The following is a 72,089-nucleotide window of genomic DNA, read 5'->3' on the forward strand; positions in this document are numbered from 1 at the left end:
GCCGTCCAATACACTAATTCCTTGTTTTGTGATTTCTGCTGCACGCGTTATGTCGACATACTTATCCAAGGTAAGTTTTGGTGTTCTTAATAAACGTTCTCTCAGGTGTGAGTCAAGTATCCCGCAAACTATTCTGTCTCTCACTAGTGAATCAACTATTTCTCCATAGTTACACTTTGCAGCTAATGTTTTTAGATCAGTAATAAAAGTTTCTATCGTCTCACCTTGTTCCTGTTTCCTCATATTGAACCTGAATCTCTCTACTGTTTCGTTTCTTTTGGGTCTACAGTAAGCGTCAAAAGCTTCGAGACCAACTGTTTAAAATAGTCTTTTATTAGAGCGGAAAATTTTTTTCCTTCACCGTACATAAATATGGGCGCACTTGTTACAAACATCCAGCCGGTGACCGGTTCACTTTTATAACATGATATATTGACCCGGTTAGTATCGCTAAAACTAGTGAAAATTAAGCCAGATATGGCTGTTTTATGGTGCTGTTGCTGTAAAAAAAATATTCATTGAACGCACGAGGAAAACCATTTTGTTGATATATTTCGTTTTAATATTAGACGCCCGCGTGGCGCAGTGGTTAGAGCGTCTGCTCTAGAGTCGCAAAGTAAGGAGTCAATCCTTACGTCGCGGGTTCTAATCCCACTGCGGGACTTGGAGACTGGTCCTTCGGATGAGACCGTATAAACCGAGGCCCCGTGTCGCAATAGGTGCTGGCACGAAAAAGATCCCTCACTCCTCAAAGGCCCTAAGTGCCGAGCATAAGACAAAATTTGTAGCCCTCCACTGGTAAGTGGTGGCGTCTCCATATGAGTGAAAAATTCTCGAGAGGGACTTTAAACAACATACAATCAATCATTTAATATTTACTAGATCCATCAAATGATTTGTGAATTTGTAGCACAGTGCCTAGTTACACACAAAACTAAAAAGTATCTTTAAAAATAATAAAAAAAAATGTTGGTTGTGCAAACATAAACACACACACACATGTTGTGAAAGTTACTTATTTTCTTAGTACTACATATAGATGTTTATTGACACTGAAAAAATAAAAAAAAGAATATTTCACCATTAAGAAAATTTGTTACCCCGTTTTTCATTTGGCTGTTCGAATTTTGTCGGGCGATCCGGGCTACTTTCTGACCGCCCGGTTGAAAAATATTCCAAACAATGCAATTGACTTCAGGAAGTATCAACCGGCTTGACCCGGCGTATGAAACAAGTTGACCCTATATGTTTGCCATTCAGTATAATTAAGCCCCCCCCCCCCCAACCCCGATGCCTTTTCTCCTGAAACAAAATTCTAAGTGGGTATTTTCAGTATATTTTTTTAATATAATTACATGTAAATCTAATATTTCATTTGTATTGTAACACAAGAAAATCAGTCTTAAAACCAACATCAAACGGTAATTAAACAAAAGTATTTTAGAATACACTTGTGCCGACAGCAGTATTTTGAAATACCAAGGAATATGCTTCAAATTCAATTTTAAAACTTAATCCTTCCAACATGTGTTTATTCTCATCATATATTTATTTTATCTGAAGGAATGCAAAAATCAGATCTAGAAATAAAAGGGGTAATTATTAAAACTTCGTGGAAATACCCAGTGACTCTTTGCCTTCAGTGAAACGTGATTTCCACACGTCCACTGTGTCGAATGCTTTTGATTGACAGGACAAGCACATGGACTTCCTGTGAACCGTGTGAATTTGATGAAGGGAAATAAAAGCCAATGATTGCTTCAAATGGATTTGTGAATCAAAAAAATATTGATTACCTTTACTGCTTGGAATATTTAGGAAAAATAATAAAAAAATTTATTTATTAAGATATCCGAGAATTGAGGTGGTTTCTCTGTCTGTCTCTTTTTCTCTCTCTCTCTCTCTCGTACATTTCGCTATTCCATAAAAGCTATGGCTGCACATAAGTTATTTAGTTTTGAAAATTTAATCTATTTCAAATAATTTGAATACCTATTTCCATCATTTTGACCGAGTATAATCACGGCCTAGAAATGTCTATGGATACATGTAGAAATTAGTTTAAATAATCATCATAAAAGAATACAAAAGACTCATAAGTATAGAATTTTTTGCATTAGAATAAAAAAAAACGTGAGCTTTTATGCAATAGGTCAACATGCAGTTGTGAATAAAACAAAAAATATATTATTTTACTCAGAATCGCCTTTACACGGAAATACATGCTTCAACCGCGTACAATGTAATTAATTTATTCTATAAATTGTGGTTTAATCTTCCAAAGTCCAAATTATTTTATTATGGAAAAGAATAAGCATATTTACTTTATAAAAAGATTAATTTTATATTTTAACTACACGCGTTCGGTAACAAATACACATGTTTAACGACAATAAAAATCGTGTAATAAAAATATTGATTTAAAACATAGGTACATATATGTACAGAAAAAAAATGTTTTTATTATTTATTGATTTATCTATTTTTTATATTAAAGCACGTGAAATTAGAATTATAAAAAAGAATCATTTCAATGCAAGGAAAAGATCGGAGGCATTCCGAATGAATCGTTTATCTTGAGTTCACCGTTCACTTTGCGCTCGCGCTCCATTTGCGTTCTGCGTTCACTCACCGTTCACCGTTCACACATCGTTCACCAAGTTGCATTAAGCGTTCGCATATCGTTCACCCACCGTTCGCTCTGCGTTCGTTCACAATTCTTTTACCGTTCAGGTGGGAAAGTAGAAGGTTTTAGGGACTGTACTTATCGGGACTGTATATATTCACTCCACAGTCGTATTAAACAGTGAATTTGGATGGTTAGAATGTCATCAATCTGGGAAAACATTATATCAAATGGGATATCAACTATTCAACCAAAAATAATTTCATATGGAGTTATCATTATAACGAACCAAGTTGTTCATAAATTTCAATTGTATATAATTTAAGCTATGCATTTTGCATAAGATAATCCTAGCTTTTTTTAATTTGTAAATTGTCTGAGATTTTCAAAGAAAAGTGGAAATTGAAAAAATTTTCCATACCAAAATGGAGACCATTATTCATTCTAAACCTAATTTCGAACAGATATCCAACGTAACGACAAAGAACTATATGCGGCATATTGCAAATCTTTGCCCCCATAAAATTCAAATGTTGAAAAAAATCTTGAAATGTGCTGAATTTTATAAATTGTATAAGAAATATAAATTAACAGATCATATTATAGTTTCAGAGTAGTTAATTGACAATTTTTGTTTTTATGACATCACAGACTAGTTTGATTCTATGTCAGTTTTTAGAAAGAGGACAAATTGACAAAATTGCAATAATTTTAGCATTAAAACATAAAATATACATTTTTCTGTACAGATCAAAGGAACTTTAAATTTACGTCATTTTCTTGATGATCATTCCAAACATAAGACGTCATTGCTAATGAAAATATTAAGTGTTTTCCCCTGTTTAAGAACAAAATTAAATATTTCTCCATCAAAGTTTGATTTTGGTGGGCAAATTTTGGCTATTACCGAATAAAGTTCTTCGAACAAACAGGAACGCTCTGTAAAGGCACTGTTTCGATTCGGTTTCGGTTTCCCGTTCTTCGGATGGAAACTGGCGAATTTCATAACGATGTTATTACACTTTAGCGAATAAAAACATTTTCTTTTGTAAAGATTTTGAAAACATCAGAGAAACCTATTAATATTAATTGGTTGCCAGCGTTGCAGAGTGGTTAAATTGTTTGCTCTATTGTCCTAAGGAAAGGAGCTAATCTTATGCCGCGAGTTTGAATCCAAATGGGTTGTTGAGATCAAACCTTCGGATGAGAACGTATATATATATACTGAGGTTCCTTGTCGCATTAGAGGCTGCCATGAAAAATATGCTCAGTGGCCCTGAATGCCGAGTATACCGCCAGAAAGCTTTGTGGTGTCTCCATGTGAAGAGATCTTAAATAATATACAATCAATCGATCAATCAGATAATATTAATTTTAAAAGAAATGTAAATTTTGCTGATAATTCAAACATTTTAATAGAAAAAAAAACCAACAAAGACAAACTGCTAAGTTACAATATGTATGAAAATTAAAATAAGTTTCATATTATGAAACAAGGTAAAAGTCCAATGGACCTACACCATATGGAATTAATGGAAATAAGTAAAACTATTTAAGTTTTAAGTCCATTCAACAATACGAGACAGGAGCAGAGCAAACGAAACCCAAAAACATTTAGTGCTGTAGAGGAGTGAGTATCCCCTGCCGACAGGTCACACCTGCATCTAGTCATGATAACGAAATAGCGGAAAAATCAACATTTATATAATGACCATAAAATCAGTATGAGATACGTCGGTCAGCATTTAATTTAATGATAAACTCTATTTGCTGATAAGGTCATTATATCGACCATATAATTACAAAATGATGCTTTTAAAAAACTTCTGATATTCATCTTTCAGTAATTTATTTGTTTTGATCATTTTATAAGTTTATTTGTCAAAAACGTACCTCAGAGGCAGATGATAAAAGTGCACTGCTGCATACGTAAAGAAGGTTGACGATTGAAAAGTTTGAGTAATTTTGTTTGTAAAAGCTCTTGGATGTTAGGTTACAATTACCATATCTAACTATTAAACAGATGTAAAAGATGCTGTTGTATCTTTTATTTTCAAGCGCAGCGGATAAATCGTTTCAGCAATATAATAGAATGAAAATAGACATTGTTACTTGTAATGGACGATACGTCGTTGATATCTTTTAATGTCGAGTTGAAGGTCGCAGCAAGTGTTTTCTTCTTTTACATGTTTTAAAGATAAGAATACAAAAATAGGCCTGTTAATAAGGGAATGTAATTGGTATTCATTGACTTTTAGAAACCTGGTCTCCAAAAACCACATACTTAGATGAAGTTCTTGTGTAAAGTATTAAAAACAGAAAACTGCATTTTAAAATCTTCATACGAATATCGGCAACATGATGCAGAGAATGGGTCGGGAACAAGCACCAGTATAAATTGGGCGCATGACGTAAAGCTTGAATTATTTAGGTTGGGTGAGGGAGAATTTTGGATGAATCAACAAGTAATAAACTTTTCTAATTTCATGCATATATATAAAAACAGAATACAGTGAAACCTGTCTAATCCGACATGCACTGGGAGACAAATTTTGTGTCGGAATAGACAGGGTGTCGGATTGCACAGTGTGAAAAACGTGGAAAATAGTAAACTAGGAAAGAAATATAACGTCGGAATTCACAGTATGTCGGATTATTCAGGTGTCGGATTAGACAGTTTTCACTGTACTAGATATACACCTCCAATATCTACTAGATGCAATGCATTTATGGATAATTCGTCAAAATGTTTTTTATATAAGACATTGTCCAATCTGATTTCTGTAAAATGCAACCTTACTTAACAAAACCTTTACAAAGAAATTTTAAAAAGCATATTTCCCGCATCAGACTATCTAAACATAGAATGTGGAAGGTACCCAGGCAAGAGCAGAAATGATAAAATATGCGATGTTTTTGATAGCCATCAAATGGAAGACGAATTTCATTTTATTCTCCAATGCCCTGGATATCTAAATCTAAGAAAGATTGATTGTATATTGATTGTATATTGTTTAACGTCCCATTCGAGAAGTTTTAACTGAATCAGAGACGTCACCGTATGCCGGTGAAGGGCACCAAATTTAGACCTATATTCGGCACTCAGGGCCATTGAGCAGTGAGGGTTCTTTATCGTGCCAGCGCCTACCATGACAATGGACCTACGTTTTTAAGGTCATATCCGAAAGACCCCTGACTTTCACATCTACTGCAGAGCGCTTGGCGAAGGAACAGTCACTACCTTTGTTTACGTCTTAAGTATGACGTGGCGCCGCGAACGAGAATCGAACCCGGACCTCCCGACCACGAAGCAAAATTCTAAGAAAGAAATATATAAATGAATATTATTACAGATCGCCAAGTACATTTAAATTAATAAAATTATTAGGTACAAACCGCATATCTACTTTGGTTGGTCTATGGAAATATATTCAACATGTTCTAATATTACGTATATGTAATGAATATTTATCAGGTTGACTTACATGTAATTTCTCTATCCTTTTGTCTGTATATAAAAACAGCATTGTTGTATATTGTACCATAACTTTGAATAAGTCTGTACTGCTTATTTCAAAATTATAATTGTATTGCATAAATGATGAGTGGAACTGTGGGACTGATGAGGAACACTTGACCTGGGGTTTCACCCCACAGTTTAGACTCTTTGAAAGTCGATTGTATTATATGGTGTATGTCATATTTGTCATTTTGTAAACTGATGGGCTGTATTGCCCAAAGTTGCAATTTTATTTTATCTGATATTGCAGAACTACATGATTATGCATTACACAATATGACTATGTTAACATATATAGTTTATCTACATGTAGTTATCAATTTTTTTTTGAAAGAAGTAAATACTAGTATATGGTGATTTCTTTTAATACGCTTTTTTCCAGGATGATATGAATGTTTTACATTTAGGAGTAAACTGACATGACAAAAATTAGTTACTTTGATGGGTTTGTGAAATTTAATATTAATACATGTAGCTAATAATTTTTAGTTAAATTTTGAATTTCAGTCAGTATTTTTCACAAAACAGGAAGAAAAAACATTATGAATTTTTTTTAACTAAACTAGGTTATGCATTGCCATATTAACACCTACCGTAGATTTATAAATTTAACAGCAGACAATGCAAATATTAATTTCCCCTAAATGTTTGCATAAAATGTACAGGAAAGAATATTTCTATGACAGTAAATCAATATTTTATAAACTAATGATTTACCTTACTTATCAGGATTATTTTACAGTTATTTTATTTAAAATCTTACACACATAAAGTGTTTTAATCGCATTGTCTTTTACAGATGCTGAAGCGGTAAAGAGTGAGTATAGGACAATATATTTTATATTTATACCTTATGGAACAGATTTATGTTGCTTCGGTATCCAAATGTAATTTTACAAATTGTATATCCGATCGTACATATCTGTCAGATTAAAAAAGGAGGGTAAAATGGGCGTTGAATTTCACCTTCAATTTATCAGGTAAATGTTATTAATTCACAGTGTGGTGTCATAAGTGTTGTATATTAACACATCACTGAAGAAAAATTAATAAAATATTTCAAACTTAATCCCTTCTTCTGTTAAATTATACATCTTTATATACTATTTTTGGTATAAGAAAATAGACGTTATGCTTGGCATTTGGGAGTCCCCTGGGGCACGTGGGGCTATCTTTGGATTCTCTAGCAGATGTATATACAATCATGGCTGCGAATTATCGTGAAATGCCTTCAGCTTTAAAAAACAGATAGTGCTTGTAAATGATGAAGGTAGAGACAAATCTGAAATAGCCAAGGTTTTGAACATTTTTTTTCTGTACGGCAAAGTGTCGCAAATAACCACCAAAGCAGACGACCAAAATATACGACTGGTCAGTCAGATTGCGTCTTAAACTTGCTAGTTATGAAAGATTGTAACTAGGAAAAGTTTGAGTGCTTTAACATCATAATTTAATAGATCTATGATAAATCCACTACCAAAACGATCAGTTCAGCGTTTTTTTTAAAATTATAATCGTCGGAAAGTTTCCAAGACGCGTACTTTCTCGAAAGTAAACAAAGTTAAGCCTGTTGAATGGTGTCGCATAGAAAATGTATGGAGATCAATTTAAACAAGAAACATATTTTGACGCAAGCGTCAAAAAATCGGTCGCAAACCAATTGGTCCTTTCAATGAAGCAATTAGAAACGGGAATGCTTGATCTGTGATTAAAATATCTTGTATTCATCCTGTGACATTGAACATTTGATTGCGATATTACAGGATTTTCTTCAATACATAATACATATACATTACAACAATGTGCATATATAAGCAAACTACTCCTACTTACTGTCCTGTGCGTCTCCGTGTAGAATTTGGTACAAACCAGCTCTTTCAGAAGTTTGATGTTTTTAAAGAAGTTTTTACATTTAAAGATTAAAATTAATTAAGGTTTACACTCATCTTAACCATAGAGAGATATATTTTTACTTTAATAAAAACGCAACAAATATGTGGAATTCTTCGCTCGAACTCAGAAGATGTTACCACCTCCCAACTTCCCCTAGATCCACCACTACATTTCCCCTCTTTGGTGTGAAATGCGGCGGGAAAAGGCTTGGCATACTATTAAACGCGCTTTATCCTTGTCTGTTGGAGCAAAATCTCGTAATATAGTTTTTCTGATTATAAATTGTCATTTAATAATTTGGAAATTTTCTTTGGGAAATATATACGGCAATTTAAAATTGATTCTGCAAATCCTGTTTAAATAGAAAAAGTTAAATTTTTTATACTTGTAAACTGTATAACACGGTCTTTGCTTTAGACCAAGTCCACTATGTGTGCTTATTGTCTTATTGTAATTAAACAAATGTTAAATATTTTTATTTGAATTAAGACTCCGCAGAAACACACGACTTCAAATTTTCATATCAAATATACGACCGCCTCCTGGCGAGTGGCAATTAAACTTTCAAGGGAGCAGTATAACATCGAAAAAAGACAAGAACTTGTTGACTGTGTTGACAGATATGACGTCTCTCACCCCAGTATATACAGGGTTAATACGAAACCTTACCAAACAGACTAAATACTGTAATTAAAGCAAAAGTTCATGCCATCAAATAATAAAAAAAGCTCAGAAGTCTGTAATCAACAAAAGTAAGGTAAGTGGTTTTTTGTTTCATTCGAATTCGTGCACTGAGTATTGACGTCATGATAACCCGAAACACGTATGGCACCACCCTGCATATTCTTCAATTCAGAAAAAGATGTTTATTCCCAAATTCATAATATAACTTAGATAATTTAGTATATATAAATATCGAACAGAGCAAAAACATTTTTTTAATCTTATCAAGCGATTTATACTGTGTTTTCACTGTTCAAAGAAGTAAAAGAATATTTTTTAAAAAAGTTCATTTTCTTGTTTCTATCATTACAAATTATTTCTTTCTTTTTAAATTAGAAATTAAAAGCATTTTCTGTTTATTTTAGAGGCTGGCGAAGATTTAGGTAAGTAGATGTTTTTTCATTGTTATATCAGAAAAACAATACGCTCTTTAAAAATATGATACATTTTTCTTTTTACCCAGGTTTCTCTTGTATTAATGCTTTTCATCCAAAGCATTAAATTTATTAGCAATATATATATATAACTAATTGGAAAACTGTTTTTGTTTGTATTTTTATTTAAAAACAACATTTAACATTTTTGTAATCTTAAGCAATTTACGTATTTTTGTCTACATAACGCGTCCTTTCAATCACTTTTACTATCCCGTCTACTTAAGAAAAAAATTCTGGTTTTGTGGAGATGCATCAACGTATATATCTTTTAATCAAAATATGCTATATTGCTTTATATTTTAATGCTCTTTTTTCTTTACAATGTGAAATACATTAACCCCTTAATTCAAATCTGAAGTTCCAGTACTTGTCTTACCTTACTTTTAATCATTTTATAAGTAGAGTAATTAATACGTAAAGATATTTAATTATTGAAAACTTCATGTATCCATGGTAACATATTAGTCAAATATCGATTTTTGTTAAAAATATAAAATATCTCAAAAGAATTGAATTCATGATTGATTAAAAATTCATTGGTTTGGTTTTAACATTCTTAAACTTTTTCAAAAGGCATGGAAACTATTTGAACAAACGTTCGCTTCTTTCCACTTATTTCCCTAATCTTAAAAATAAGTACAATACTTATTACAGTAACAATTCGATAAAAAAAAATCTACAAGTTTCACAGTGACTGGAAAATGACGGAGGCACTGAAAGGATAGTTTTTGAGTCTACATGTAACATATAAAGAGTTACTATTATCATAACCTTAACTATACATGCAGGGAGTTTGTGCGTGTAAAAGAAAAAAAAGAAGGAGTGCAAAAATAACTACTTCAGTTATAATATTTTTTTGTACATTGTCTAACTTTTTATTTATATAATAGTGTTGCATTATGCATGTACTATGCCTAAATAGTAGACAGGGTTTGACACATGATGCACGAGCCGGGGGCTGACTGTTTTTATTATTTATGCGGCAATCCATTTGACTTTTTCTTGAAATATCGGTGCTAACACAGCGCACTTGCAAGAACTCATTCAAAATCTTCATGCTAAAATCAGTTGCATGTTTAGTTATTTTGGTTACTAGTATTTTCTCTAAATAAGTCAGGATTTTCTGTCCAAAATCGACTCATCTTTATTTTCTGTTTTGGTTAGTAAGACTCAGACTGATTTGTTTACAGACCACGATTCTCATTGATAGTTTTCTTTTACATTCTTCAAGCAAGCGTTATATAAAAAAGCGTTTTAATGACCCCATGATATCAGTTTATCTAACGATCTGTATGCAATTAGTTTGAAACTTTGTTGTACACATTTACCTAAGTTTCCTCAGAATAATATAACTGTTTTCAAATAATATTTGTCTATCCCCTTCTTTGTGTCAATTGTATAAATTAAGTTTATATATTTAATAAAATTCGCCCAATCAGTGATCGTGATCGTATCTGTGGCGTAATCGATAAGGCATTGGACTGGCAATCTCATGGTCGTTAGTTCGATTCCCCGCGTGAGCATTAAAGAATTTTATTCAGTTAATAAGTCCGTGCACTATTTTGGCATAGTATGCTTACGCTATGTAAATCCTTAGAACACTATGCGAGAATAGTAGGGTATGAGTTATATAAAGACAAACTGACAGGAAGCAATGTCTATTATTGATACATGTTTAATCTGGTATTCAATTATCATATACGTATGTTGTATTTTATCTCCATGACACTCGATCCCACATCTAATGTTTTCGAGATCCATGTTTGCTCTGCTCCTGTTTCGTATTGTTTTATGGATTTTTTATCTTGAATTCTCTTTGTTATCTTCACATGTTTCATCTCGATATGCAGAACAGTTAAGACTACATTAGACTTTAACAAGAGTCACTGACTTTTACAGTTGACGGCTTACTTTAACCAGGGCAGTATACGGAACCTGATTTATGATATGAATACTAGTATTCAACTTGGGGTCTGCTAATTAGTGCGAAGGTTCACTAGTCCGAAGGTTCACTAGGCTGAAGGGTTCACTAGTCCGAAGGCCCACTACTCCGATTGAAAAAAAAATTACGAACTTTCTGTTTAGTGTTTACATATCATAACAAGGAGCAATAAATATTGCTTAGAATAGGCTTACAGGTAGATAACGTCCAGTTAATATACACTGTATCGATATGTAATTGTCTTTCATTTGTCAAGACATGCCGAGTAAATCCTACCTAGTTTCCTCAGCAATGGAGTCGGTAAATGTTAATTGATGCAAATCATCCATATTCCCTTAAGGATAAATAACACAAACAAGCTTTTTTTCCGAAATCAGCATTATTTCTCATAGATTTACATTTACATGACAACCTGAATAATGTTTACCAAGTAGAGTGGAAGAATTTTATAAGATTTTGTCATACAGTTAAAAAAATGTGCAAATTTTTGTATGGAATTATAGAAGGCAAAATAAGTTCTCAAATCTAAGCACCAAGGAAAACCTACGATTTCTTTATATTTGAGGGATTTATTATTTATATCAATCAAAATCAGTTAAAAAATATATATCAACCCGCGCATCCATTTTTTGTTTGTGGTAAGTATCCTTAACACTAGATGTAGCTAAACAATGGATGACAGCAGATAATTTTTTTAGTTTTCAAAGTTAAAGAAAAATTCCATCCCAAGGAAGTAGTCTCATATGCCCAAAATTTCTTAATAAATTGAAAAAGTATGTACATGTCACTTGCACATGCCACAGCATCAAATTTTTTTCGATACAGACTCGAAAGAAATGAAAAAGAAATGTCAAAAGAATAATTTTCTACATTTGGAACTACAACTGACTGAGTTCATTTTCATTGGTCAAGTTCATCTTCGTACCATAACACACCGTGGTACGTCCACAAAAAGTACATGTAAATGCGTTGTACTCGATGTTTATGGAAGAATAAATGAATGAGATTTACTTATTTTACATATTTACCAGATATTTACATGTACATCCAACAAAGAATTAAGCGATGCGACGATGGCCGATATCTACGAAAGCCCAGAACTTTCATTGGAGATTCAAGTTTCGAAAAAGAGATTCGAAATTCGAGTTTCGGAATTCAATTATTTTTTCAATTAATATTTAATTATTTCAAGAAATTAAAGCCTTAGATGAAGATAAGTAATTTAAAACTTAATTTTTATGTATTTCATCTATCAGGAAAACGGACACTGTTTTTGTTTTTCAATACAACGTCGCCTTTCAAGTTTTACAAAGTAACATTTTCAGTGTGTTTGGAAAATAGGCAGGTGGGGTAGGTAGGGTGGGGTTATTGTTGATCTTTAGACACTTGACACTTATTTATATCTTTATTTTTATGTACGTCATCAACCCCGGAAACAAAGTAGACAATAAAATATATATAAAATATATATATATATATATATATATATATATATATATATATATATATACCTGATATATGTTTTCTATCTAATATTTAAGACGCCATAATATAAATTGAAGTGTATGTTGCTGATAAAAAATCCAATGATTATTGCAATTTCCTTCTAAAATATATATCACTCTTTCTTGCATTTTAATTTAATCAAATGATTCATTTGTTATTAATATATTTAACGATTTCTTGATAGTAAAATCATAATAAAGGGGAGTAATCAAATGGTGAACCCTCTTTTAATTGGTTAATCTGGATCTTGAATCTCGAAAGTCGAATTTCGAATCTCAAATTTCGTACTTCGAACCTCGAATCTCGAATCAGCCTTCTGGGCTTTCGTTGATATCAGCCTGTAAAAAAAAAAAAAAAAAAAAAAATACACAACCTATAATTTTGTCTTTTGTACATAAAATTTGAACATGTACAAAAATATTTTAAAAAGTTAACACGGCCTATTATTTTGTCTTTTGTGCATGTACATTTCTTGAAATTTGAACATGTACAAAAATTTAAAAAGTTACAAATCAATATCGGTATAAATAAAAGGTTTTGTCACCATAATTACAGTAACAAGTACAATTCTTTTATTTAACATAGAACAACATTGACATTTTTATCTCGGTATATAGATAAAAAATGCACGATACAATGTAATCGTTTACAGAGGAATAAGTATCATCAGCAAGTTTCTATCAAGTTTAATTATAACATATACCAGAATATACTATTTTTCCTAAATATGTGTAACGTTTTCAAAGAGTTTTTTCCAAAGATAATTTTTAAGCAGAAAACGTTAAAACCACGTGTTTTATTTATTTTCTTATGGCTTTTTCTGAATGCCGTTTTCTGATTGGTCAGAAGAACAAGCACCTCGTTTATTCTTTAGATTTATAGCAATTCACGGTAATCGCTGTTGACTTCCTTATTTGGAAATCGACCAGACCTGTTAAAACGAAGGCAATTAATTCATTTTAATTCCTCTTTTATGAAAAATCACAATAAACCACAATGTACCTCCCCATTTTCTTGTCGAATTTCGTCATGCATAATAGGTAAAAAAATATCTTAAAAAACACTTGTGAAAATTTTGTAAATCGTATGTTTTTAAAGAAATGAATTTTGTAATTCATATGTTTTTTGAAGAAATGAATTGTGTTTTCATTTTTATAAGGAAAAAGTATACCTGTATGATAAAATAAACAAAAATGAATGAAATTTTCTTTACTTTTCGTACTCGTCTGTTACTACAATGAAAATTTTAAGTATTTAATTTTACATTAAGTAATAATATTAACCTACAGGTAGATTTTTTCATAAATCTGCGGTTTATTTTTAGGGATAAACATCTTTTCCTGACTTCCTAATTTAACAACTTTTTAAATAATTCTAAACTACATTTGTATAAAATTACAGTCACTGTAAATATTAATTAACTATAACTATCTCGACTTATGAAGAGGTTGTAAGAAATCTTTTTTTTTATTTTAATCTCCTCTCTGCTGCAAGTAAACAAAACAAGAAGGAGCCTGTAAATTCAGAATACACAAGGGGACTGAGCTATCATGTCACCCAGAACATTTTTCATACATGAGTGAACAAAACAGTCCTACAAAGCAGTCCCAGGGTCAGCTTGTACTATAGCGGTCTCAATGCAGTCCCACAGCGGTCCCAGAGCAGTCCCATTCTGCACTGCTTGGGTGTCAGGTTGGGTCGGGTCGGTAGTGTACGATATCTAAAATTTCCACGTTTCTTACGTATAAGGTAAAATATTTAATGGAAAAAAGACGTAAATGCATAGCTTATTACTCATAGCTTCCCTTTCATTTCATTACCTAAGTGTATGTAAATGTAATATGCTATTTCCATTTACCATACACTCTTAAACACTTATTTCTGAATAATAATTATATTAAATGTCTATTTCAGCTATCGCCCACGCTTTGTGTAAGTATGGAACTTTAAACCGTATTTTTTTTTAATGTTAAAATTTGGAGGTTCGTACTCGTGAGCACAGAAAGAAGATAATAACATTAAAGAATTGTTCATATATTACAGTGGGCAGAACTTATGAGGAGCTTAAGTACCTGCAACTTTAATCGTTCTAATCATAAACTGATACACGCAGTTTTGCTTAAAAAATAAAAATTATAAATATTATTAGGACATTTTGAGATTTTTTGGACGTTTCTGATATTTACACGATTAATTTTCAGATTTTCTAGTTCATTAAAAGATTCGCTTTTGATATTCCAACCAACACATATTAAGAATAATTATCTTTTTTACACTTTAGAACTGTTTTTCTAAAATGTTTGACAAAATCCCTTGTTGTTCTGATTGAATGAGTGTATTGGTTTCTTACAAAGTGACGCAATCGTTCCCTTCTATGACAGTTTACCGAATAAAGTTACATGTTTTGCATGTAAGTTTATTTAAAAATCATTCAAGAAATGCCAAATACTTGGAATCAAATATGATTCATTTTACGCTAGTTTTTTGAGTAAAATTCAAAATTTCATATTTATTTGATTTTAAAAAGTACATGTATTTCAATTGCAATGATTTTAATAAAAGATGAGTGGTAAACGAAATGAAAGTAATGAATAAGAATATATATATACCATTTCTATATATCTTGAAACTGAAAAATTGTATTTCATGGAAATAAAACCATATTAAAAAGCAGAGTAGATACAAGTCAGTGATTCTGGCTTCTTTTTATACATTTCTTGTCCTCGTTAGATGTAAATATGAAAGGTCATCAATAACTTTATATAATATATACTGAAAGTAAAACGAAACACGGGGTAAACATTTAAGACGAAATAATTTTATTTTTCCTTATATATTTTCCAGAATTCCTATCGATCATTTAAAATCATCTTAAATGAAAAGGTAAAGAAAATGTCATTTGCCTTTGACTCATACTTCGAATGCTCTTGAAACTGATAGGACAATATTTCCAAAAAAGTGAACATTTAGAATTCTTATTATCTTCAATGTATCCTTCGTGCATCTGTCTCAGTCTTATTTCTCTTTTGCAGAAAGTTTACCATAGTTTTTAACCGACAAATACGGAGATTTATTTTTATTTTTTGTATCTTTTCAAAATGATAGCTCTTAGTTGAAAAGGCATTTCGAACCCAATCTTTCACTCATTCTTACAGAAGAAATGAGAAAAAGATGGACTTTATGGGACCATTTAGGTAGGTTGCTAAATTGCTTGCCAGAAAGTTTTGTTAAACCCAGACTACGACAGGAATTGAAAATTGAAAAACGGCGCGCGCATGCGCAAATGAGAGGAAGACCAACTTTTTGAGTTAACCTGCTCAAAGATACAAATCAAGCAATTGGTTTCTTTCAGTTTTGTGGTAAATGTAATGATTATGATAACGCACTTTATTAGTAACAGTTCTGTGGTGGTAAAATGGCGATTTAACGGGTGGTAGGAACCGATCTTGACGTGTGTCTGTTACGCGTCAACGTCATCGGCACGGTTGATTGAAAACTATTCAAGGCAATCTTTAAAGACGGATAAGATGTTCTATGTGGAAATTTTAGCTAGGGGATGCAAAGCAAGCTGTTGTTGCCTTTGTCCTTTTTTCAGGAAACGTAGAAGCTAGACCCCATGGAACTTCCATCAAATGTTACAAGATTGAAAGAAATGCATTTTACCTACAAAAACTGAAAACAAATGTGTATTTCTCAAGTGTACCAAGGTCGACTTCAAACTTGTCGTCATCAATTTGTACGTTATCTTGGCTTTTTAAAACTTTTTTTCTGACGCGGGACGTCATACAGATAACGGTTGAGTAATTCTGTTCACTGATTTTAGTGCATAGGAACATAAATTATTCTCTATGGCACCTCCATGGCACCTGATCCCACCTCTGATGTTTCGGAGGTCCGTGTTTGCTCTGCTCTTATTTTGTATATTTGTTTAATGGACGTTGAGATTGAATACTGTTCGTTATTTCCATATCCTTCTCTAATCATTTTTCATAATATTTGGTCTTGCAGTCAGAACAAGTTCGCATTTTATTTTACCCCGCGTTTCATTTTCCTTTGAGTAGTATAATTTGTTTTATCTACTGCATTCCACTACATTTTTAAAAGATTTATTCGTTTAATTGATACATTATCTATTTATTTCAGCTAACAAGCGTTCTCGATGTAAGTATGAGTATAAGGATATACATATACATATAAATTTAGTTTTTTTGATTGTTAAAACTGGGGGACTGGTTAAATCTTGGCCTTTATTACCTTTTCAAATCAAGATTCTGAGGATAGAGATAAGTCACAGTAAGGAATCAAGTTTTACATGGGAATTAGGGAAGAAAATTTTCATAATTCTACTTTTCATGAAGAAGGGCAAGATAAATATGGAAACATTCTAAGAAAGTGTAAATTCAAGTATGTACAAATCTTGATTCCAGGGGTTAGGGAAGGATTATTATTTTCCTGGTGTTATTTGCTACCAACATGAAAATGCAAATTTGAAACCATTTCACATTCACCAATCATCTGTCAAATGATCACGGTTTAAGGTTAATGCATAGATGTTCTTGGAACATGTGTGTTTAAATTTTAAATATAAAATCAATGGACCCCCATTATGACATCACCAATTTTCTCTTAAAAGAAATATAAATCAATAAATGTTAAAATATAAGAGGAGTTCATGGAACCAGGATTATTTTTTTGCATAAAAAAAATCATTTCGCAGTTCAGATAAGGTGCGCAATGGAAATATCGACAATATTTTGTAATTAAAATGTATGCATAATCGGGATGGTAATTATTTTAGTACATTATTTATATTGGGTGATTATGTTTATTAACTGCATAATTATTAAAGACGATTACATTTTAAATTAAGACTTGTCACGTGATTTGGCAGTCACGGGATTTAAGCATAATTACTTGCAGTAATGATATTTTCATACATTTCACTAAAGCAAGGTAATTACCAAGATGAAATTCTAAGTTTAGTTTATCAATATTTCCAACAACATTGCAGTTTCTTAAAGTGCTGCAATCCTATCAAGATTCTGCAATTTCATTGTTCAAATAATATTTATATGACCGAATGTTGTATTTTATGCTGATCAACGGTATGAAATATTGATTCTGAATACTTTTGTAACGTGTTTGTCTAACACATATACTTAATGATTTTTCTCAGGGTCTAGGGCCCCCTCAGATACCTTGCTGAGGAATTTGATTGTTGACTAAAATTTATTTACATATGCAAAATATACAGATATCGGGTGCTTTGATACTTTAACATATCGAAAAACTTCATCAAAAAACTTTGAGACTTTGAAAAAGTTTATTAAAAAATTTGACACTATAAAAAACTTTATTGAAAACTTTGACACTTTGAAAAACTTGATCGAAAACTTTAACACTTTGAAAAACTTTATCGAAAACTTTGATATTTTGAAAAACTTTATCGAAAACTTAGACACTTTAAAAAACTTGATCGAAAACTTTCACACTTTGAAAAACTTTATCGAAAACTTTGATATTTTGAAAAACTTTATCGAAAACTTTAACACTTTGAAAAACTTTATTGAAAACTTTGACACTTTAAAATTTTATGGAAAGTGTCTTCCTTATAAATAAAACTATAAGTATAAGTTGCATGGATTACCACTTGTAGAATCAAACCTATATTCTTCTAAAATACAACACATATTATGCGACTTACACACGAACACTATTGTCACCTGTTTTGTAAGCAGGGATCAGTACGTATTGATCATGTAATCTAATTCTTGTTGCACTTCTGGATTATTGAATACAATTGGTTAAATATTTCATATTGCTCCGCAATCGTTTAATACACTTTGAAACATGGATTTAATACATGTAATCAATTTTGACAAAGTGTTGAGGTCTTATTTGTCATTTCTGGCTCATCGTCCGATATTAATGAAATATTGATGCCAGTTAAAGGATCGGGGTTCCCTATATTCATTTTTTTTTCAAAGGTAATCAAAGGTCCTTATTAATATCTATATATATGTCACCTGTAATATCCTGAACAGCAGGACTATAGTGCTAGGGTGAAGAAAGACATGAACACAATGGAGGATTATTTTTCAGATATTCGATATCCAGGCTATGTAAAGTTTTTTTTGTGATTAAAACGTTTGGAAGCAATTGTCGATTAATATAAATAAAAATATAAGATTTTGTAGTCTGTGTAGAATTTAACTTGATGCACTTGGGATACAAGATTGAATTCCTTTGTGATGAGGAATATTACTTATATTAAAAGCATCAATTCCTTTGTTGGTAATTAATGTATAAGGAAGAGACGGATTGTTAAACTTGCATATTCTTCAGTAAAGCACGGAGTTTAAAAAGCTTATGATTTGCAACATTCTTAATCACAGATCTTAGTCTATAATCTAGTGTCGAGCTTTCCTTGACCTTTTCAAAAAGACTATTTAGAAGTTTCAACGGAGCAGAGTAAAGTGTGGTGCAAATATGATGTAGACCAAACTGTTGGTTTTAAAAGATGGAAATAAATCAAAAGAGACATTGTGTAATAAAGAGATATGTAAGAGTAGATATTACAGTTTAAGAATTAGAGCATTTTTGATGATCAGTATAATTCACTTATTACACATGTATTTCATTGATTGCAGTGCACCTTAAATAACATGGTACAATTTTCTTTTTAGATTCACGGCGGCCTTCAGCGAGTAAGTATAAAGACACGATACAGTTTGTAATATAGTCTCAATATTTGGATACATTACAGAATACGCTAATGAGCATTTATAATAAAAGAAAATGATATTTCGAGGAAAATGATTTAAAACTGATTGATGGTTATAGATGTTGATAGTCATTCATTAAAAAAATTCTATTGCAACATCTATAATTACAGATCTTATTCTATAATCTAGCGTCGAGTTTTCCTTGACCTTCTTAAAAAGATTATTTAAAGGCTTCACAAAGACAGAATAAAATCCCTCGTTAAAAACGACCAGTTGCCGACGGTTTTTGAAGCAAGAATTGGATTCTTCGGGTGACAGACGGCAGTTCATCGGCCGTTGTCTTGCCCGATTTCGACCTTTTTTTCGTCGGTCGACCAATTTTACGTCCATTCCCTAACAAAAAAAAATACTATAGTAAACTATAATTAACTATAGTTAACTATAGTTTACTATAGTACCAAAGAAAAAAACTTTGGAACTTTGATTTACTTTGGCGAAAACTTTGGAACTTTGATTTACTATGGCGAAAACTTTGGAACTTTGATTTACTATGGTAATAACTTTGGAACATTGATTTACTATGGCGAAAACTTTGGAACTTTGATCAACTTTGTCGAACACTTTGGAACTTTGATTTACTATAGTAATAACTTTCGAACTTTGATTTACGATGGCGAAAACTATGGAACTTTGATTAACTTTATCGAAAACTTTGGAACTTTGATTTACTTTGGCGAAAACTTTGGAACTTTGATTTACTATGGCGAACACTTTGGAACTTTGATTTACTATGATAAAAAACTTTGGAACTTTGATTTACTATGGCAAAAACTTTGGAACTTTGATTTACTATAGTAAAAACTTTGGAACTTTGATTTACTATGGTGAAAATTTTGGAACTTTGATTTACTATGGCGAAAAATTTGGAACTTTGATTTACTATAGTAAAAACTTTGGAACTTTGATTCACTATAGTTAAAACTTTGGAACTTTTATTTACCATAGTTAAAATGTGAAACAACTTGAGTAAAAACTCCAGACTTCCCTTATCATATACAAGTGATGCAAACAGTTTATGTTAAAAATTTTTCATTGTAACATAGATTACACTTGAAAATAAATAGTAACAATAAATTTTAAAATGAAATACAAAAATACATCTATGTCTTCTCTTCATTGTTTTAAACAAAGCATGATTTTAATTTTGTTTAAAACGGTATTTAAAACAGGTATACATACATCTGTACAATATATGAATAGATTCTTTAATATTTTGGTCGTTAATATGAATGTTTAGATTTTTCCTATGAAACTATGTAGAGTAATGAGCTTTCATTTATCACAATTAATGTTTCCTGTATTTTTCTATACACGAAAGTTCATTTTGACAAATAAGACACAGTCAGGATACAACCTATCATTTCAAATTATAAGTAAAAAATATTATAGTAAGACATGAAGATAAAGCAATGGAATGAAGATTAAAAAATAAATTCTATAAAACACATATACTTGAATTTTTCATCCTGAGGAAAATACTATAAACTTCATAAGAATGAAAACAGAAAAATACTCAACAAAAAGAATTAACACGACTTTGCATCAATCTATAAAAACACATATACACTTTGAAATATATAACAACGAATATTCTTTAATACAGCTTCTAAGAATAAATTAGGACAATTAAATTAAATGAAACAGACAAAAATGATATTGCGTTATCTGGCATTCAATGCCTTAAATAAACAAATAAGTTGCTAAATATAATACAATACGTAAACTAGTAAAAGAAAAAAAAACAGCACTACAAAACTACTCACTCTATATATACATATAAAAACACATGCAATATAAAAACTGAAAGTCAAGAAACTTAATTGGCACTATTTAAATACACAATACATACATGTACTGGTACGTCAAAAAATAAAAATAATTTTAAATGTCCTTTTCCTGGTATTTATAATAATTTAATAATCACAGTCGAAAATCACAAGGTTGAGCAATGGTTGTGAAAACAACTCATGGATCCTCTGGTGTGGGGACTTTCCTGGCCTTCTTATGGATGCTGTTGAGCTTCGTCCGCACTGTCTTCTTGATTTCTTCAGCCGACACTTGCCATTGGGTCCTGGTGTAAGCTAGAAAGTAAATGACATACATATTTATTTATAATGATATTAAACGATTTTCTCTAGGGCAGTAATATTTGAGACTGTGTCATGTTCAATGAATTTAAAATTTCATTCATTCTTTACTTTTTACATCATTTAAGAAGAGCTCATCTTCTAATACTCTTGTATAAGCCTTGGTTATAAGAAATACCCTTTTAATATGACACCAAAATTAGGCAGCTTAAGTACTGTAAACCCTATTTCTTTGAAGGAATGAACATTTACAGTAAATATTTAAAAGAATTGGTTAAGAAATAGCTTACAAATGATGTCTGCTAATTTCTCAGCATCCAGCGCTGGTTTGATGTCCTCGGTTTTTGTCCTTCCCTTTGAACCGGTCAGGCTACATTCTGCCATTTCCTCCTTTGTAAAGATCTCCTCCATTATGAAGTTCACAAGATGGCTGTATCTGGAGCCTACATTGCTCTTTAGCTTTTTGGCTGAGATGCAGGCACTGCCAAACTGTATCACCTGATAAAAATAATTACCTTTTTAATTACAAAATTCATTTTGTTCCATTGATGAAGGCGAAATTTCTTACAGGTGCAAGATGATTTATGGTTTTGAAGAATATTCACATTAAAAATGCTAAAAGTTGGTATTCAATGAAAATTATAATATTTGTGAGTTAATAGAGTTTACTATTCTATAATAAATTCTAAGATAAATTACTATTTCAATAGTATAAATTTTACATGAAACCATGCACTATTTTGAGAAATCACCTAGCACAATTACAGCTGTAACTGTCCTAAGAGGTACATATTTCTGATCCAATCTCAATAAAATCATACTTCTTACATCAAACTATTTATTAAAAATTTTCACATCTTTTTGCCAGTGTGCAAGTTGATTTTTTCTTAAAACAAAATAGACTAAACTGTGAATTAATATAAACTTAAAAACTTTTCCAATAACATTACCTCTTCCCCATTTTCATTTTCTGGAGCCACAGGTGTGATGGCCTGTAAAGGGGCTCTTCTAATTCCCTGTGTTGGGGAGACAGGCTTCGGTGTTGACAACACAGCAGAAGGCTTGGTGCTTGGAGACGGTGTAGGGGAACTCTTCAGTCTCCTTACTTTCTGCAGAAGGTCTGGAAGTTCTAAAAAAAAAAATAAGATATTCATTAAAGATTTCAGCTGAATTGGAATGTCACTTTTTTTTCAAATGTTGTCAGAAAATATGGTATCATTCTGGCAGATCAATGTTCAGAATTATGTGGTTTATCTTATACCACCCTATGTGCATCCCCACAATTGAATACTTTGTTAAAACTTGAAATGTTGCATCATTTGTATAAAAAAATCACATGAAATTACATCCCAGAATTCGGTAAAATTCTGCTTACCCAGGAACACAAATCTGTCATTAAGTATTCCAACAGAGTTACATGTGCGAAATCATGATTCTTTTGAAATTTTACGAAACTTTATATATATTTTAGAATCATGTAGAATTATCTCATAGAGCTGATGAATGAAAGTTTCTAAGAAAAAACTCACTGGCAATTTAAAATCATGATTCATTTCAATGGACCAATGTTTTTCTTCTCATTCTAGTAACTTGATAAAAAAAATGTAGTAATTATGTATTATGATGTAAGGGCTTTTCAAGTAAAAATTATGTGGAGGGTATGAAACAACTATCAAAATTTATGCTGTGTGTGTGCTTAAGGCCATCCCCTCTCCCTCCCCCTCTTAAGAAAATAGCTCAGGAATAACTATAACTTTAAATTGACAACCTACCTTTAGCAAGTCCCAGAGCGGCACGTAAATTTTCATTTTCCTGGGACAATCGTCTTATCTCCTTTGATCTCTTTTGAAGTTCGAACGCTTGCATCTGACATTTGGTCATCAGCTCTTCTTTCGAAAGTCGAAGATCTTCTTCATCATCGGATGAAACAACCTCCTCTAAATTTCTCAACCAGGATGATTTCTAAAAAAAGCAAGTTGTCAATTAGCAAAATAAAGCAAACAAAAACAATAATACTCACTAGTAATACCCCTGCTCTGATACACTATCATTCTAATATGTTAAGTTCAATCACGGCAGACAGTTCAATAGGTACTTGACATCAGATTCATGCAAAAATAAAAAATGCAAAGTTGCTGAGAAAACTGCTACAAACATTTGTTATGTATGGTATGAACAGATGCAAAGACCAACACAAAGTTGACATGGAATACCAGGGGTGTGCAATTGCAAAAATTAGTTACTAGCTCATTGGGCTACAGCCCTGGTTGCCAGTCACAAGCCCATAAGCTACCGAAAACAATATATGTTTAACATAAAGGTAAAAAAAAAAAAACAAGAGGCTCACAGGCCTTATATTTCACCTGAGTATTGTGTAACAACTTTTTAACAATTAACTCGGTTCGTGTTTTACACTAGAGGCCAGGAAATTCACAATTCACAATTCTGAAAGAGGCACCATTGATCATCATAATTATAAACTTAGCATGCTTACCCTTTTTACTTAATACCCAGAGGTAGATCAGAGTAACTAAGAGAAAATGCAGTTCCACTTTATACCCAGTTGTGCACCTCACCCCAAGTTATAATTATATCCCCGCTCCGAAGGACTGGGGCGTATACTGGTTTATCCTTGTGTGTCTGTCCCTCCGTCTTTCTGTCCGTAACTTTGCAGTTTTCTCATCAACTACTCATCGAAGATGCTTGACATTTTAACATAATCTTCTTTGAGGCATGCCATACGGTGGGATATATTTTTGTTCAAATCCGATATCAACTTCTTGTTTGTCTGTGCGTCTGTCCATTTGCCTGTAATTGAACTTGTGAAAATTAACATCATAAAATGATAAGGTTTTTGACATCAGGGAGGGGGTATTACTAGCATGAATTTGCTCACATATTTCTTGTTTTGTCTACGTTGGTGACCGATTTCTTCAGTTAAAGTTGTTCGTCGACCAACCTTCGATCATCATCCGGCCATCGGCGGTCAGTTTATTAAGTCAGTCGTCCGTCGTTCGACAATATAGGTGTCCAAAATTACGTCCGACAGTTAAAATCAAACAGTAGCTGAATGCTCGATGATCAGGCGACGATTGACCGACTTGTGATTATTTAACCTATAAAGGATACATAACACAAACAACATGTCAATGCATGGATCGGTATATACTTTTTGAACGAAAATAACATAAATTATTATTCTATTAGACATAAGGAAATCTTAAACATCCCTTGCTACTAAAATATGCTTTTTTGCAATTTTAAAGAGAATTTTGAACATATTTATAACATTGAGTGAGAATTGTACCACTTTTCTTTGCAAACCTATCTGAATATGGATCACCTATCTGAATATAGATCTACGAAAAATATCGCTTATTTCTAAAGAAAAAAAAAACGACTTTGCTGTGTTCTTTATCCAAGTCATCAGTGTTCCTAGGGAAAATGTGACTGCTCCGTTCCGGCCAATCAAGTTCATGCAGCCGACAATACCAGAAAAATTTGGCCGCCCGATCATCGGCTTAATTGTGACCTAGGCATAAAGTGTGGTGCAAAAATGATGTAGACCAAACTGTTGATTTCAAAAGATGGAATTATTCAATTTTTATTACTCATTTTTTTTATTGATTGCAGTGCAGCTCAAAGAACAGTTAAAAAGTACAATTTTTGCTTTTTAGATTTACGGCGGCATTCAGCAAGTAAGTATAAAGGCACGATACAGTTTGCAATACAGTCTCTATATTTGGATATTTTACTGAATATTTACGCTAATGAGCATTTATAATTTATAATGAGCATTTATAATATGAGTGTATGTATTTTTTGTATCTGATAAAATATAACTATTTGTGTTTTGTATCTGTTGAAAACTTGCATATTTATAAAATGAAACATGAATTTTATAAAAATAATAGTTTGGTATATTTCGTCAATTTTTGTCAGTAATTATCAATGTTGTCCACGAACTTTACTGACAACCCTCGTATATAACCTAAAGTTTCATTTTCTTAACGTTCAATTTTATTAGATTAATAAAGATAACTTACACAAATATATTGGATTATTGTTTCCAAATTCCAGAGCCTGGTGATCCACCGTGTAAGTATAATTTTATATTGCTTTAATCGTTTTTTAATTAGCTTTATGAAAAGTAAATATTTCGTAAAATGTTTTTCTTGAATTGCCTGTTGTATTTTTTTTTACACAATTCATTCCCGGAAAAAAATAGATTAAATTATCCCCCCCCAAAAAAAACCCAACACATAACTGGACATATTTTTGTTTGCGTATATAATTGTTTATCAGAAGGTTTGACAAAAACTCTTGATATATTGATAAAATGGATGTTTTCATTTCGTACAGATGGAAGTAATTAGAAAAAAAATCCTTCTCTTAGTCATTAACTGATTGAATTTATATGTATAACTTGCAGCATGTTAAGGTTTCCACAAATTTTGAACGTGTTCAAAACATAATATTACAGTGCAAGGTCGATTTTGATTTTTATTTGTACTGTATATAATTTAGTACGATCAATAAATATAAAGAGCTATCTTAAATATATAAAAACCAATATATTCTCAGGGTCTTATTGATACATTAGAATGCATTAAGAATATTCTACCTTTTCAATATCAGTGGTACGTTATGGCGTCTTAGAAGACGAGATGACGTCAACTTTAGAACACATAAAGTTTTATGGATATTGGTATTTAGAGATGTTTATTTATTTTGTTTCGCCATATCTCTCCTTTAAATTTAAATCTGCAAGAGATGACGTCTTACATAAGAGGCTTCAACAGGTACATGTAACTTTGGAATTAGTCAAATTGTCGAAAGAGAACATGTCAATGAACTCTCCTTACATTGTTCTCTTCAAATAAAATGCAGACCAACCCTGAAAATTTTCAGGCAATTTCTATTTGAAAGTAAAAATTGTTTTTGATTAGGATGGAATCAAAATTCCTTGTGATGATGAAGTAAAGCTTCTAGGTATTACCATGGAGATCAAGTTGTCTTTTGATACACATATTACAATTATGTGTTAAAAGGCTGCAAGGCAATTAAATGTTCTTAAACGATTAGGAAACCACTTAACTAAAATAGGAAAGCTTACAATATATCACTCTATTATCAAGTCAAATTTTAGTTATTCCCTCTTAACATGGCATTTCTGTACTGAACCGAACACTCACAAAATAGAAAGATTTCCGAAAAGAGCATTGAGATTTATTTATGAAGATTATAAAAGTTTTTATGAAAGTCTTTTACATGAATCTAAACTACCATCTCTGAAATCCAGAAGAATGCGTGCCATTGCTCTAGAAACTTTTAAAATTATTCAAGGTTTAAGTGCAATCTTTTTTCAAGATCTGGTCGTTTTAAAAAAAAATAATTCATACAATTTTAGGTTTTGAAATACTGCAGAGGTCCCAAGACCAAGAACTAGAAGGTATGGGATAAAATAATTTAGGTATGAGGTAACAAAGCTCTGGAACTCTCTGTCCAATGAAGCCAGGCAAGCCTCATGACTAATGTTTATCTTTGCAGACGATCGTCATGAGTTATTGTTTTACAATATTGTGCTGTCTTAATCTTTTCTCTTTTTCATGTGTGCATTACATTTGTATTCTGTACCTGTTGCTTTCTTATGTTGGCTATTTTCTTTTCTTTGTGTATTTCTCAGATGTTCTGTCTTTTATTTCTTTTTTTTATGTGTGTTAATAAATGTCTTTGGTTAAATTAGTGCGTTTAAATGTACTTCTGTCTTCGTGAAACTTTATGTAATAACTCTGCTCATATATGTATATACATTTATGTACATTTTATTAGTGCTTAATATGTTTCTATGATCTAGTCGGTAAGAGAGCTTTATAGCTTATGTCCTTTGTTATGTATATATAGTCAGACTATAAATGAAATTTACTACTACTACTACTACTACTACTACTACTACTACTACTACTACTACTACTCTTCTACTACTACTACTACTACTACTACTACTACTACTACTACTCTACTACTACTACTACTACTAATACTACTACTACTACTACTACCACTACCACTACCACTACCACCACTACTACTACCTACTACTACTACTACTACTACTACTACTATTACTTCTTCTACCATTACTACTACTACTGTTACTACTACTACTACTACTACTACTACTACTACTACTACTACTACTACTACTATTCTACTACTACTACTACTACTACTACTACTACTACTACTACTACTACTCTACTACTTCTACTACTACTACTACTACTACTACTACTACTACTACTACTACTACTACTACTACTACTACTACTACTACTACATCTTCTTAAAGTCAAAAGTAATGAATAAAACCCGTGCAATGCCTATTGCCTAAAAGTGAATACATGTAATTGTAATACATGTTCACTTTGTATTTTAAAAGTCTGATTTGTATATGGTTTTTCTAATACCTTTTAATGGCAATGATAAATATTTAAGCTGCGGTTTAACACAATATACACTATGAATACGAGTATATAAAAGTTCTGCATCTCTTGAAATTGGAGGAAGAAATGGAAACAAAAAGCAATATTCAAATGCAGATTAAAAAATTCGTTGTTCACTGCTTCTTTTTATTAAGGTAGTCTGATGCTCAGGTTTATAAAACTAGCAGTGAAGTAATCAAAAGTACTTATAAAAGTTTCTCTGAATCCAAATATATTTTTGCAGAAACTGCGAACTGGAATATCAACAATGCATTTTCTAATTGCAAATTAGTCAACAAATATATTTTAGGTTAAAAATCTATAGGTATTCGAGCATTCAAAGAGATTGTCATGATTTTTATATTTATTTGGTATTTTTTGTCTTCTATTTCCGACACGTATTCTATAAAACGTAGTGAAAAAGGCTTTTGCTGTCATTGCAAGACACCACAAAACTCTTCTCATTTCATATCATGCTAATAAACATTTGTATCTAAGGCTGGTTTCCAGATAATCTGATTTCCCTAAAACTGTATTATATTTTTTGACTCTTATAGGGTACGAATGGCAACTTAAAAGTTTCTAAACTTCCAAAGACCTTGAACCTCATAGAGATGAATAAAATAAAAATTGTTGCATGGAAAAATTTCATTTTCAAGCTTCATTTTGATGCATTTCAAATTGAATACTAATTTTTGGAGTTATCTTTCCTGACTGAGGATCGGATATCCTTAATTTCTTTTTCTCAGCGGATGTAAAAATAAATGGCTATGAATATATGTAATTCTTGTGACAAGACCTTTCCAAGGACACCAACAACTTTTACCCACTGTTCCTGTCCTAGGAATTTGACCTACTGAAAAAAAACTTTAACCTTAGACATTACGTGTTGAACTGTTAAATAGAGGGCTTTCATAATTATGCCGCCTCGAGCGAAGACTGAACGATGTTTTTCATCTACGGGCTGTTTCTCGAAGATGGCTCGGACAATCTTCCTGAATTTTTTTTCAAGGGACAATAACTGGTTGAAGTTCCGTTTTGTGGTTATTCAGTTTCAAAATGGCTACCGTTGCCATGGAAACATGCAAAAAGCGACGAATTTTGTCCGAGGGTGTTCTCTCTGGTTCCTTGGATATTCGTCATGAAACTTTACTGATTTAATGATTAGTATCTGTAATTGAGCATGTTGCATTTAGAAGTTGCAAATTGTCAATAGTTGCCATGTAGACATGGAAAAGTGAATTTTTCTAACTTTGATTTGGAATGATACAAGTAGATGTTTGTCCAAGCTTAGCTGATGGGAGTTGTTTTAGTGAAAAAATTAAAGTGTCGTCCAGTTTCGAGCGAAATACGCTATTGCCTGTATTAACTGACTTCCTAGTTCAAATATAAAATTCTTATGACAAGACATTTTCTTGAGAAACAAACATTCCTTGACCGTTTTACCTTCATCTAGGAGTTTGACCTACTTTTAAGAATTTATAACCTTAGTTTTTACTTTTGACCAGCGGTGCTAGGGTTATAATATTTCACAATGGTATTTCTTGGGAGAAGTCCTTAATTTTGGTACTGACATATTTGATTTGCATTTGAGAAAGTTTTACCTTTCTTATGTTGCCGAACGTCTCACTAAAACGTATTGTTCTTTATCTCCTAGAGACCTTAAAGATTTATTAGATTAATAAATTCATTACAAATATATTTCAGCTCTCGTGAATTATCAACCTTGTAAGTATTAACATTTTTTTTTTCTTTTAATTTTACGGATATTGAAAATAAGGAGATTGGTGTAAGATAAAAACAATAATATGAATGTGTTTTGACTCCATTTATGGTAACATATACAGTACCAACAACACTCAGCATTACAAGGCATTCCCCGAGACCAATGCAAATTGATCATAAGACGTCCTGTACGTAGATGATATATAAAATGAATATTCATTTTTTTTCCAAGTGTATGTAATAAATAAAAATTGCTTATAACTACCGATACTATAGGCTATTTTCTTAAGAACACATTTTTAAAAAAAGGCCATAATTTGAATCATGGATACAGTACGTCTTTATTTCAGTTTTCATGTCTTCTAAATGTTAGTATGAAACATTTTCTATGTATGTTTTGAAGTTTTAGAATGGAAAGTTTGAAGAAAGCTTGAACATGGGTTTGTTAGCTATTTATTTTTCGAAAATACATAAAAATACAATTTTGGAAATGTACACTATCTGTAATTTATTGATATTGATATTTCTAACAATAATAAAATATTATCATACTGTCATCATATATGGCATTCAATGGGGACACAACATAAAAATCATCCCTGTTCACTATAACATTGCCTTATAGTAGTAATTGATTCACAATGTACATGTATAATTGTATCAAAACGGCAGTAGCTTTTGTCATTAAAAGTTAATGAATGATTCGAAATAAACCGTTTGTTTCAATTTAAAATATCTGTATCAGAAAACCGTTTGACCTATTTTCAATAATTTATAACCTTAACTTTTACTTTTGAACAAGCGGTGCTAGGGCATTAATATTACACGATGGTATTTCTGGGGAGAAGTCCTTAATTTCGGTACTGACATATTTGATTTGCATTTGAGAAAATTTTACCTTTGTTATGTTTCCGTATGTCTCACTTAAACACATTGCTCTTTATCTCCTTTAGACCTTTAAAGATGTATTAGATTAATAAATACATTGCATATATATTTCAGCTCACTTGCGTTCCCGATGTTGTAAGTATTAACAGTTTCTTCTCAAACTTTCTCAATATATAAAATAAGGAGATTGGTGTACGATATAAAAAATAGCATGAATATGTTTTGGCTCAATTTATGGAAATACTACAGTTAAAACCACACCCATCATTGCAACTCATTCGCCGAGAGCAGACCCCAGGACTCGAATGCAAATTGATTATGAGATGTCCCGTAAGTAGATCATTTATTGTTTCTTACTAAATTTTCTTTTTCCCAATGTATATAATAAATGAACATTTAAAGTTGCATATAAATGCCGATACTATACTATCTGTATGCTATCTTCTAAAGAACATATTTTTGAAAAAAAAAACACGTTTATTCGAATTTTGATTAAATTATGTCTCTATTTCATGCCTTCTCAGCTCAGGGTTAATATGAAATATTTTGTATGTTTTGAATTTTTAGAATGGGAATATTAAAGAAAGCTAAATCATGTGTTTAGACGCTATATTTTAATGTATATGAAAATCTCCTTCGAGCTTCACAGTATTTGATCATGTGATTAACTTAAAGTTTATTTTCTATAAAACTTTTTACCATTGTTGTTTATTTCGTAAATAAAGTAACTATAATGACTTCCATTATCATTATTGGAAAATCTATAGCAAAACATTTTTTTCTTTTAATATCTACAGTACCCGCATCGATATTCTTTACAGGATACACGATACGATAGGATACACGTACGATACGATAGGATACACGCACGATACGATAGGATACACGCACGATAGGACAGGATACACGCATGATAGGATAAACGCAAAACACGATAAACGCAAAAAACGATACACGCAAAACACGATAAACGCAAAACACGATAGACCTGATAAACGATCTTAAAGATAGGATAAACTCAAAACCTGATAGGATTGTTTCAAAATGCGGAACGTTTTCTGACAATACGAAAAAATTATTTCATTAAGATTTATTTAGATTAGTTACTACAATATTTTAATTTAATACTTGCAAAGCTTCAAATCTAAATTATAAAGTACGTTTAATTACTATAATTAAAAAAAAATGAGATCACTGGTAATTATACAAAAATATGTGCCGTTTCTCAAGGGTACTATTATAAATTAATGAAAATCTATAAATTTATAGATTTATTATTTATGAAAAACATATACATTTGTACTTAGTAAATTTATCTACAAATACTAAATTATTTCACGGAAGAAATTTACGCAATAAATTAAATATTTGTATTTAATGTATAAAGCTTACAATCTGCGGTGTATCCAAAAATCGCAATCAAATATTAAAATCTGAGGGAAAAAATACATGTAGAAGACCGGCCGAACGACAGGTCCAAAGAAATCAGCTTTAAAGAACTATATAGTTCAAGAAAATTTATTTCCTGAGTAGAAATCCAAATAATTGTTAATATAATAGCCCTCTGCATTAATATATTTAACTATCTGTGTCAACAGAATATGAATCTGCTACAACTGCACATGTACATGTACGTTTAAGCTAAGCTCTAACTTATGTTCATGTACTTTAAACCTCGTATTAATTAACGAACTTTGAATGACTTTTTTTCTTTACAATAAAAAACACAAAAATTTAGAAACAAATATTAAAAGGGTGAAAATGCGATTTTTCCGACTAAGTAATTATGAATCACTGCTACTAAACTGTTTCTAATGAATTATTAAACCCTGAAAATTATTTTAGACTTACCCGGTAATATCATATACAGTGTAAGCTATTCAAAGTCATCATGTTTTTCCTGTTTATTAATTTTAGAATTAATGTAAAACTTCTATTTTATAGTAACTGCCATGCATGGTGTGATAAATTGGGTATAGCATTTTCATGCATTACATTTTATAATTTTGATATAATTCTTTTTTAGACTTAGACATATTAAGGAATTTAGCTAATAAAGATACTGATAAAAATAAATTTAAAAAATTGTACCTATACGGACAAAATCTGTATAAAAGTTGTCTGGATCAATGTCTTAAATCCTTCGTTATTATTTTTTTAAATCAAAATTTTAAATAATTATGCATACGTGTACATGCAGATCAGAGGCGAAAACACATTCCTAATATTACCTGACGATTGATCGGGAGAAAAAAAAATGAATATTATATTTTAAAAAGATACACATAAATCCTCTACTAATTATTAAAATAATCCTCAGTGACTCAATTCCATGAATTAAAAAAACAATAGGGAATCGATTATTTCATTTTCAAAAATTAATTTTGATTCTCTGCTTGTCTATGAAACGATTATTTTCTTAATCTAATCTATCATTAATTGTTTAATTCATTAATTATATTATTTAAATATTTATTATTTTCCTTCCAAGCTTTAATATTTATTTTAATGATGAAAAACTAAGGAATTAAACTATCTTTTCTTTTTCTTGGTAAAAATAATCTTATTTTAGTTAACAAAACGAAAAAGAAACTCGGAATACCTCGATAGCTTCTTCCTGTAGTAATGATAAAAAGCGAGGGTTTCCGAATATACACGATAAACGCAAAACACGATACATGATAGAACCTGATAAACGATCTACACGATAAACGCAAAACACGATAAACGGAAAACACGACACGATAGGATACGATAGGATACACGCACGATACGATACGATACACGCACGACAGGACACGATAGATTTGTAAAGAAAAGCGGGTACTGTAACAATATTCGAAGTCAGACATAGAAATATTTACAATTAATTTTATTCTGAATGGATTTATATTGAATGAAGTTATATTTGATCTGGATAAACGGTGGAACAAATTACAATTTCTCTACAAATGATCGTGAACTTTCTGACCAAGTATTTCCTGTTATATATAAAATACCCGGAAAGAAAAGGAAAAAAATAGATAAAGTAGCGGCTGTGATTCTCAAGATAACCCCTAACATTAAAAGCTTACGCGTGTTAAGAAGAAAACAATTGCTGTGACCTTCAACTCCATAGCAGAGTTGCAGCCAGAGTAGACGTTCCTTCAAGTCTGTTTTGTATATCTTCGTAATGTTTGAAAAAAATAATCAAAATTTTAAAAACATTCTGATTTCTTAACCATATTTAAAACGTTTTTAAAAAATCAAAACATTTAAACAATTAAAATTTTTCTTCCCAAAAGGATTATATAAGAAAAACTATCCTTGGTATCTTGCAGAAATGCCTGGTAAGATACCTCAATTTTTTTGTGAGTAAACATGTTTAAGTTACAATATTTCAATGACAAACTCTTTTGTAAAGACTTTTATTTTTGGGACCTAATTTGTACAAGAAAACTAAATATGACATCATACAAAACCAATGATACTTTAGAATACCATTAAATGAGGTGATTTGCCTTTCTTTTGGAAATCAACAAACTACATCAAAACTTACTGCAGCATGCTATATTTGCCGTTAGTTAAATTCCAAAAAAATTGAGAGTCAGATCAAGAAATATTTTCTCTGCGAAAATTGTTTTTTTATAAAAACATCAAGTATTATTTGCATAGATTCTATAGACCATTATCTTGAATTCAGTGTTTATTTTGCGATTTTATTTACATATTTCCTTTATATTTTGTATTCAATTGATACTGCTCGTTTATTATATACAAAGTCTTCGGGGGTAATGTGATTGCATATTAAATTGCTTTAGTAAAGGGGCGTACACTCAATGGATCATTATAAGTAAGATTTTACAGATCAACTCTAGAAATACTAAGGTATCTGTGTAGTGCTGCAATCCTGATGAAATCTTGAAAATAAATGAATCCTAGCAATATTTCATATCGTTAACCAGCAATAAATATAGCATTTGGTCAAACTTATACAAACTTTGACAATAACATTACACAATCTAAATAGGACAGCAGTGCTTTTCAGAAACTACGATTTGTGTTCAAAATAGAATTTCAACATGGTTATGCCCTTGCACTAGTTAAATTTAAAAGTACCCTCAATACCACAAATAAATGTGCACTAATCACATGACTGCCGCATCAGGTGACAGGTCTTGATATAAAGTTTATTGTCTTCAATATGTAATTATAAACCATAATTAGAAATACCTGATATGAATAATTTGCTAAAAATAATCACCATCTCGATAATGAATACATTTTCAGCTCAACTGAACCGAAGGCTCAAGTGACTTTTTTTCTCACATTTTCGACGTTTTCTCAAGAACTGCTTGGCCAAATTCAACCAACCTTGCCACAAAGCATCCTTGGATGAAGGGGATCCTAGTTTGTTCAAATAAAGGGCGGTACATTCATTCAAGGGGAGATAATTGAGAATTAGTGAAATTTTTTGTGGTATGTTTAAAAATCTTCTTCTCAAGAACCACTGTGCCAGGAAAGATGAAACTTATTGGGAAATATCCTCAGGTAGTGTGAAATAAAGTTTGTTCAAATCATTTACCACAGGGGTAGGGCGGGGCCACAATGGCCGACCAAAGTTTGACCTTAGAAATATATAGGAAAATTCTTCAAAAATCTTCTCAAGAGAACAACTTAGCCATAATTGCTCATATTTATATGGAAGCATCCCCAGGTAGTGTAGATTCAAGTTTGTACAAATCATGACCCCCGGGGTAGGGCTGGGTCACGATGGCCGTTTTATTTTGAAATGTATAGAAAAATTCTTTTAAAACCTTCTTCTAAAGAACAGCAAAGCCATAATTGCTCATATTTATATGGACGCATCCCCAGTTAGTGTAAATTTAAGTTTGTTCAAATCTTCCCTCGGGGGGTAGGGCGGGGCCACCATGGCCGACCAAAGTTTTACATAGAAATATATAGAAAAATTCTTTTAAAATCTTATTCTCAAGAACAACAAAGCCATAATTGTTCATATTTATATTGAAGCATCCCCAGGTAGTGTAGATTCAAGTTTATTCAAATCATGACCCCCGGGGATAGGGTTGGGCCAAACGTTTGGATTTAAACTTTTCAAAAGTAAACCAATTTGTTATTGTCAATTATCAATGGTTATTTTCGTTCCTATGTCGTTATGATGTATCATGATGAGCTTGAGAAAAAAGATACCACAGAGTATAACACATCTGTTTCATACTCTTATTTTTACTTGCAAAATGCGTTAATGGTTTTCTAAAAAAAAAAACAAGTTCTTTTTGCACTAAATACAGTATCCACATCGCTATTCTTTACAAGATACATGTACACAATACGATAGGATACACGCACGATAGGATAAACATAAAACACGATACACCTGATAAACTGTATTCACAATTGAATAAACGTTAAAGCTGATAATTGTTTCAAATTTTTTTTCTTGAGATATATATTCTTTTTTTTGATAACAAAATATATGTTAATTAAATACTTGAAAAGCTTCAAATCTTAATGATAAACTCATGAATCTCTATAAATGGATTTATTAATGATGCAAAAATATCAACCTTTGTATTTATCTACCAGATATGAGTTATTTCATGGAAGAAATTGACGCAGTAAAATAAATATTTGCATTTAATGTCTAAAGCTTTCAATCTGTGTTGTGTCCACAAATCGAAATTAAATATTAAAATCGTACGAAAAGCATGCATGTATGGGGACCAGCCGAAAGAAAAAGTTAAAGAAATTAGCTAAAACAAAATAAATATTTTATCATGATATGGATCTAATACGGACTACTCCAAAAATAAATTTCCTGCAAAGAAACCTAGATTCTTAAAATCTGGTATGAAGTAATGAACTTAGAATGATGATGTGTACACATGTAAATATGAAACACACGCACAAAAAAAAACAATGATTATCAATGTGACTTTTCCAACGAAATAATTTATTATTTCTTTCTATTAGACTTTTGTAACCGTTACTAAAATTAACGTAGGTCGCGGGTTTGCAGGGCTTTTAAAGGTGTTCGGAAACATTCAATGAAAATAACGTATATGATTTCACCACCTTTGATTTACATTCTCTGAATATTTTATAAAATTCGTCTGCATCGCTTTTGAGTAATTGAATTCAAAAGATGTCATGGGGACCGGCCGAAAGAAAAAGTCAAAGAAATTGGCTAAAACAAAATAAATAATTTATCATGATATGGAACTAATACGAACTACTCCAAAAATAAATTTCCTGCGTTTGTGTATCCGTTATAAGAATTAATTTCAAAAAGGTTTAAGTTGTCAATTCAAGTCATTTTTCGAAAATCATGATTGACCTAATCTCATACGGGGAATATTCGGAGGGCCGGAAGTTGAAAATCCATAATTAATTTAAAGCGAAATAAACAAGATCTAACCAAATGGCCAATAAAATATTATCTTGAATCAAATTACGCATTGAATGAAGTCGATCAATGATATTAATTGATATGATGTATTTACTTGCCTTTCGTGGTCACAGTGTAACCAGACGAATTCTTTTGATTTATATTTGATATCATAATAATATTGTCAGCAAAATTTCATAGTTTAAAATCTTAGAATTATTTACTCATTCCGAGAATTAATTCTGTCTTTAGTTAATAGAAAACCCGATGATCCGAAAGTTCTTGTACCAAACTTCTAGCATATATTTTTCAATAGGAAATTAAAACACTTAGTTTTGGAAACATTATACGAATGAAAAAAAAATAGTGGGTTGATGAGTTTTAGGACTTACCGCTTAAATTAGTTTGTTTGAAAATATGAATATCAAATGTTTCAAAGTGGGTACTTACATTCTTAGTAACAGGAGAGGTGAAACAAAAGCATATATAACCAAAAGATTCATTTCTTAACCTTCCATTTTCTTAGATAAATAAAGATAAGTTACACAAATATATCGTATTATTGTTTCCAAATTACAGAGCCTGGTGATCCACGGTGTAAGTATAATTTTATATTGCTTTAATCTTTTTTCATTAGCTTTATAAAAAGTAAATATTTCACAGACATTTTGTGAAATGTTTTTCTTGAATCGCCTGTTGTATTTTTTTACGCTTTTCATTCCAGGATCTTTGTTTTGTGAAAAATAGATTAAATTATCCTATAAAAACCCATATTTTTGTTTGCGCATAGAATTGTTTATCAAAAGGTTTGACAAAAACTCTTGATATTCTGATAAAATAGATGGTTTTCATTTCGTACAGATGGAAGTAATTAGAAAAAAAATCCTTCTCTTGGTCATTAATTGATTAAATACTTCATTGCAAGGTCGATTTTGATTTTATTTGTACTGTATATAATTTGGTACGATCAATCTATATAAAGAGTTATCTTAGGTATATAAAAACCAATATATTCTCAGGGTCTAATGGATACATTAGAATACATTAAGAATATTCTAACTTTTCTATATCAGTGGTACGTTATGGCGTCTTAGAAGACGAAATAATGTCAACTTATTAACAGGTCAAGTTTTATGAATATTGGTATTTACAGATGTTTATTTATTTTGTTTCGCCATATCTCTCCTTTAAATTTAAATCTGCAAGCAATGACGTCTTACATTAAAGTATTTGAACAACAGGTACATGTAACTTTGGAATTAGTCAAATTGTCGAAAGAGAACATGACAATGAACTCTCTTTACATTGTTCTCTTCAAATAAAATGCAGGCCAACCCTGAAAATTTTCAGGCAAATTCTATTGGGAAAAAAACACAAAGTAAAAACATTGTTTTTGATTAGGATGGAATCAAAATTCCTTGTGATGATGACGTAAAGCTTCTATGTATTACCATAGACATCAAGTTGTCTTTTGATATACATATTACAAATATGTGTTAAAAGGCTGCCAGGCAATTAAATGTTCTTAAACGATAAGGAAACCACTTAACTAAAATAGGAAAGCTTACAATTTACACTCTATTAGTTATTCCCTCTTAACATGGCATTTCTGTACTGAACAGAACACTCACAAAATAGAAAGATTTACGGAAAGAGCGTTAAGATATTTATGAAGATTATAAAAGTTTTTTATGAAAGTGGTTTACATGAATCTAAACTACCATCTCTGAAATCCAGAAGAATGCGTGCCATTGCTATAGAAACTTTTAAAGTTATTCAAGGTTTAAGTGCAGTCTTTTTTCAAGATCTGGTTGTTTTAAAAGATAATTCATACAATTTTAGATTTGCAAATACTGCAGAGGTTGCAAGACCAAGAACTAGAAGGTATGGGATAAAATAATTTAGGTATGAGGTAACAAAGCTCTGGAACTCTCTGTCCAATGAAGCCAGGCAATTCTCTTCTTATAAGCAATTTTCATAAAATATTTCAACTTGGGGTGCAGAGCTTAATTGTAAATGTAGCTCCTGCAGATTTCAGACTTTTATGCCTCATAACTAATGTTTACCTTTGCAGACGATCGTCGTAAGTTATTGTTTTACAATATTGTGCTGTCTTAATCTGTTCTCTCTTTTTATGTGTGCACTACATTTGTATTCTGTACCTGTTGTTTTCTTATGCTGACTATTTTATTTTCTTTGTGTACTTCAGATGTTCTGTCTTTTATTTCTTTTTTTATGTGTGTTATTAAATGTCTGGTTAAATTGGTGCGTTCAAATGTACTTCTGTCTTTGTGAAACTTAATGTAATAACTCTGCTCTTATATGTATATACATGTATGTACATTTTATTAGTGCTTAATATGTTTCTATGGTCTAGTCGGTAAAAGAGCTTGATACCTTATGTTCTTTGTTATGTATATATAGTCCGACTATGAATGAAATTTGCTACTACTACTACTACTACTACATCCTCCTGTAGTCAAAAGTAATGAATACTACTCCTGCAATGCCTATTGCCTAAAAGTGAATACATGTAGTTGTAATTCATGTTCACTTTGTATTTCAAAAGTTTGATTATTCAGGCATTCAGAGAAATTGTGATGAATTTTTTTACTTACTTGGTATTTTTGTCTTCTATTTCCGACACGTATTCTATAAGACGTAGTGAAAAAAGGCTTTTGCTTTCATTTCAAGACACCACAAATCACTTCTCATTTCATATCATGCTAATAAACATAGGTATCTAAGGCTGAATTCCAGGATATCTTATTTTCATAAAACTGTATTATTTTTTTTAACTCTTATAGGGTACGAAAAGCAACAACTTTTTTGTTTTCTAAACTTCCAAAGACCTTGAACCTCATAGAGATGAATAAAATGAAAATTATTGCATGAAAAAAAATTCATTTTCAAGCTTCATTTTGATGCATTTCAAATTAAATACTAATTTTTGAGTTATCTTTCCTGGCTGAGGATGGGATATCCTTAATGTCTTTTTCTCAGCGGATGTAACAATAAATGGCTATGAATATATGTAATTCTTGTGACAAGACCTTTCCAAGGACACCAACAACTTTTAACCACTGTTCCTGTCCTAGGAATTTGACCTTCTGAAAAAACTTTAACTTTAGACATTACCTGTTGAATTGTTAAATAGAGGGCTTTCATAATTATGCCGCCCCGAGCGAAGTCTGAACGATGTTTGTGTTCTACGGTCTGTTTTTCGAAGATGGCTTGGACAATCTTCCTGAAATTTTATTCAGAGGACGATAATTGTTTGAAGTTCTGTTGTGTGATAATTCAGTTTCAAAATGCCTACCGATGCCACGGAAACATGTAAAAAAAACAACGAATTTTGTCCGAGGGTGTTCTCTTTGGTTCCTTGGATATTCGTCCTGAAACTTTACTGATTTAATGATTAGTATCTATAATTGAGCATGTTTTATTTAAAAGTTGCAAATTGTGAATAGTTGTCATGTAGACAGGGAAAAATTGAACTTTTTAAACTTTGATTTGGACTGATACAAGTAGATGTTTGTCCAAGCTTAACTAATGGGTATTGCTTTAGTGATGAAAAAATAAAAGTTTTGTCCAGTTTCGCGCGACATATGCTATTGCTAGCAATAGCAGACTTTCTAGTTCAAATATACAATTCTTATGACAAGACATTTTCTTGAGAAACCAACATCTTTGACCCTTTTACCTTCATCTAGGAGTTTGACTTACTTTTGATAATTTATAACCTTACCTTTTACTTTTGACCAAGAGCTGCTAGGGCTATAATATTTCACAAAGGTATTTCTTGGGATAGGGCCTTAATTTCGGTACTGACATATTTGATTTGCATTTGAGAAAGTTTTATCTTTGTTTTGTTGCCGTACGTCTCACTAAAACGTATTGTTCTTTATCTCCTACAGACCTTAAAGTTATATTAGATTAATAAATACCTTACATATCTATTTCAGCTCTCTTGCGTTATCAACCTTGTAAGTATTAACAGTTTTTTTCTCTCAATTTTACGGATATTGAAAATGAGGAGATTGGTGTAAGGTAAAAACAATAATATGAATGTGTTTTGGCTCCATTTATGGTAACATAAACAGTTCCAAACACACCCGGTATTAAAGATATTCCCGAGTCCAATGCAAATTGATCATAAGACGTCATGTACGTAGATGATATATAATATTAATATTAATTTTTTTCCAAATGTATGTAATAAATGAAAATTGCATATAAGTACCGATGCTATAGGCTTTTTTCTTAAGAATACTTTTTTTTAAAAGGACCATAATTTGAATCATGGATACGGTTCGTCTTTATTTCAGTTTTCGTGTCTTCTAAATGTTAGTATGAAACATTTTCTATGTATGTTTTGAAGTTTTAGAATGGAAAGATTGAATAAAGCTTAAACATGTGTTTGTACGTTATTTATTTTTCTAAAAAAACATGAAAATAATTTTCTTTTAGAATTTACATTATCTGTAGAATTTATTGATATTGAGATTTCTAAAAATATTAAAATATGATCATGCTTGTATTATATATGGCACTCAATGGGGACACAACACAAAAATCATTCCTGTTCACTTTAACATTGCCGTATAGTAGAAATAGATTCACAATGTACATGTATAATTTTATAAAAACTTCAGTACCTTTTATCATTTAAAGTTACTAAATGATTCAAAATCGACCGTTTGTTTAAATCTAAAATGTCTGTATCAGAAAATGGTTTGACCTATTTCTAATAATTTATAACCTTAGCTTTTACTTTTGAAAAAGCGGTGCTAGGGCGTTAATATTACACAATGGTATTTCTTGGGAGAGGGCCTTAATTTCGGTTCTGACATATTTGAATTGCATTTGAGAAAATTTTACCTTTGTTATGTTGCCGTATGTCTCACATAAACACATTGTTCTTTATCTCCTATAGACCTTTAAAGATTTATTAGATTAATAAATAAATTGCATTTCTATTTCATCTCTCTTGGGTCCTCGATGTTGTTGTTTTTGAGAAAAAAAACCTTTATTTGAATTTTGAATACATTATGTCTCTATTTCAGTTTTCATGCCTTTATCACGAAGCAAAAGTTACCACTTTTGAGCAAATAAATGTATTGATTTTATTACATTTAATTTTAATTTTTAAAATTCAACACTACAAAATTACACTGATGAACTTATATTTTTCAATTAAAATATATTTCTGAAGTTAATTTATTTCATTATTTCTTATATTAAATATTTTTATCAGTTGTTTTATTCACCTTTTTTGGTTAAAGATGACTAGTCCTAAAACAATTGAAATTCCAAATGAGATTTCTATTGATTAGTTCACACATAAGAAAGTGATGCAAATTTTGAGACAACCCTATTATGTTTTTTTTTATGTTCACCATCAAGGTTTTTCTACACTTGTTCCTCAAAATTCTAATTCTGGTGACATACTGGTGACATACTCGAGCTTTTCTAAGTTTATCAGAACCGAAGGTCAGTAATTGTCTATGTTTTACAGTAACGACAGCATATTGTCAGTAATTTTCTAAGTTTGTCAGTAAAAAAAAGCACTTAGGGTCATTGAACAATGAGTGATATTAATCATGCCAACGCCTGCCGTTTTTGAGACCTCGGTACCATAGGGCTAATCCAAATGACCCTCAATTAATCTATTATTGCACATTTGTGCCACCAATATATATCGAAACATTTGAAACCGAGGATAGAATAAACAATATATGAGGCAAAAATAAATACAAATTCACAGGTGCAAAAGACTTTTTTTGGATGACCTGTATACTGAATCTGAATTATATGTATATACATGTCACCTTGACTCAATAGCTCCAAAAGAGAGAGTAACTACATTTGTTCATGTATTGCCATTGTATTCTGTTGGAAAGTGATCAAATCTAAAAACAGAAATGTCTATGCATTCCTAAACAAAGCTATCTAAGTCAAGTCATTCTCCTTCTCGGACCATGCAACAAGTGTTTGATATTTTACAAGGTACATTTTTCCTTTTGCTTAGATATATATTTCAACACAACAACCTTAAATCTTACTTTTATTGATTGAGAGAAATTAATGATGTTTGTTGAAAACATTCGATAAAATTAAACAAAAAGATATTTCAACTTAACAATTAAGTGAACACTGCTTCACTGAGTGATATTAATGTTTAATGAAAACAATCGATGGAATTATTTTCAGTTGCGAAAAAATTATTCTGAGGTAAAGCAATATAAAATACTGACATAATGTTTCGACGACATAAATATGCTAAATAATTGAATTGATTCATGACATTGTTATGTACATGTAGGCTATTTCTTTTTATTGTTGGTTGTACATTCACCACGAATTTTGCTTTTTCTTATTAGCAGAGTTGTTTTGTCTTTTATTTTAGCTAAAGAAGAAGTAGAAAAAGAAGAGAAAAAAGAAAGCGAGACGGAAGAAATCGGTAAATAAAAGAGCTATAATTTTGTGCAGTTAAGTTTCTTTTTTTAAAAGCAAACTTTGGACTACAAGTAAAGTGTCTATTTGTACATTTTACATCGTCGATAGTAAGCTGCTAATCCAAGGAAACTTCGAAGTTGTGACACAGTTTCGGGCTTTTTCCAGTTCCTTACAGCTTCAATTTTTGATGGGTCGGTTTTTATACCACTCTCAGATACAATATGTCCCAGAAAACTAACCTCACGTCTAAAATATTTGCACTTCTTAGCTTTTAGTTTTAAATTCACACTCTGTAGCCTGTCAAAGACTAAATTAAGATTGTCAAGATGTTCATCAAAACTTCGACTGTACACAATAATATAATCAAGGTAAATCACTGCGACTTTCCACTGCAATCCAGTTAGTGCCTGTTCTATCACTCGTTGAAACGTTGCCGGGGCATTAAATAATCCAAATGGCACAACACTGTATTGATAAAGGCCTCCACGAGGTGTACCAAACGCTGTTTTCTCTTTGTCTTCTTCACGCATCGGAATAGATGGTATGCCATGTTTAAATCAAGTGACGAAAACCATGTACATCCAGCGAGAGAGTCAAGATCATCTGCCACCCGAGGTATGGGGAATGCGTCTTTAATAGTAACTATCTCCATGATTTGTCCTTTTTCTGTACTTACACAAGAGGTGAGGACCACGGGCTATTAGATCTCTCAATCATCCCTTGTTCTGCCAGTTTCTGGAACTCCTCGTCCATAATTTCTCTCTTAAATATCGGAACCCTGTGCACTGTTTCCTTGAAGGTTACTTCCCCCTTCAATTTAATTCGATTCTCTCCGATCGTAGCACGTTCCTCGGGTTTACTTAAACGTCCTTAAACTTTACACTTTGCTCTTTTGTCATATTTTTACACGCATCATTGAAAATTGGTTCTAGATATTCAAGCAGTCGACTATCCACTTACGTCACATTGCTCACTTCTGGAATGTTCACAGTTGAAACTGCATCCACAGGAACAAACACTGCTATTTCAGAATTCTTCCTCACAATTACATCACGGTCATTTGGACATATATGCACATATATGATATTCTGGCCAGTAGTCGCATTTACTAATTCTCGCACTGCAGCAAGTCAATAACTAAACACAAATATTTTTACTGGAACTAGAATACCACCAGTAACATTTGCACTACGCTGCGTTAATCACAATTTAACAATGAGCTGGAACGAAACTATCCTCGATGCATTGTAAAAAATACCTCGCATAATTTCCTCGTTTTGTGACTTAAGGGTTCACAGATTAGATGCATAATTCCACTGGCAATGAAACCTGGTGATAAAGTCTTGTCCTAATAAGTCACTTTTTACTTCTGCAACAAATACACGGAAAATCACTTGAAAACTTTTAAATGAAAGTAACATCGTGGCTGTTCCCATAACCTTTAACCTCCTGCCATCGGCTGCATGGAATATTTTCTTAACGCGCTCAAGTACAGGTCGATTTTCTGGAAGGATGCTAAGATAAGTATCATCTATAATGAACGTATTTATTGCACCTGTGTCTAATTTCCACTCTACTGGCGTGCCCTCAACTAAACCATCTAACTTCATACCGGACTTCCCTTGAATCTCTACAAAGTCCCCAGTTTCATCATTTTTAGAGCCATAATCCAAGTGCAGATTCTCAGCAACAACAGTCTGCGTTGGTACAGTAACATTTCCCTTACTAACAACGTCCGCAGTATCCCGCGATTGCTGCTTACCTATACAAGGCAGCTTTACAAACTCCTGTGCCAATGCATAGCCTACTGCCTCAACACTTTCACTTTTTAAAGGTTTTTGCAGTCTACTGTCATTTACATTTTTATTCTTAGGACAACTCTGTAGAAGTGTTGTGTTGAGTTACATTCGTAACATTTCTTTATTCTCGGTACAGTTCATTATGTTGTACTTCACTGTTCAGGTTGATAAATCATTAACTTTCACTAATTTGGTAGTTTAATCCTGCATCCTCAAGCTGAGCATTTAAAGAACTGAACAACGCGTCCACTAGTCAGATGCTCATGCGTGTTTTCCGTTTTCACAAACATGTTGTAACAGTTTGGGCATTACTTTCGTAAATAAAAATCATCGATCCTCACTAAAACTAATTTTCTGGAATAGTCATAGTCGTATATATATGTAAGTCTTGAAGGTTGACTATTTTTGAAAACCATTTCTACTATTTTAAAAACACAATAATTCGAGCGGTGTCACTGTATACCAATTTTCCTCCGCATACTAGCAACTATTCACATGATCACAATTTACGCATCCCAATTTGAACACGGAAAGCTCACAATTTTCACGAGACAAAAAAAACTTTGTTCTTTGCCTGATTCCTTGGAAATACTTTGTCGCAATTTTCACATGTAAGATTGTAATTTTCAGTATCCACTATAGACTTTCTAAATCCAGATCCGTTCTTTTGAATAGTATACAAAGTAATATAAGATAATTTCCTCATCTTCACGTATAGAATCCACCGAATAAATCCACACACACAAAAATAATAAATTAAAATCACTGGAATGATGCAGAAAATCCCCCAGCTGCCAACAGTTTTAGAGCTGTCGAGCGGTAAACGGCTAAATTAATCCATTATTCGGTAACAATAATATTTCTCTGACTTAAAATACGATTAGTAAGTTTTATATACAATTTATTTACAGGGACAGGTGCCCGTAAAACACATCACAATATTAAAATTTACACATAATCCACTATCTTCTGAATGGTCTATGTACATGTAACTCGCACGTAATACAGTAACTATACTAATAAATTCCCAACGAAACAGTAACTCTGACCCAAAATTCCCCCCCCATATATTTACCCTCTGGCCGATGCTCAAAAGGAGCATCGCGTTCAAAACAAAAGTGTTACGTAATGGTCAAACTAACCGATCCTCGCGAGGAGCATCGAGTAGCTCTGTCTAAAAATAGTTATATAAACAATGAGTGACCGTAAATAATTACGTACACGTAACAATTTTTTCCCAGTTAAACTAAATTACTACACAACTGAAAGTGACCTCCGTAGAATATTGACCATGGGGTAAATATATACGAAAAGTGGGGTCATTTTTTGACTGTAAAAACTTTCCAGACCAGTAATTGTACGACTCCACACACGTTGAAAAATGACCCCCATAGCAATTTGACCCCTTACTTTTTTATACAATAAAACCTATATCTGAATGTTAGTAGGGTGATTTTTATGTACTTTAATCCTTTCCAACATTTATTTGATTGCATATATTAATAGTAGCATCACAATCAATTTTATGGTATGGATTTATTTTTGTCTTGCAGAATTCGAATAAATATTTATTCATTGAGGATCATTAATTTATGATTATGTTTTGGCGTGGTTCTGTTCATTATTCAGAGGTTTTGTTCTGATATTGGTATGATATGTTTCTGATAACCATAAAATTTGAAAATTTCTACAAATCCAAAAACATAGCAAATAAGCAAGAAAACCAACGTAATTTAACTATATAAATTCAATTCCATTAGGTCTTACCTTTAAACTTGCATATTCATTTGTATGCATTTAGCTTCAAAATACATACTTTTTAACTCCCTTATATAAGGGACTATACTTTTTCCTTATATACGGAAAATACCAACACATCGAGAACGTTCTTATAGTGAAACATGTATTAAAAATCCTCAAAACTGGAAAAAATTACACCTGAGTGAATAATGGTTCAACCTTTAGAGATATCCATCAATTCATTTAAGGACTTCACTTTTCAACACTTTTACCCCACAGACACCTGAAAAATGGTTGCTGTAACATCCCTTTCTTCTGAGATTTTATAGACACTAACTTTGCAAAAACAAATAAACTCTTAGTTTATCATGGTATTACTGCGATATATAAAGTCCTAGCACACACCGCCCAAAACTTAATTCCAAAGTAAAAGTTTAGAATTTTTGTGTAAAGGTGTGTCAAACTCCAAGGTAAAGGTCAAAAGGTCTAAATTAGTTGTGCACAAAAAAGGTCTTGTCACAAAAATACACCTGTGAAATATGAAGGCAATAGTCCCACCCAGTCTAAAGTTATGGGCAAGGTTCAATTTTTCGAATAAATAGACATACAGACGGTCGTAGAGGTAAAAAATATACTCTACAGAAAAAGGAACGCATATTCAGGTTAAACATGTTAGTTTAAGTTTTCAGTTTAAACCTTATTTTTTAAAGTGATTTTAGAGTGTGTTGTGATAATATGACCGAGTGAAATGAACAGATTTTGAGTGATAATTATATTCTCTGATCTAGTGTTAAAATAACATAATTATAGACCTTGACCGCTAGACAATTGATGCCACCTGTACTTGAGTTAAATTGTTAATTATTTTCCAATTATGTCAATTGTGCATTAATGCCTTGAGTAACTCTTCATTATAATTGTTCTTTCCTTATTGTTATAAATTGGTTGTTTTGTACACAATCTTCAGTTGGAAACTGGACCTTGCACTGTCCACGCCGACACACAGATCGAGTAGAAACGCCAGGTTTTGGACCGTTAAAAAATCATTAAACGAAGTACCGACTTTTGTATTTTCTACCGGCTATATTTGGTGGAGAATCCTAAGGGTAATTTACCCAGGGCTACTGCATATACTTTGTAGTAGTTAGATCCCAGTACTCTCACACAGCTGAGCGCGTTTACCAACCTTTATACAAGAATCCCCCTAATCATGGACTTATTTCCATTTGTTCCTGCTTGGATGCGACCAGTCCGACCGCGCTTCACCTCGCAACAGTGTGAACGCTGCGGATTAAGACACGGATGGACCGTCTGCAACGCACTGACGTCATCATGTCTTAAGTGTGGAAGAAGAGGACACTATGCTAGGATGTGTAAAACACGGACATTCCGTACCATCTGTGCTGTCTCTTCAGTACCGACGCGCTCAGTCGAAACACAGATTGACAAAACATGTACGGTGCGAAGGAAATCAAAAAGGAAGCAAACCAGAGACAGAGAAAGAATAATAAAATTTCGGACAACCCACAAAGAAAAAGAATCTTTGAGTGAAATGCCTTTCTCTTCAGTAAGTGTCGTTGAAATTCATGCTGAAACTTTGGAAACACAAGCTGAAAAGTTCCTTGAACAAGCGGCTCTCTACAAATCGGATGTTCGTTTTCATAAAAACAAATGGATGTGTGAGCGGAAAACGTTTCATGTTCAACTATCGGAGAAAGACAAGACTATCAGAGAACTTCAGGAAAAACTTGTAGCTGCGTCAACTGAGCTTGAGGAGTCGAAGAAAGCTATAAAAGGTATATCTGACTATGAGTTTTCAAGCCAAGACCAAAAATCACAGATTTTTTCCCTGCTCAAGCAAAACAAATATGCTGAACCATTTCTTGCCTATAGAAGAGCAATTTACAGTGGTCCGCCCCGTGGAGGTCGAAACCAGCATACAAGAAATTCAAATTTTGCCAGAAAAGCTCCCACCAACAGTAGACAAACTTCGAAACACGAGGACGTGTTTCGGGGGGGCGACGGGGTACTATGACCGAGTGAAATGAACAGATTTTGAGTGATAATTATATTCTCTGATCTAGTGTTAAAATAACATGATTATAGACCTTGACCGCTAGACAATTGATGCCACCTTACTTGAATTAAATTGTTAATTATTTTCCAATTATGTCAATTATGAATTAATGCCTTTGAGTAACTCTTCATTATAATTGTTCTTTCATTATTGTTATAAATTGGTTGTTTTGTACACAATCTTCAGTTGGAAACTGGACCTTGCACTATCCACGCCGACACACAGATCGAGTAGAAACGCCAAGTTTTGGACCGTTAATAAATCATTAAACGAAGTACCGACTTGTGTATTTTCTACCGGTTATAATAAAATCAAACATGTCCTATGTTGCCAAGTGAGAATTAAGTTGATGTCGCCTCTTAGCATATTTCGTTTGCGACTTCACGTCTCAGGGCTAGTTGATTTTCGATGTACAGACGTCTTGCACGAATACCTGCTCCTCTCCGTCTCTTGCAAACAATTTCTGCTATTTATGCTAAATTAAGCAGTCTATACAGCAGTTCTGCTGATGTTCCTGCTTGGGCCTGGTATCCCGCGGTCGGCCAATTCTTAGTTTGTCATCCCTGTTACTAGGTGGTGGAGACCTACGTTTAAACGCCGAAAAGCCGATTGATTGAGCGCTAGCAACTACGTTAGTCAAACTTCCTTGAATACGTATGCTCGGCTTCACGTTTGTGCATTCTGGGAAAACTTTGAGAACTACTATAGATAGACCGTACAATAACAATTTCGTTTTATCATGTAGTAGCATTGAAAACTATGTTTATTTATTGTGTAGCTTACACTGTAAAGACCACTACATATACGAATACTCCAAATTTTCCGGGTTTTTTTTCTTAAAAAAAGCCCGAGTCATTATCTGATTGTTCTAAACAAGGACAAGGGAGGTGTTTTTACGTCTAAGCACAACCAAAATAGACTCTTATTTCTGATTGGCCATTAATGGTCAATTAAGCCAATCTGATAAATTCCAGAAACAAAAATTTTCGCTAAAAATAACGTATAAATCCAATTATTTATATAAAGATTTATTCCGATAAGTATGGCTTTTAACCTAACATTTCTTGACAAAGATGACCTAAAAGACCAAGCTACTTCACATCTTCATAATTCGGATCTCTCTGGATTTCTTTATACAACAAACACTTTGAGTTATTTTCTATATTCATTTACACTCCCCTGTATTTTCTTTGCTACATTACCAAGAAATTTTTTTCTTAAACCAGCTCATACAATGCCTCAATCGGCATCTTCTCCATATTAAATATCCCCCCCTTTGGTAAAGGTCATACATGTTTCGTTGCGCCAAAACTCCAATAGGTCAACTCCCTCGTTTCTTTACCTACGTGTCTATAAAATAGGCTTCACAAAACAATTATAATTTGATCAGTCCTATTCTCCAGCCAAAATTAAAAAAAAATCTGCAAAATAAATTACTTGATCACGGATCCACCTTTCTGTGTTTAAAGATTGCTTCGACGCTAGCTCCTTACAAGCTCACTTTGTGTACACCAATGCAGTCGCAACTTCAGATTGCGTAGCTCCCGTTGGCATCATTGTGATAGCCTTGTTGCGTTCATCTTTGTTTATGCGTGGCATAGAAGCATCAGCATTGAAATTAATCAAATCTTAAATATGAATTTAATAGAATTGTTTATTGTTTCACTAAATCCAAAATATCAATGAAAATGGACCTCCAATTTCCAAGAAATTATGTTATACATTTTTTTCATTTACATGATTAATCGAAGGAAACAATTTAGCAATTGGGTTTTAAAAGCCTATGTTGTCCTTTAAATAGTTCACAGGTATCCCATGATAAAAAATCATAGTTATTCTATATACTTTTTTCAAAATTTCTTAATGAGTAAAATAATATGCGTTTCTTTTTCTGTTGAGTATATATTCCCCCGAAATTTCGTTTACGGGGGCATAAGTATAATATGTAAAGTAACAACTTTTTTTAAAAATCCAACATTTGTCTTTTTTTACTATTGGTAAAAAAAACTCCTAAAATCATCATATGAAAGTACAAGTAGAACAGGAAAAACAATGCTACATTTGCCAATTTTTCACACAATACATTTTACAGGTTCTGAGCTAACCACTGTTTGTTTCTCTTGTATCATTGTTCAGAGGGAATTAATTTCATACTTATTTTTACAAATTAAATCATCCCAATTTTTTAAAGTTTGAAACTTCATTCATATGAAACCAAATTTATATATATATATATAAAATCTTATTTTCTATGCTAGCGCCCGTTTACGCGCGAGTTTTAAAAGTAGGAATCAATAACGTTAAACTTTTTTGAAAAATTAACTTAAAGCCATTTCATGATTCAGCTGTTTGGAAAAAAAGAAGGTTTACTCATCATGTTTTTTTTTTTTAAATATATTGATATTCATTTTTTTATCTTTTCTTTTTAAAGGAACATCCAGCACAAAGGAAACAATACTCAAGCATTTCAAAGATTGGTTTTTTCACGTATACAAAGATATAAAGATTATTCGACTTTACTTTGGGAAAAATATACCATCAAACATAGAGATGATTGTTCTGGTAATTGATGCCTTGGAACAAATTAAAGATTCTACATTTTATTTTCACAAAATGAAATTTCCAATCAAATGTAAACTGTGGAAATTCCCTTCTGAAGAAGGCGCACTGGTCAACTTTCATGAGAACAGAGAAGAATATTTTGGCAAAAAATATTATGCGCACAAAGAGTCTCTAAAAAGTATTGAACATAGTTTGAAAAAAATATCTAAGAAGCTCTTTGAAAAGCATTCTAATTTGGAAATTGTCTCTGTATCTGGATTTCGGTCAGAAAGAGAAGGGACAAGAATTACTCCTGAGTTATGTATTGTGATGTATTGTTCCTGCAAATCAGTCGTTCCTTTAAATGAAGCTGAATTTCCAAAATGTATCAATGGAATAAAAACAGATGTACGTGAAGGATTCTTTTATCTTTTTCCAAATGATGGATTCTTTAAAAGTTCCTCTGAAGAACTTAATCCATTGAGAATTGGTGCCAGCATAGGAAGAAAAGGTAATATGAAGCTACGATAAATCTCTGAAAAAATGTTTTATTTCTTAGAAAAACTCTATTCTTATGAAAGAAAATGCCTTTGAAAATCACATAAATGTTCTTTACATGGACGTTAAAAATTAAATGTAAATATATATATTTTTAAAGAATTTATTTAACATGAACATGTACTCTTTTGTCGCCCAAGTGGGCAGTGGTTAGAACGTCTGATTGAGAGTCACGAAGTAGGGTGTTGATCCATACATTGCGGGTGTTTAACCCACTGTGGGATGTGGAGACCGATCCTTTAGAAGGGACTGTATATAAACCAATGTCGCGTATCGTACATGTAATTAGTGCTGGTACGAGAAATATCCTTCTCTTTTATTGTCGTAAGTGTCGAATATACAACAAAATTTAAAGCTCTCCATCTGCATGTGATGGCGTCTCCGTATAAGTGGAAAAAAAATCAAGAGAGACGTAAAACCCCATACTAACAAACAAATGTAAACTAAGTTAGATTTTCATTTAATCTTTAGATTCTATAAAATCTCAACAAAATTGAACTATTTGTCTTTAGAACTTGCACAGATACCAACGAGGAAAAATCGTTTCTTCATAACTATAACATTTTCACGCATAATATTTTTGCAATAAATTTTTCCTCGTGGTCTTATTACGTGCCTAATACCTTTACATTTTCATTTCTAACAAGAGAACCAATTTCAATACATTTTGACCCTCATGGTGGCTCAAATTTGCTCCGGGAACAGAAGGGCGTGAGTTCGAATATTTTCGATGAAAATTTAGCAACTGTTCCGTCGGCATGCTCTCGGTATTTTTAAAATCATATAGGGACCAGTGTCACAAAGGGTTTTGGTTCAATAGGCCTCTTCTTTACTCCTTGCAAAATATTTTACAGCAGTTAAGGAAAAGTTTCCCCAAGAGTAATGTCGAACAGTATATTTGAGAAGTAGGGTATATCAGATGTAAATGCTAAGAAGGATTATTAGAAAATTGAAAAATTTATAGAATGTTAATAAATCAATAATTACAAAACATTCCTCTCTTCCAAATTTCAATATAACCATTCCCTTGAAAAATTTAGCCAATGAAATCGTAAATATATGGCCATAGAATTGGTCTTTCGCAAAAATAATTGTTTTAAATGATTCCAATTCTACATATAAGTACTCTGAAGTATATATTTACAAAATGCTTGAAGTCTTGTTAACCAGTAATTTTTTACGCTTTTAAGGGAAATTTATATTCTGATAAGTGAGATAACTCTTATTGATATAAATGTCTATTATTCCTTTATAGATTTGCTAAGTTGAAGTGTCATTTTGTCCAATTTTGCCCATCAAGCTATGCTTTAATTATTTGTTTTTTACTCATAAAATACATTTCTTTAGAAAAAAAATATTAAAGTTCAAGCAACATTTTATATAAGTGAGTAGACGGTTAATGAACCTTAAATCAGGTTTTCGAACACTCTATTGGAATTCCCATAGGTATCACAAGCATCCCCGTAACCAGAACATCCATTTCTGTTTTTATATGAAGCGGGGTTTATTCAAAAACTTCAATACGAAAATGAAAAAAAAAAACAATCAAACTTTCTATATAGCGACGACGTATTATCAATTAAGAAAAGATACTTCCATTAATATGTCGACTCGATATGTCCCAGTGAACTTCAAATAAAAGACATCACAGAGTGTAACATATCTGTGATGTGTTTGGATGTTTTACTTATTATAGATAATTAAGGCAAACTAACAGCTTCATTGCATGACAAACGACATGACTTTTCCTTATTCATGTAGTAATATACCACAATAACACACATGTTGTTTATTCTATACTCACGATCACTTTTCTTTTAAAATAGGCAGGTTTATGACAAATAAGTTGATGTTAAAGTCAGTGTTGATTAAAAATAACCTGTCATTAGGTCGTTTGTGAGTTGACTTATTTCATACCATGTTTAAGCGGTTTTTCTTTTAAATTAGACTGACTAAAAAATGTTCCTTATACCCGATTTTAACAAAAAATCAAGGCAGATTTATTTGACCAATCGGGAAAACCATTTCCCTCTTAGTGAGTGATCCAACCTCTTGAACTCCCAGGGTTTTTGTTAAATACCCTGCTCAAAAGTTTGTATTTATTACAGTGTACAGGAATATATTTTATTTTATGAAATCGTTTACTACTCGTCATCTCCACTTTGTTATTGGCTGACAGGCTGATAGAATAAGAAACATGCTTTCTAAACAAAAGCTTTGTGTTTATTTGTTATACATTTTTTATTTTGAAAAATGTTACACAAAATATTGCAAAAAATTGATTGTCTATTTTAATTTATGCATGTGTTTAGTCAATAGACCTACAGACATAACTAAGTGTATAGGAGACATTGATTTGGGGAAAAAACAAACTACCAAAGGGTCATAATGAGAGTAATTAAGATTTTCAGAATGATTAAACATTACCTTATTTAGAGTTTCATTTTGAGATTATTAACTTAACTTTAAGTGACCAATGGAGAATCTATATATATTTAAAACGCATTTTATAATAAAGGAGAATGCCGTGATTCTATAAAACTGGTCATCCAACACATTGTTTGACTTTTGAAAAAATTCTCAAAGTGCATGAAAATACATACTGAATCGATTGACAATAACATGAAAATTTACAACTTAAATATGAAAACCTTCTAGTTCATAATATATATTGGAACAATTCAAAGAAAATGTGCAAATACGAATAGGTTTCGATTAATATTTGAAGTAAAACAATACAAGTATTTATATAAGAGCAATCTTATGTTTTCTTTTCAAATATAATTTCAGGAGATTACAAGGAAGGTACCCTTGGTGGGTTTGTTACCTTAAGAACAGGAGAGTTGGGCTTAATAACTTGTGCACATGTCTTCTTCGATTTTGCAAAAAGCAACTCTCCGAATCTGAGACAACCATTCGAGATAGTACAGCCTTCCAGTAATTGTGCCCCAAATCCAAATGTTTGTGGAGTTCACCATGCATCAGTTTTCCCAAATAATTATTACAAAGATGTTTCAGTTGATGCAACGGTCGTAAAGCTTGAGTGCCGTATGCCTAATAGAGGATTATTTTCAATACAGAGAGTTTCAGAATTGACAGAATGTGGTATGTGCAAAGGAGAAATAAAACTAGCAAAGCACTAGAGCTGTTATATCTTCCCTTTTCATTTATTGTAATTTTTAAATCAGAAACCTTTTCATGTTCTAGAAATGAAATAAGAAAACATTTCAACTATGGTATCAAAATTCTCTAAAGGATAAAATTATTTTTTCCTACGTAAAAAAAATTAACTGCATTGCTACATTATTATTTCCAGTTAAAGTAGTTGGACAAACAGAATTTTGCATTTTTTCAAAGGCAAGCTCACATTAAGCAGTGAGAGAGGAAACCCTGACAAAAATTAATTAATTTATAGACTAATTTTTGGAGAAAGTGATTTTTTATCCAATTATGATATTATAAATGTTGTGGTATCCTAGGAAATATTTAAAATTTGGACAAAATTTCATTCAACGTTTTACAAATGGTTTAACAAGGATGTTTTTTTAGGTTTCAGCTTAGAAAGACTTCCAGAATATTCAAGTGGCGCTACTCGCGACTACAAGTCTGATCAAGAGTCGCGTAATAATGCATGTATCAAATGCGGCGCTAAAAGTGGATTAACAAGAGGCTTAATACGATTAGAAGGAATGGCTGCAAAATATGGAGATCCTCAATTGTCCTTAACTAATCCAATATCACAGGCTTCACATATATATCGTTCACAGATAGAAATATCTGGAACACCAACATTTCCTTTTGCAGTTGAAGGAGATTCTGGATCCTTTGTTTTCCAAGTCGACTCTGCAGGAGGTGAAGATCAGCTTGTCTGCATAGGGATGATTGTAGGAGGTACTTCTTACAATACTGCCTGTGTAACGCCGATTGAAAGTGTTCTTGGGGCACTGGATGTAAAAATGAACAAATTTTCCACAGAAAAAATGGATGAATCATAAGAAAATTATTATTTGAATAAGTCCTTATAGGACCGTAATTTTGTGGCAATAACATGTTTAATATCTTTCAAGGATTACTATATTTAATTATTTTGTGCATATATTATGAGACTCATAAACAGTCTTTATGTTAACCATATAACATATGCTTTACCATTGTATTGCCATGAGATGAATTTGAAAAAAAAAGACTTTGTTATGATATTATGAATCCTCTTATGTATGTTCCAATATACCATTATCTCTTTGGTCTTGGACTTTTTGTCTCACAGTTGATTCGCTACAAAACATGTTCTTCAAAAGATTTCGTTTTAAACAAGGTGATCTACTAAAAAACAAGGTAATGATACATTTGTATTTACAACATTGTTTGAAATAAACATTTCGCAAACATCATGGTCTACTTTATGGCCTTTTTCCACAATCTGTTTTGATGACGCAGAGAAAGAATCAAGACCTTTCAGTTTAAACTGAAAGCCAAATTGAAAGGTGGCTCTCACTTACTTGGTAGTGGCTATTCAAAGATTGAATGACAGATAAGTTTCAGTAACCTTTCAGTTATCATTCAATTAGATTTCAGCTCCTTGCAGTCACCATTCAGCGGACACAAAAAACCTTTAAGTTCGTTGTCATTATGCTTATGCTTTCAGTTGAAATATGCATATTTCTTTTTAAATCCACTATCTGAACTTACTTTCAAAATAATAGGAATATTCATAACTATAGGTTAATAACTGTTATCAATATGCTGTGTTGCAACCACTATTGAAATAACGACCACTATTGAAATAATTATATCAATAGTGGTTGAGAGTGCATTTCAATAGCAAACACAGTTCGTACCCACTATTGAAATACGACCACTATTGAAATAATTATATCAATAGTGGTTGAATGATTGATTGTATATTGTTTAACGTCCCTCTCGTGAATTTTTCACTCATATGGAGACGTCACCACTTGCCGATTGAGGGCTACAAATTTTGTCCTATGCTCGGCACTCAGGGCCTTTGAGCAGTGAGGGATCTTTTTCGTGCCAACACCTACTGCGTCACGGGGCCTCGGTTTATACGGCATCATCCGAAGGACCGGTCTCCACGTCCCGCAGTGGGATTCGAACCCGCGACGTAAGGATTGACTCCTTACTTGGCGACTCTAGAGCATACGCTCTAACCACTGCGACACGTGGGCGACAACAATAGTGGCTGAGAGTGCATTTCAATAACAAACACACCGTAGATAATAACCACTATTGAAATACTTCAATAACAAACATAGGGTAATAACCACTATTGAAATATCACTATTGAAATAACTATTTCAATAGTGGGTGAGAGTGCATTTCAATATGGTACATGTAACCATAGGTTTCAATTACAATTAAAATACGGGCATTACTGAAATAAATATTTAATATTGGATGAGAGTGCATTTCAAAATGGTAACCATAGGTTTCAACCACTATTGAAATACTACAAGTATTGAACGAAAAGTTTCATCACGTTAGCAACTTTTGAAATAATTATTTCCATAAACATGTATATTGGATTTATTGTTCAAAGCACTATTGAAATCAATAATTTATTCCATATTGAAATCTTTATTTTAAAAGTGAACATCATTTCAACCTATGTTTGTTATTGAAATGAATCACACCAACTATTGAAATAATTATTTCAATAGTTGTCGTATTTCAATAGTGGTTATTACCTATGTTTGTTATTGAAATGCTCTCTCAACCACTATTGATATTATTATTTCAATAATGGTCGTATTTCAGTAGTGGTTATTACCTATGTTTGTTATTGAAATGCACTCTCAACCACTATTGATATAATTATTTCAATAGTAGTTGTATTTCAGTAGTGGTTACTAACTATGTTTGCAATTGAAATGCACTCTCAACCTCTGTTGATATAATTATTTCAATAGTGGTCGTTATTTCAATAGTGGTTGCAACAGAGGGGCTATACCATAAACAGTTATATAGAATAAAAAAAGTTTTTGTCTTTCCCCTCTCTTATTTAGTGGTTCCCAACCTAATTCTAAATACAAAGCATTTCTTGATGAATTTTTCCTACGTCCTGTTATTATTCGGACAGCTTCTACTTGAATATTTTCTAAAAGATTTGAAAGTTCTTGTGAGCAATTATCCCAAACAATGCTACCAAATTCTAAAATGGGTCGAATTAAAGCAAAAAAGACTTTTACCAAAGCACTTCTATCTAACAAATGTTTCAACATTCTTAGAAGATTAAGCCGAGAATAAGCTTTTTCGTATAAATTATTTAAATGAGATGTCCATTTAACGTCACTTTGGAAAAGAAGTCCAAGATGACAATGTGTCCTAGATTCTCTAATAATGCTACCATTACAGCCAAAATGTACTGGGGGATGGTTATTTGAACTTCTTGTAAAATTTACATTACAGGTTTTGGTTGGATTAAAATCCACAGCCCATGTTGAGGCCAATTTATTGATTTTATCTAAATCAGATGTAAGTGATATTGCTGCTGCATTAATATCATCATCTATTACTATAAACAGTAATATATCATCTGCATATAGCCTTGTATTATTAACTAAATTATCAGTTATGTCATTAATATACAGGAGGAATAGGAACGGACCTAGAACAGAGCCTTGAGGAACACCCGCTAATATAGGTTTAAAATTTCAAAAGAACCCATTTACAGCCACTCTTTGAACTCTGTCATCTAAATAATTTTCAATCCATTTTAATTATGTACCTTGAATTCCATAAGATTCTAATTTGAAAAGTAGACCTTTATGCCAAACTCTGTCAAAAGCCTTTGACATATCACAGAAAATGAATATAACATCTTTGCCTTTGAATACATTAGATATAACCGTATTATAAATTTCCACTAATTGGTTGACAGCTGAGTCATTTGGTTGAAATCCTGACTGGTACTTAGTTAAGATATTGTTTTCTAATATAAAATTGTACAGAAATTTAAAGATAATTTTTTCCATAATTTTGCAAACCGCACTAGTTAGTGAAATTGGCCTGTAGTTATTAACTAAGTCAGGACTACCTTTACCCTTAAAAACTGGGGTAATATTAGCTTGCTTCCAAACATTTGGTAAACGTTTTGATTCAAATGACTTATTAAAAAGTTTTACTAATGGTTTACAAATAGAGGAGGATAACTGTTTAAGAATTTTTGGTGTTATACCATATAGGCCAGGAGGTTTGTTTACATTTACAATGTAAATTGTTTAATTGATCAGCAGCATCTTGTTCAGTGACAATTATGTTTTAATTGTTACTAAGGGAGGACCAGGACCATGCTCAGGTACTGTTTTACTTTCATCAACACTAGAAACATTTGAGTAAAAATTATTTAAAGCTTCTGCCTTTTCTAATGGATGAAGTAAAATTTGACCATTTGATTTTATAGGAGGCATAGGTTTATGTTTGTTCGAAAGTTTAGCGATTGATTTCGTAATTCGCCACCATTTACCTGGTGGTATATCTTTATTAAGTATTTCAGATGTTATTTTTTCCTTATACTTTTCTTTAGCATTTCTAACCATGGAAATTACTTCATTTCGCAGCTCTCTGAAACGACACCATAAGTTTGGGCAATCTTTACGTTTTGCTTTTCTCTGTATACGATTCCGTTGCCTTAATCTTAGACGTATACTATTATTCATAAATGGTTTATCTCGTGGCCTAATTGTGACTACCTTTTTAGGTATATGTTTATCCAAGATAGCATCATATGTGTGTAAGAAGTTATCATATATTTCATTTATGTTTGAGGAATTAAAGACTGTGGAATACCAATTGATTTTATTAAGATCATTTTCTATATTCTTAAAATTTACATCATCATAATCTCTTATAGTGCGTTTATAAGCTAATTTTCGATATATCGCGCGGAAACGAAAGTGTTAAACATAACAGACAATATTATTCATGAATGATTAATGTACGAGCTGGACTTTTTGACGTTTTGACCCAAACAAAAGGGGGTCTTTATTAGGCTATCAAAATTGTGAAATGAAATTCATTGCAAAAGCCCTCAGGTTCTCAAGATATGTAAAGCAACGTGACAAAAAGGCCTGTTTTTTTTAAATTCAGGACTTTGACATTTAATCTTTAAAAAAAGCCAACAAATGTCTTCACTAGCTATAGGGAGTTGTTCGGAAAAATGCCATTGCAAAAGTTGAATTGCTTTTCAAGATATCCTGTGGAAACAAAACTATTACACAGAGATAGAGATACAGACAGACAGACAGCTAAACAAACGGTCAGAGAGCTAGACAGACCGATTAACCAACTGTAATTAGCATTTCCCACTCTCAGAAGTGAGCGAAGAATATCCCAGTCATCTTTAAATCAAAAGCTTTGTTTGGTTTTTGCCCTTGCCATTTTTTTTACGTCTGATTGCATTTTTATTCTATAAGTTCATTCTGTTATATATGTTCATATCGTTTTAATAGATTGGTTTGTTTCATTATTTCATTTTCATTACTTTATCTAGTAGTATAAAATCGTAAGCAAACGCCGACCTCCAAAACATCAGAGGTGTGATCAAGTGCCATGGAGAAGTAAGCATCCCCTGTCGACCGCTTACACCCGCCGTAAGGTCCTTGTCATGATCAGGGAATAACGAAAAAATCCGTCGTCAATTCAGTGTATAAATAATGGAAAAACAATAAGTACGAAAAAAGTCGGTCAGCATTTGACTCAACTGTACTAGCTTACAAGGTCTTTGTATCGACCATAAACTTACAAAATGATGACTTTAAACGAGACAGCTAAAATTCTTGTTTCATCACGTTGTCAATAATTTTCAACCGTTCACTGTAGCCTAGAGGTAGAGCCTTCTCTTCGTGATAGGGAGGCCCGGGTGTTGCACCCACTATTGAAATAACGACCACTATTGAAATAATTGCAGTAATAGTGATTGAGAGTGCATTTCAGTAGCAAACATAGTTATAACCACTATTGAAATAACGACCACTATTGAAATAATTATATCAATAGTGGTTGAGAGTGCATATCAATAACAAACGTAGCTAGCTATAGTTATCACTATTGAAATACGACCTCTATTGAAATAATTATTTCAATTGTGGTTGATAGTGCATTTCAATAGCAAACATAGTTAGTAACCACTATTGAAATACGACCACTATTGGAATAATTATTTCAATAGTGGTTGAGAGTGCATTTCAATAACATACATAGCTAGTAAACACTATTGAAATACGGCCACTATTGAAATAATTATTTCAATAGTGGGTGATATTCATTTCAATAACAAACATAGGTTGCAACCACTATTGAAATAATGTTCACTTTTGAAATAAGATTTCAATGTAGATTAAATTATGGTTTTAGTTTTAAGTATTATCAGCAACTATCAAAAAATTATTAAAAGCACTTTTGAAATTATAATTTCAATAACTATCTAAATCTTCATTTAAGGACAGATGATACAAACAAAATATGGATGCCCGGACTGGTATTTATTTTTTGGTCTGATTTCATTGAAAATGATGCAAATAATAAATTTCTTGAATGTAAAGAAATTTTTGTCTCACTAAAACCACCCTTATTTATTTATACATTTTAATTATTAATCTATATATTTTTCACCCCAAATCCAAGTTTTGTGAATTTTTGGATAAAAAATTAAAAATTACGCAGTGAAACTTTTCTTCTATACTGGTCGTATTTCAATCGTTGTTGAAACCTATGGTAATCATATTGAAAAGCACTCTTCCCCACTATTGGATAATTGTTTCAATGGTGCTTGTATTTCAATAGTGGTTGAAACCTATGGTTATCATATTGAAATGCACTCTCACCCACCACTGAAGTATTTATTTCAATAGTTGATATCTATGTTTGTTATTGACATGCACTCTCAACCACTATTGACATAATTATTTCAATAGTGGTCGTATTTCAATAGTGGTTATTACCTATGTTTGCTATTGAAATGCACTCTCACACATTATTGAAATAATTATTTCAATAGTGGTCGGATTTCAATAGTTGTTACCAACTATGTTTGCTATTGAAATGCACTCTCAACCACTATTGATATAATTATTTCAATAGTGGTCGGATTTCAATAGTTGTTACTAACTATGTTTGCTATTTAAATGCACTCTCAACCACTATTGATATAATTATTTCAATAGTGGTCGTATTTCACTAGTGGTTACTAACTATGTTTGATATTGAAATGCACTTTCAACCACTATTGATATAATTATTTCAAAAGTGGTCGTTATTTCAATATTGGTTGCAACACCCGGGTTCGATTCTCGTTTGCGGTGCTGCGTCAAACCTAAGACGTAAAAATAGGTAGTAACTGTTCCTTCGCCAAGCTGTATCAGAAGTAAAAGTCACGGTTCTTTCGGATATGACCTTAAAAAAGGAGGTCCCGTGTCACGGTACATATAGGCGCTGGCACGATAAAGAACTTTCTCTGCTTAATGACCCTGAGTGCCGAGTATAGGTCTAAATTTGAAGCCTTTCACCGGCATACGGTGACGTCTCTATATGAGTGACGTTCAGTAGCAAACATAGTTCCATAATGTACAATTAATCAATCAATCAATCAATCAATCAATAATTTACCTCGTTTTAGAAATTGTTAATATTTAAAACATGCTCCTGCGTTTCGAATCAACTGAGATATATAAACTCCGTATGCAGATGATGAATTTTGCTTGATATCAATACAAAAGTAGGTTTTCTTATAACGGTTCACAATTGGTACCACTGGGAATTCCAATATATTGTTGTAAGACCCCAAACATTATATAGATATTGTCAATCAGAATCTCAAGCATCTTTTTGATCTCAACTTCAGTGTACTTGTGTGTACACTCAGAATGTTTTTAACATGATAATTTTGCAAATGACCAACGACAAGTTAAGTAACAATTTTATTGAAAAATCAGATATTAATGATATAAAAAGTCTGCACTTTAATTTATCGTTGGAAATGGTTGTGTATTAATTTGCAACGTCGTCAGTTTTTAAGTTCTTGCCTTCAGTAAAAGCTTGTGATTACAAATTGTCCAAAAACTTACGAAATGATGACTTTAAACGAGACAGCTAAAATTCTTGTTTCATTGAAATATGTTCAAATCAACTGATACAAACAAAACTGTTTGCAGAAATTTGATATATGCCTTGACATATCCTTTTAATCCAATAGACATTTTTATTGTACAAAAAAAGAAAAAGAACATTATTGACTCATTCTTCATTTACCTTCCTATTCTTGTTACCTATTATTTAGTTTTCCTGGTCAATCAATTTTTTTCCTGCTGTGCACACTGTTATGCTTTTCAAATTGATTGCCGTACATTGTTTTGCATCATATTAACAATACGTAGGGCATCTCCGGCTAACAGATACATGTAGGTAAAACTATTTTGGATTTCATGTCTAATTGACAGCAAATAAGGTTTTTTTTTACCACTGACGGGGGGAAACTTGATATTTTGCTGGTAAATAACAAATAACCGAAAGACGTCACAGCGTCAGGCTGTATAAATAATTAATATATCCATGATCCGAAACTATGCGATCATACCTAGAAACATTGGAATTCTTTTCCTTTATTTTAAAACAAACAGTTTTCAGAAAAAAAAAATACAATGATATTACTAATGAATAATACTGTAGTGTTACTTTGTTTCCTAATTTTGCATAGAACAGATTATTCTATGTGATTCACCGTTAAGACATGTCAGTGTGATTTTTTGTATGCATTTCTATACTAGTGAATCTGTCCATTTATATTCTACAAAAAGAGGTGAATCGCTGATTTTGCGCCAAATGTCACTAGTAAGCTATCTTCGCGCCTTTTTTTTTTGAGTTGTTCAATTGTATGAATGGATATGCTGACTTTCATGCAATAAAATAAAGTTGGTTCTTTTACCCTCCTTCTTATGCGTCAGAAATTCTATCTACGAGTTTTAGTTTATTTTTTAAAAAACAACATATCGTATATATATATATATAAAATCCAAATTCAAATGATAAACTCAAACTTTTATCTAAAGCGCTTTCGCCCCATGCGGGCTCATCAGTAGATTTGAAATTGTAAACAAGTTACATTATGACGTCATTCTCGTGACGTTATGTAGGCAACGTTAAACATAATGACTGTGACGTAATAGTAATCACAGTTAAATGAGGCGCACAGATAAAGTTTTACAGTTCATCTGATCAAAGTTAAGCGCCTATTATAAATGTACAATAATGGAGACATTTTATATAAAATGTACATAATAAAATAATTTGATATAAATTCCTTTTAACAGTTCAATTTTGGTTTAAACAGATTTATAAAATATTGTTCTTTGGCTTTCCGTAATTGTTCATTTTCCTCTTTTATTTTGTAAAAAGGAAATATATAAAAATGTCCTTTGCCACAAGAATCAAAGTGTTCACTACATGGCGTGTTTCGTATGGTCGGATCCTTAATCTGTTGTTTGTGCACGCGAACACGGTCGGCTAATTTGGTTCCGGTTTGTCCTATATAATTTTCCTCACATGTAGGACACGTCATACAGTGGCTGGAACGTTATTGTTGACAAACCAATCGTGTAAAATCGTTCGTGTATCGTGAGTGATTGTTCGTGTAACGTGCAAGATGGTTCGTGTATCAGACTCAATCGTGTGCGTTTTTAATCGTGCGAGATCGTGCGTTTAGAATCGTGTAAATTTTGTTTTGTAAGTTTTTACAGGAATGTTATTTGTAAAATAAGCATTTCCCTTGTTTGTTTTTCTTAATTTATTAATTAAAATCCAAATAAAATGAAAAAGCGCAATTTACATAAGAGAATGCAGAACGAACTAATTATCGCCCGTAAACAAGCAATATAATAAGTCCTACAAGTTCTCGCCAAATAGTGCGATCAATATTGTGATAAACCGTACTTAGATCTTTAACGCCTTTTTGAAAAATCTGATTTTAATTATTATTTACTTCTTATTGTGATCAAGATAGTCTTGAAATCAATTCATTGAAAATAAAAATAATTTTTTTTAGAAAGAAATAAACATTTCTCAATGCTTACATAACTAGTTAGTCGTCAAATATACATGGACACGGCATGATTTTCGGGAGTTTTGATTATCTGTGTTTATCTCTTGAGCCTATTCGTAATTAATTAATTTCAAATTTCTGCAAATAAAAAAGTTGAATAATTGGCAAGTTTATCATACATTGAATCATGGGAAACATAAGGATAAAATTTGTAATATGCTGCCATTTTTGTTCAATCTTATCCTCCTTTCTGCATATTCAATCAAATTATACGACCCACATACATGTACATCGTCTGATAGAACGAACAAAGTTTTTTTTTATCGGAGAATTACCTTAGAAATAATTATTTTAAATCTTAAATATTAAGTCTTGCATATATTTAGTTACAGAAATATAATTTTCCGTTTTTATCTTCAAAGTCTATGAAATAATATTGATAATTCTTTGAAATCTTAAGTAAGTATCAAGCCGTATTTCGTTTTGAAAATATTGATTCCTAAATATTTTGAACTATTTTGAGTGAAGAATCGTGCGTTTGCGTTAATAATCGTGTAAGATCGCGTAACATGTAGAATCGTGAACGTGAAAGATCGTTCGTGTAACAGGTTTAATCGTGCGTTAATCGTGCGGAATCGTTCTTGTAACGTGATCGTCCGTGTAAGTTGTCAACAATAACGTTCCAGCCACTGTACAGTATATAAGGTTTTTAGATTTACACGTCATAGAAGATTTAACGTCAAACTTCATTCCGTTTTTAAAAGTAATGGTTTGTCCGGTTTTTAAAACTTGACAGGTTCCGCATCGTGGATCCTCGCACTTAGAAACCATCGGTTTCTCGGGGTTCGATGTAAATTTGGCAGTGGTAAGAATCTTTTTCAAATTGGGAGGTTGACGCCTGCTGTGTAGTATATCCTTTGGTTTAATAAGGTCCCTTAATGTTTCTGATTGTTGAATGATAGGAAAAAATTGTTTGGCAGTTTTAAAGATGTTGTGATTTCTTGGGTTGTGGGTTAGAACAAAAGGGATCTTTTCGTTGTTCTCCTCTTCGTGATGTCTAATAGTACGTAATTCGTTAATGGGTATTTCCTTTGCCTTTTGTATAGCAGCCTCAATTAATTTTGATGGATATTTTTGTCTAGAAAGAAAAATTCTTAGTTCACACAGTCTTGTATTTCTGCGATCCTCATCAATAACAATAGTACAAATGACAAGTACTATCTACAAACAAAAGGGACAGCAATGGGGACAAAAGTCGCCCCTACCTACGCAACTCTCGTTCTAGGTTTTCTGGAGGAAAAACTTTTTTCAGAATGCAAAACATTTTTTGGAGAGGATTTTGGTACATACATTGAAAGAAACTGGAAACGTTATTTAGATGACTGTTTTATTTTTTGGACAAAATCTCTTCAAGATCTAAAACAGTTTAACAGCATTCTAAATCGGCTCCATGAAAGTATGCATTTTACAATGGAAATCAGTGAAAACAAATTGCCATTTTTAGACATTCTTATTATAAAAGAGGGAAGAAAAATCATAACGGATCTCTATTACAAGAGCACAGACTCCCATCAATATTTGATTTTCAACTCATGCCATCCCTCCCATACTAAACGAAACATCCCATTCAATATGGCCAGGCGAATTTGTACTATTGTTATTGATGAGGATCGCAGAAATACAAGACTGTGTGAACTAAGAATTTTTCTTTCTAGACAAAAATATCCATCAAAATTAATTGAGGCTGCTATACAAAAGGCAAAGGAAATACCCATTAACGAATTACGTACTATTAGACATCACGAAGAGGAGAACAACGAAAAGATCCCTTTTGTTCTAACCCACAACCCAAGAAATCACAACATCTTTAAATCTGCCAAACAATTTTTTCCTATCATTCAACAATCAGAAACATTAAGAGCTTATTAAACCAAAGGATATACTACACAGCAGGCGTCAACCTCCCAATTTGAAAAAGATTCTTACCACTGCCAAATTTACATCGAACCCCGAGAAACCGATGGTTTCTAAGTGCGAGGATCCACGATGCGGAACCTGTCAAGTTTTAAAAACCGGACAAACCATTACTTTTAAAAACGGAATGAAGTTTGACGTTAAATCTTCTATGACGTGTAAATCTAAAAACCTTATATACTGTATGACGTGTCCTACATGTGAGGAAAATTATATAGGACAAACCGGAACCAAATTAGCCGACCGTGTTCGCGTGCACAAACAACAGATTAAGGATCCGACCATACGAAACACGCCATGTAGTGAACACTTTGATTCTTGTGGCAAAGGACATTTTTATATATTTCCTTTTTACAAAATAAAAGAGGAAAATGAACAATTACGGAAAGCCAAAGAACAATATTTTATAAATCTGTTTAAACCAAAATTGAACTGTTAAAAGGAATTTATATCAAATTATTTTATTATGTACATTTTATATAAAATGTCTCCATTATTGTACATTTATAATAGGCGCTTAACTTTGATCAGATGAACTGTAAAACTTTATCTGTGCGCCTCATTTAACTGTGATTACTATTACGTCACAGTCATTATGTTTAACGTTGCCTACATAACGTCACGAGAATGACGTCATAATGTAACTTGTTTACAATTTCAAATCTACTGATGAGCCCGCATGGGGCGAAAGCGCTTTAGATAAAAGTTTGAGTTTATCATTTGAATTTGGATTTTATTTTATCCCTATACCAAGGAAAAATAATTTTTTGAATATATATATATATATATATATATATATATATATATATATATATATATATATATATATATATATATATATTATATATATATATATTTCGTTTCCCGATCCCGCTGTTGGTTATTCCATAAATAGACTAGTCAAATAACAATAAACAATTTAAGCAGTTCGGCAAGTCATGGTCTCCAGAAGCATGAGCTATTATGTCTTTTTGAAAAATGCACCTAATAAATAAGAAAACAGTGTAAATTCTTGAATTTGTCTATCCACAAAGGCCAAAATATTGTATTTACTTCCTAGTATCTTATTCTCAATATATGATAGTTGCACAACTCTTTTAAGAAAACAAAAGAAATAATGAACTCACATTTCTACGTTTTACTTTAGTGGAAAAATAAATCCAAAAATGAGTACCGGTATTTAATTATATCTATCTTTTGAAATGGTTGCAACGCATAATTTTATTTTATAATATGTGCAACAATGTACTTTGAAGTCAATTTAGATCCAAGGGCAGGTTATTCCACTTGCAGAAAACCCCGAAATAATAGCAACTTTTTAGTATGCAGTGTAAAGATGATTCTTCCACAAAGATAAATAAAATCCAGAGTTTTTTTTTTTTACACAAGGTTCTCGAAAAATACAAAGTAAGAACGTATTTTAATTCCACAGAAGTATTCCTCAAAAGATTGATTCTTAATATTCAACAAAAGGTAGGATGTTAACTACTACATTATTTCATTCATTAAACATGTATTACCGAATCCGATATGTACAGATAAATAATATATATGAAATCATGGGAAGGGTTTACATTCCAAGGGAATGGATTGTTTAGAATGAGAGGATGAATTACAATCCGAGATAACGGATTGTTTTAAAATCCTCATGTCCCCTCATGACTTTCGTTTGTCCGACTGTCTGTTTGTCTTCGTATAAAACTGTTCTTTTCGCGAGATATCTCGAGGATCCGTTAAACTTTTTGCAGTGTAATTATGTCGCCCCGAACGAAGTCGGGCGACATAATGCGACTGTACGCATGTTTTTGTTCTACGGCACCCCTACTAATGTTATTGTGATTTAAATTCAAGACACGTGGTTAAGATCTACCTATTCAAAGGTTATAGGGTAGATCCAGTTTTATAAATAACATTGGCAGTAAACAGGAAATTGCTATAGTCTGTTTATTCTGAAACATGTCCTGTGAAAAATGTGTGTTTGCACACCTTTCTGAAAGACTTTCATGATTTTCAACAGAAATGGATGGCTTAAGGGGGGGGCGGGGAATAACAATTAATACATCTTATACTTAAATGCAAAAATTACAGCTCACTAGCGACCGAGATGCTCGTAAAAATGTATAATATCATTTACACTGACAAACCTTTGTTTGCCTTTGCTATTAATGCGCACAGAGGATCTTACCACGAGCAACGCCAAATACATGTTTACATGTTACTTCGAACACGTGGTTCAGGTCAATCAATGATCATATCAATGGAGTGCAAAGTAAAAAAAATGTTCCTATGACAAATTAGAAACTATCAATAATATCACTGGCGTTTTTAATTTGTTAATAACTATAGAGAAAAATATGCTTAATAAAACGTATACGTAGTTCATGCCAAGTTCAGAACACCAGCAATTCAAGGATAAGGAAAACGAGCAGCTTCTCGTATGCGTTTAAATGGACAACATATTTTTTACATAACTATACATGTATACTCGTGATCACGTGTGTTGGTAAGGGAATCCACCTGGCAATTGTATTCACCGATGGGACAATGAAGGAATTTTTCAAGCGTAAAATTCCTGTAGTATTCATATAGTAACCCATAATGCAATTCTCATTCATCTGATTTGTCAGTTAAAGTCACATTGGTGTCTCATTTGCTAATCTGACGCCAAAAAATATAGTCCCGGTTCCCATGCAAAATATTTGTCTAAAAAGAAACTTTAATTCATGACATCAGAAAATTGTATTATAGAAAAAAAAAACTTTAAAATAATTTAAATTTGAATGAATTCAAGAAAGATCGATTGAAGTACATTCTACAGAATGATATTATAGGGTGGTGAAAACTAAAACACAACATAACTTTTCTGTTTACCATGTCTCCACGTGCTAGTCACTTCCTAGCCACATTTCCGTGAATTATTTACTCTATCTATCTGAAGTCTCGCTAGTTCTCGCTTGAGCCAATGTCAGAGCTACTCTGAACTCATCGGGTTTTATGATATGCAGAACACGGCAAATAAAAGGTTCCGAACACATTAGTAGGGGTGTACGGGCTGTTTCTCGGAGATGGCAAGGACAATTTCCTGAAACTTCCCTGAAAGTTTTATGATGATATCACATTTAATATGAAAATTATGAAAAAAATAAAGAAAATATGTAAGTGTACATCGCACACGAAAGCAAATGTCATTTACGTCTCTTATCATGATCTCTTTTTCAGCTTCACACGCGTCTGTTAACATGGAATCCTCTTTAATATAGTGAAAAACCACTATTGACTAATGGACTTATTTAAACTCACTTCTGTCCTTTTCTGTTTTTTTAAGCAGATTTCAGTCGAAATTTAGTCGAACGATCGCATCACTTTGTAGGCAGCAGAGAATAGACATTGTTTGACGTCGTTCGTGGCTCAGATCGTTCCCCATTGTCTACGTTTAACAAACAGGGATACCTTACTTCTTACTTGCTGTATATATTTTCAGTATAGAGGAAGAATTTTAATTGAAATTCATGCCATTTAAAAATAGCTTCTCCATTAAAACCTAGTATGTAATATCACTTCTGTGCTCTTTTTCCCGTATCTGATGTATACAAACCACATCCAAAACAATTAAATACATCTCCGTGCGCCGGTTACGCGTTTGACGACGTCATTTCCATCAAACTCACTTCCAACAACACTTTGAAAATCATTACACCAGTTATCTGTTTCTTATGCTTTTTATATAAAATTTTGACAGATTTTGATTCTGGTTTCACTGATGATTTAAATTTGAGGTCACTGTTTTATATAGCACTAAAAAAATAAAAGCAAATGTAATGGTTATATGCGTAAATTATTCCGAATTGTGTTCGTTCGCCGACAGACCTCATCGGCCTTTCATATAAAATGTACCAATAATATTAGTATGAAAGATATTTTTAAGAATTCACAATTTTTAAGAACATTGGATATATTATGTCTATGCAACTATTTGGTTCATATTTGTTGCATGTTTAAAAAGTTCTAAACATTGTCTACGACTTTTTTGGATAACCCTCGTATTCAGTAAAAACTGAGAAAATTACATGAAAATTTTAAAAACCATATGCTAGTACTTTTATTTGTAGAAGAAAGGTCTTAGATTTGTGTGTAACATGTATATAAGAGTCATTGAAAGCCCAAGTAAAAGTAAACATGGATACTGTGTATTTTTTTTTCTAAATCATACGTTGACCTGTTGCTGTAACAAAATACATCGAAAGTGTTAATTGATATACAGGATTGAATTTTCCAAGCCTTTGTACATGTATTGGGATATATATGTAATGAAATTCGAGAAAACGGTTTGCCAAAATCATTTGAGAGATCTGTTTGTGTAATTCGAGATCTCAAATTACAAATCATGATCTCGAATTAATAATCTGTGAAACGAATTATGCAATTATGTAATTCAAGATCTCGAATTATAAATCAAAGGAACGAGTTAGTAAACTGTGACGGCGAAACATGTTATTCGAGATCCCGAATTATAAATCGAGGGAACGGATTGTGTAAATCTCAAATTATTTTTTACTTTTTTGAGAAATAAACGTGTCCCTTCAGCGCTTTCGGACAGACAGACAAATCCATGTATATAATTTAAAAAGTAAACAAAATATATTTTATAATTAATAAATTGACTTTAAATGAAATCATCATTCTTTTCTCACGTCGTATAAACAATATAAACAATAATTCGTGGATGTTTTTTGAATTTAATTTTAATTTATGGATAAGGTTTAAAAAGAGTTTGCATATATATTTTGAAAATTCTGGCATTGTGTCTATTTTTTTGTGTTTTGAGTGTTTTTGAAAAAAAATAATTTCCTGACCAACCGCAGCTTGTTTTAGATGTCAACACCAA

At 31.9% G+C, this 72,089-nt stretch overlaps 3 protein-coding genes across 3 annotated transcripts in view; 1 reads left to right on the forward strand and 2 right to left on the reverse strand.

Moving 5' to 3' along the window:
• The window catches only part of LOC134280290 (uncharacterized protein K02A2.6-like), a 2,826-nt gene extending 2,583 nt beyond the window's left edge, over positions 1–243 (reverse strand). The window contains exon 1 of the mRNA XM_062762693.1: positions 1–243. This exon is cut by the window's left edge and continues 2,583 nt beyond it. Coding sequence (XP_062618677.1) covers positions 1–243 — 243 coding nt within the window.
• A 21,051-nt stretch (positions 244–21,294) lies between these two features.
• Positions 21,295–22,771, reverse strand: LOC134280279 (uncharacterized). Its single transcript, XM_062762682.1, has 3 exons — positions 22,470–22,771; positions 21,810–22,017; positions 21,295–21,513 (listed from the first exon to the last, which is right to left on the reverse strand). The coding sequence occupies exons 1-3, from the start codon at positions 22,671–22,673 to the stop codon at positions 21,398–21,400; spliced, it is 528 nt and encodes a 175-aa protein (XP_062618666.1). The 5' UTR covers positions 22,674–22,771; the 3' UTR covers positions 21,295–21,397.
• Positions 22,772–51,516: 28,745 nt separating this feature from the next.
• LOC134280280 (uncharacterized) lies at positions 51,517–56,603 on the forward strand. The gene is made up of 3 exons (XM_062762683.1): positions 51,517–52,132; positions 54,970–55,284; positions 55,729–56,603. Exons 1-3 carry the CDS (start codon positions 51,631–51,633, stop codon positions 56,172–56,174), a joined length of 1,263 nt encoding a protein of 420 aa, XP_062618667.1. The 5' UTR covers positions 51,517–51,630; the 3' UTR covers positions 56,175–56,603.
• The last annotated feature ends 15,486 nt before the right edge of the window (positions 56,604–72,089 follow it).

Source organism: Saccostrea cucullata, unplaced genomic scaffold (assembly GCF_032062105.1).
Source record: "Saccostrea cucullata isolate Sc308-1 unplaced genomic scaffold, CSIRO_AGI_Scuc_v1 ctg518, whole genome shotgun sequence".
Lineage (NCBI taxonomy): Eukaryota > Metazoa > Mollusca > Bivalvia > Ostreida > Ostreidae > Saccostrea > Saccostrea cuccullata.

Excerpts from the sequence above, each read along its gene's own strand:
- LOC134280279 (XM_062762682.1), bottom strand. The coding sequence starts at position 22,673 with ATGAATATCTTATTTTTTTTTTTAGAACTTCCAGACCTTCTGCAGAAA. Across the intron at positions 22,018-22,469 it reads AAAATGAAAATGGGGAAGAG|GTGATACAGTTTGGCAGTGC; the intron begins GTAATGTTATTG and ends TATTTTTATCAG. Across the intron at positions 21,514-21,809 it reads GAAATTAGCAGACATCATTT|CTTACACCAGGACCCAATGG; the intron begins GTAAGCTATTTC and ends TTTACTTTCTAG.
- LOC134280280 (XM_062762683.1), top strand. The coding sequence starts at position 51,631 with ATGATTGTTCTGGTAATTGATGCCTTGGAACAAATTAAAGATTCTACA. Across the intron at positions 52,133-54,969 it reads TGCCAGCATAGGAAGAAAAG|GAGATTACAAGGAAGGTACC; the intron begins GTAATATGAAGC and ends ATATAATTTCAG. Across the intron at positions 55,285-55,728 it reads TTCAGAATTGACAGAATGTG|GTTTCAGCTTAGAAAGACTT; the intron begins GTATGTGCAAAG and ends ATGTTTTTTTAG.